The 69,852-nt window shown below is 38.5% G+C and overlaps 1 protein-coding gene across 1 annotated transcript; it reads right to left on the reverse strand.

Moving 5' to 3' along the window:
- Window positions 1–708: 708 nt before the first annotated feature.
- On the reverse strand, window positions 709–39,552 carry ATAD1 (ATPase family AAA domain containing 1). The gene is made up of 10 exons (XM_068961471.1): window positions 39,490–39,552; window positions 35,804–35,978; window positions 24,871–24,969; window positions 22,823–22,943; window positions 20,797–20,997; window positions 16,101–16,207; window positions 10,099–10,188; window positions 7,205–7,255; window positions 3,505–3,638; window positions 709–2,357 (listed from the first exon to the last, which is right to left on the reverse strand). Exons 2-10 carry the CDS (start codon window positions 35,963–35,965, stop codon window positions 2,237–2,239), a joined length of 1,086 nt encoding a protein of 361 aa, XP_068817572.1. The 5' UTR covers window positions 35,966–35,978; window positions 39,490–39,552; the 3' UTR covers window positions 709–2,236.
- Between the last annotated feature and the right edge of the window lie 30,300 nt (window positions 39,553–69,852).

Consider the following 69,852-nt stretch of genomic DNA (forward strand, 5'->3'; position numbering starts at 1 on the left):
TACTATGCCAGGCTCTGTGCTAGGTGTCTTATAGGCATCATCTCATCACACACCCTGTGAGTGCCACTGTCACGCCGCTTTATAAATGAGCATGTTAGGTGACCAGTCCAAGGACACAGTTAATTAATGGAGAGTTTGCATTTAAACTCTAGATCTGGTACTTCTAACTGTTACCCAAAGTGAAACTAGACCTTAGAACTGAGAATCCAATGCATGCCAAAGCTTAGGTCAAACACGTCTATAGCAGAAGGACCTATTACGTAACACTAAACATTCTTTAAAAGCACAGAATAAGGTTTCCTCAGTTACTTTAAGACACTGAGATACCTAGATGAGTTATGTGGTAATGGCCTTGTGGTGTTGGTTAGTGAATTTTTCTAACTTCATCCGATGATTGAAACTATGATAAATTCAACTATTACTATTGGTTGTTCTGAATTTAAAAGAAGATAAAAGAACACGAAGAGAGGTATATTACCCCTATTTTTGATCAATATGCCATCAGAATTAAAATTAAATGACTACTAAAATAAAATACTAAACAAAGTAATAAGTTAGATGCTAGAATGTACGCTATAAAAATTACACAGCAAGATGAAAATAGTCTAAGGGCCAGTTTTATAAACCAAAGTAACCCAGAAAATTTTATGTAACTGAAATAAAGGAGTAAGTAGAGAAAACTCAATTAAGAGGGACCTCTTTATTGCATATTTATAAAATAATAGTATAATAGTTATTAAAAATGGAGATGAAATATTTTATTTTTGGTATCTTGTGTTTTGCATCAGTTTTTCAATCATCTTCACAATTTTTCAAAACTTGAACCTCTGCCCCACCCATCATTCAAAGAACAAATGATGAACAAACTATCCAATGGGTTCCTGTGAGAGACTTATTATCAAAGAAATTAATTAATAACTCATAAATAAACAACAGAGTTTTCAAAGAAATACAATAAAAACAAAAAGTCAGAAGGCAACTCAAGATCATATCGTGCCATTTTCCTCATGCCTGTGTTTTAAGTGCCTATAACAGAATTCTGGTTAATGACATTTTGGACAAAATGTGTCATCTTTTGTGCACATAGCATCAAACGACTGCAGATACAATAGGGGGATTTTGATGTGTGTATCCATACTAAGTAGGGCATAATTTATAATATGCTAAGAAAACAAAAAGTCAGGATTACAAAATGGGTATTTTTAGCACATTTAGTAACAGCTAGTTTTAAACTATCATTTCATTTTTGATGACCAAATTATATTTGACATAATTAAGGAACATATATTTTTAAAATACTGAAAACCCACGGTTACAACAGAACTGTTACATTAAACGAAGAAAGGAAAAGTCACATACATGGGTTGAATGGCACTGAGGTTTTTCAAAGTTATTCTTTTGCGAGGCTTTCAGCCCACCTTTACATATATCAGTAAAAATAATGTCTCTACTCAGCATGCTCGCAGCAAGAGGTGAAGCAGGTGTTGATCACACAACTGCCTGACAACCATTCAGTGTTGATCACCGAACAAACATTTTTATTTAATTATCCCGACAACCATAATTAAGCCACATCTAAGTTTCTGATGTCGCTGACTTCAACTATTAACTCCAGAGAAACACTCAACTTAAAAAAAAAAAAAAAAAAAAAAAAAAACCTGAAATAAGTGACAACTAGAAATGGCTGAATCATTGTATGTTTTAGACACAACCATTAATCTTAGTTTTGCTATATGCTATTTGGTACTTTTTGATTCAGTAGTTGGGATTAAAAAAAAAGTTTCTGTATTCAAACCTATCTACAGAATGTCAATATAAAATGTGTGAATATATACATTTAATACACACACACACACACACACACACACATACTCTCACATATCTAGAAACCAGCACTTAACCACGTCTCCAATTCTCACTAATGACTCAATAAATCATTTGTTACCTTAAGACCAGCTTAGACGCTATAAGGCTGCAACATATGGCTAAAGAGGTCAAACACAAGCACCCACAGTCAGGCTGATTAAATTGTTCCTCCTCATGATTTTTCACAAGTAGTAATACCATTTATGTAACAACTATGTCTCAATAACTTAGAATTCAGAGTATAAAACCAGTGTCATGAACATAAAACTCTCTCACTGTTGAAAGAACACTCCTCCTTCAGTTATTTCCACTAATGATAAGAGGGCACACCAAACTAGACCATGTTGAACTGTACACATGACCTTTACTCTTAATCTAAACAGACGTGCGTTAAAACACTCTGAAACGCTGCATCCTTTGACTTCTTCATCTTTTCAATTGCCCGGTGCAGGTCCTGTTGCTGCACAGGTCGAATTTCATCTTCATCATGGCTAAAATGTAAAAAAAAAAAAAAAGACAAAAACAAAACAACCCATCAATATTCACACAGCTTTAAAATACATCTCCCTAAAGTATTTTACCAAGATTGAAAAATGAAGTCTCTTTCCCATCCAAAACCCCCAAAACAACCACAATTAACAGCTTATGGAATTAATCTACACAGATAAGTATCTTAAAAATTTTTAGAAAACACTGACTGCCAAGAGGCAGGAAGCTTAAATGGCTGACTATAAACATTATAGCTTGGTTAAAATCAAATACTTTACACTAAGAATATGTAAGTGTGAAATTTGATCTAAATAGGATTATAATTCTAATGAATAAATAAATTATTCCCAGGAAAACTGGAATTAAAAAGTAGAAGTTGTAGGTATCTATTATTCATGTATGCGTTTACTTTTGACGAACTGAAAAAAAATTCACTGCTATTAATATAAACCACCCTCGCTAAGTTCTCCCCACTTCAGTAGGAAGGAAACACAATCCAATATACAATGTCTCCTCTGTCATTTACAAACACTTAGGAAAAAAATTCAGGGAAAAGATTATGATAACCTAAGTGCATTACCCACATTTTTCATACTGAAATTTAACATTTTCAGGGCTTTAAGGACAGCAGAGAAACAATTTTCATTAATGTAATTTAGCCAATAAACAGATGGAGTGACCCTCTCCACGAAGGGGCCCAAGGAAACACTGAAGATAGGCCCAGAACCAGTGCAGGAAAAACTACAGGTTAAAAGGGTGGCTGTCATATGCCCCTTTCTACACCAAGAAACCTTTTTTGGCAAAGCTTGCTATGAGAATACAGTGTAATTAAGTGCGAGAATAAGACACACAAATCCAGATCACTTGGAGTGACAGCCTCATGGATGGTCAGAGAAATTCAGTTTTCACTTCTTTCTCTTCATTCCAGATGCTCTCCATAACCACCCTCCCTTGCAAATTCATTTCCAGAACCCCCTTCAGAAAAAAGGCAATAAATCTGGTGAATTTTAAATTTCAATTTATCTTTTTATTTTGTAAACAGAGCTGGTATTATAAAGCAAAACAGAAGACCTAACCTAACCTTTTAATAACCTAAAAGCTCTAAAAGGGTCTGACAAATATTAAGAGATGAACTCTAAATACACATACCTTTCTTCCGATGTAGAATTAACATATTCTCTGACACAGAGGAGGGCAGCGTCTCGACACATTTCTTTTAGGTCACTGCCTGAAAACCCATCAGTTTCCTGGGCAACTTCTAGCAGGTCCACATGCCTATCCACCTTAAGCAAACAAAAAACAGACTTAAAAAAAAATATAAAATACACAGCAGAAGATACATCCAAACACTTCTTAGAACTAAAGAAAGTTAAAGCATACGGGAACAGCAGGGGAGGAGAATCATTAGAAATTTTCAGTTGTAGAAGTTTTCTTTTTTTAACCATAAAAGTTTAAGATTTGAAATCTACTTTTCAATAATTGTCACTATGACCAAAACTGAAATAAGTCTCACGAGACACTTCACAGAGTGATGGGGAAGAATAGGCATTCAAATGCTGTTGGGCTGACTTTGGTACCTATTAGGAAGGTCCCGCGTTCCTAAGAGGTGGGGCACTTTTCTAGACACTAGTCAACGTACATGGCGAACAGTCCGGATCATGAAGTCCTGAGTCTATTACAAAAATCACACTCCACTGACACAGTCTAACCCTCATTTGAACTGTCCTGCTGTGGTATTCTATTCTAGTTCCTCAACACTCATTAAGCACCTATGGTTTTGCTCCCCAACTAAGCTTATATAGTGAAGCTAATAAAGTGATCCTCCTGGGCATATAACAGACTTATAATTAAGCTTATAAGAAGATTAAGAAGAGAAAGTAAATAATTATAGTAACTAACATGTAATAAATGATTCTTATGTGTCATGTGCTATCCTAAGTACTTTACATGGATTATGTCATTTAATCCTATCAGGCATGCATTCTCATTTTTAATTTCAGATAACAGTAAACCCTGTAGAGGTTAAATAAATTGCCCAAGGTCACACCACAGACAGAGCCAGCATTTGAACACTGTGCAGAGATCCAGCTGTATTTCTCCCCCTACCTAGCTAACCATTTGTCTTAACATCTACTTTCCCCAAGTTGATGCGAAATGCCATCTTTATCTGTTACTAAATTCCCACTTGTCTTTGTGGAAAACTCAGTGTAATTAAGAGTAGCAACTCTGCACAAGGACAAGAAGAGACTTGGAGGTAAGATGACACGGAGGCTACTGTTAACTCTGCAACTGTGACTTCACATGGCAGTGTTCTCATTCCTAAATGCGGAGATTAAATAAAGAGAAATCACACACTCACATACTCTCTGACAAAAAGAAAACCACCCAGAAGGGAGGTGTGAAGGAAGGAAGGAAAACGGTAAACTATATACAGATAAATGTAAATGAGTTACTATATAAACAGTAATAAAAATCATTTAATTGAGGGTAGAGAACTAAGTGGGCTTCCCAGTGGCACTAGGGGTGAAGAACCTGCCTGCCAGTGCAGGAGATGTAAGAGACCTGGGTTTGATCCTTGGTTGGGAGGATTCCCCGGAGGAGGGCAAGGAAACCCACTCCAGTGTTCTTGCCTGGAGAGTCCCATGGACAGAGGAGCCTGGCAAGGGTCGCAGAGTCAGACACGAATGAAGGGACTTAGTACGCAGGCACCTCGAGAACTAAGTAGCACTAAATAGGAACGTGTGACTTCCAAATGACTAGAGAAGAGGGAAAAAGAAGGAAGCGCCTAAGAGCAACGCTGGAGAGTGAAGGACTAGGGCAGAGGGAGGCAAACTGGAAGGTGGGACCAGTATACCTTTTTTAAAAGAGTGAGCTGTATTAAGGATCTATCAATAAGGAATGTGAAAGACTGGAAAACAGTTATCATTTCAAAAGATGCATTTTTTTCTTCAGAGAAGAAAAAACTCAAAATATAAGGCTATTCGTATGTTTGCATCAAAAACTCTTAAAATTCTGCTCAGGAATGAATAAACATGATAGCGCTCATCTTATTATATAAATTTGTGTGCTACTGATTTGAAGCATCTTTTAGCACAATTAATTTTTTTTCATATGCTATTAAACAATATGCCTTCAGCATAATATTAGCAGCTAGTAGGAAATCACACATTCCCATGTCAGCAACTATCCAGAGAGCATTCATATTCTGCATCATAAAACTGACTAAAGACTCATCTTCTGTACTTTCATGAGTAAGAAACTGAATGCTAGAAATTTCCTGTACCAATGACAAACCTAATTCTAAAAGAATTTCCAAAGATACTACAGTTTAAAAAGGCAGAATACCTATTATGTTGGCACAAAGTTCCTTAACATTTGCTGGCAAGGCTACAGGGCAAGAGGCACTCTAACACTGCTGGTATAAAACAGTAAATTGGCATGAACACATTTGGCAACCACTACCAAAATTTTAAGTGCTTCCCAGGTGCTGCTAGTGGTAAAGAACCCACTTGCCAATGCAGGAGACATAAGAGATGTGGGTTCAATCCCTGGATCAGGAAGATTCCCTGCAGGAGGGCATCCATGCCTGGAGAATCCCATGGACAGAGGAGCCTGGCAGGCTATAGTCCACAGGGTCGCAAAGAGCTGGACATGACTGAACTGACTTAGCGCAGCCACACCAAAATAATAAATATCATACTCTTTGATCTGCTGCTGCTGCTGCTAAGTCGCTTCAGTTGTGTCCGACTCTGTGGGACCCCATAGACAGCAGCCCACCAGGCTCCCCCGTCCCTGGGATTCTCCAGGCAAGAACACTGGAATGGGTTGCCATTTCCTTCTCCAGTGCAGGAAAGTGAAAAGTGAAAGCAAAGTTGCTCAGTCATGTCCAACTCTTAGCGACCCCATGGACTGCGGCCCACCAGGCTCTTCCGTCCATGAGATTTTCTAGGCAAGAGTACTGGACTGGGGTGCCATTGCCTTCTCCGATACTCTCTGATCTAGTAATTTTTTTTCTGGGAAATTCACCCCACTAATGTTTCTGGCACACGTGTCAACTGACACACGTACAAGGCTATTCGATGCAGCATTTTTGTAACAGTGAAAGACCAGAATCAACCCAAGCGTCCTTCAGCGTGGCACTGATTAAAGAAACTATAGTACACACATGCAGTGGAACCCTATGCAGTACCAAGGAGAAAAAGAGAACAGGATGAGGAAACCATTTGCTACTAGGGAATCTCAAAGATTAAGTGAAAAGAAGCAGTGCAGAGAACACTGTGCATGCTTTATTAATGTGGCTTATGTAGAAAAGGGGAGAGGAGGAGGAGCGCCTTCTATCTGCTTGTATAGGCATAATGCCATCTGAAAGGACATGTAAGAAACAAGAGAGAAATGAGACTTTTCCCTGTTTATCACTTAATATACGTATTTTGACTTTTGAAACATGTGACTGTACTATTTTTAAAAACCTTGTTATCAAAGATTATGATTATCATATATTTTTAATTCTAATTTTCAACTTCAAAAAGTATTGCAATGAAATGAAAAACAAAACTTCCCCATACTTCTCTGCAAAAACAAATGTATAAAACTTGAAACTGGTCTGAAAAATATCAGAGGATTTTAATCTATAGATATGAAAACACATGGCTATTTAAAAAGCCTTTAATTACCTTTAATTAGTTCAAATATGCCATGGTGATTGAGTTATATGAGCAGCCAAGAGTTCTACAGTAATTTACAAGTTCAAAACTACATTATTCTCAGGTTCCTTTTTCATTCCTAAAATGATTTTATGAACATAATTTTTTCTTTATAGGATGGGGAAAAACTGTGATTTTCTACTTACATTTTCATTTTTCAAGATGAGTTTCAGGATTGCTTCTCTTTGTTTCAGAGCCTAAAAGCAGGATAATTTTCAATTAGCATTAAAAAAAATAAGGATCAACTAATTTTCCTACTATTTCTTCCTTTCCTTGTAAACTACCCAATACCTACAGGAAATGACAGAAACTCTGACAGGTCATGGAAACTTCTGACTAAAGCAAGGTCTAATTCTAGACTCTAGAGTAATCATTTGTGGTTCTTGTACTGAACTGTAACTTCTTATTCTGAATCCCCAGTGCCTAGCACATGCCTTGAAATGTTTTTCAAGTGAGTAAATGACCAATGTCTTTCCTCTACAGCTCTGCAAATGTCCTTTTCTTCATTTAGGAAACTTCTGAAAACTCCTTACTGCCATAAAATGCAGTAACTGGATGAGATGGCAAGAATACCTGCTTGGTTCTTCCACTCAACATGTAACTTCATGTCCACTGATTTGTGTTAGTGAATTTTATTTAGTGTTGATACTGAATTTGTTTATATCCTTGTATGCTTTCGCCTCCAGTGATGCTGCCTAATTCTGTACTAGGAACAGGAGTTTTTAAAAGAATATCTTACATATATAGTAAATACAAACGCTTTTAAAAATTACTGTGGGTGAACTTCTGCCTATTCCCACAACTGCTTAACACAGAAAACAAAAAAAGGAGAGCCAATTACCAGGAGTATCAAATTAAATGATGTGAAAATCAAAACCAAACCAAACTGCTGTTTCTGTAACTGTGTTAAGGATGAAGGTTAATTAATTTGGTATGTTATGTGATCACCAATAAGTACTTTCTGTTAATCAACATTTAACTTGGAAAGGAATTTTAAGGTAAGGTTTATCATATACTTTGATATCACAGTTATGCATAAGTAAAAAATTATCCTATAAAATGTGTGTGTGTGTTCACTAAAAACAGAAAGGGAGATTAAAAATTCCAGTTTCTGCATTAACTGTATACAAATTTATGACAAACTTGATAAAATGTGTTACACAACCCATTCTGAACTCACACAATAAATATATTAAACTTACAACCTTAGCAAAGGCTACTTTACAGGCTGTTGTACCCTATGTTCTATTCTGCTACTGTACATCAAAACCCTTTGTTTGCTATTAGACTATAAGCAGAGATTCCATCAATGTAAGCTTTACTTTCAGAACCAATGAAGTGAACTAATTATTTCTAAAAATATTCTGATGTTCTGGTAATAAAATAAGGTCACATATCTTGTATGAAGCATATAAAGGTCATCTAAAACTTCAGCAGTCAACCCCTTCCGCCTCATAACCACTGATTTTCCTTGGCGCCTTCTAACTGAATATCCCCAGAAGTCTCCATTAAATATGTGCTTCCACACCTCCTTGCCTTTGTTCACTTCGGCAGAAAAGCATTTCCTTGCTTCAGTTCAGTTCAGTTCAGTCGCTTAGTCGTGTTCGACTCTTTGCGACCCATGAACCGCAGCACGTCAGGCCTCCCTGTCCATCACCAACTCCCAGAGTTCACCCAAACTCATGTCCATTGAGTTGGTGATGCCATCCAACCATCTCATCCTCTGTCGTCCCCATCTCCTCCCGTCTTCAATCTTTCCCAGCATCAGGATCTTTTCAAATGAGTCAATTCCTACCATCCTTCATCCTTCAAGCCCAGCTGGATTCTGTAAGTTTCACTAACTCCTCGGACAGAATTATTAGTTTTCACCATCCTTGCAGTTGGTTACACATACCTCTGTAAAGTACATATTGCATTATTTATTTTTGTGTCTGGCTCCCCCTGCAATACAGAGTTCTTTTAGGACAGGGGCCATATTCTATTCATCAGAACCCAGTGGGTATCTGACATACAAGCTCAATAAACATTAATCAAATTTTCCAGTCTCCTGTATCACATTAAAAAAATCTCTCCACTGAATTATCAGGTAAATTCTCTAATAGACTGCCTAAGTAAATGCATACCCTCCAGAGGAATCAGAGGCTGTAGCTGTAGCAAACAGCCGATCAGAGTAATTTTATAGAGACCACAACTACCAATTTTAGATAACCATGTTTACAGAGACAAACTGTTAGGTTAAAGAATATAAAATGGGGCAGAATTTTCAGGCCAGAGATGTTAATGTGAAAGGAGTGACAGAGGAAGTTCTAAACAGCAATACATGTAGCGTGATGTTTGCTCGCTGCACAGTCTGGTACTAACCCTGTTTGTTTTTTCTTTTTTAATCTAAAAGCAGACAAAATTCAAGATTTGGGGATTCTATGCAACAGAGTATCAGCAAGTTATCATCCTCTACTTGAGGGTACTTTTAACCAGCAAAAAAGAGTGCTAGAAGTTTCAACTGGATCAACACCAAAATCAGATTTTCATTCTTATATTAAAGTGCAATATCGTACTTACTGGTTAATCGTTAATCCTGTCAGAGGAAAGCACCAATTACAACTGCTAATAATTAATCAAATAAATAGTAGATGTTCTCCCTGTCCAGCCTTCTGAACAGAACAGTTCTTTAACCCTAAAACCCCTAAATTTCATCCTATCCTAAAACAAACCGATAATTTACATTTTCTTATATATCTTCCACGGATAACTTGCTACATTCTAAAGAAAATCACTAACATGTCTAGGGAAACTTGAGGTAATTCTATACATTGGAGAGACGCAAATGTATACAGACGTAAACAACACTGATCTCAAAGAGAGTAAAAAGGCAAGAGAAGGAGCAGAAGGACAACAGTAACTATGGGGTTCTTGCTCTATTCCTTCCCTGCCGGTGATAAATAAGTCTCATTTTTTTAATCACTCCCTTCCTGAAATCACAGATAAAGATCTGCAAAAAATTAATATTTAACTGTTCATAATATTAATCAAACCCACTTACAGGCTGGTTGATATGGAATCTCGTGGGCATTCTCCTCATTATAGCTGAATCCAGATCCTGAGGACGATTAGTAGCTCCCATCACTATGACCTAAATATACAAAGAAAACAAAGCTATTAAATATACCAGTAATACTCCTTTTAAGTTGTTACTACTAAGGCTTAGAAGATATAGAAAATTAAGTGGGGCTTATATAAATCTTCCATAAGAAATCTGTTTTAATCCAGTATTACTCAAATATTTATAGATACAAATCAAAGTTAATCCTAAATAGATCAAATGATAGCAGAGCTGGTAAGACTGTTACATTTCACCAGACTTCCAGTAACTAAAATAATATACTATTCAGTTATGAAGGAATTATAAAAATTTTTAAAAACCTCCTGTCATGTTGAATAACTGAAAGCTATTTATGTTAACAGCTTGGCAGTATATGTGACAGAATCATTCAAGTCCTTTAATAATATTAAGGAGAGAATCACTTCCCTACCAGAGTCTGAGGGTTCTGGTAATAGTAATATATATACTGTGTATTTTTTCCTCTAGAGTTCACACCATCATTTCACAATACTATCAGCACTACAGGTAGAATCTTCTTAATAATAATAGAACCTCAACCAATCCAACTTTATACAAGGGCAACAAAATAAAAGCAGACATCAAAATACTGGGTAGAATATTAAAAAAATAGAAAAGAAAAAAAAGTTGCTGGCGGCCTTGCCAGCCTCTGAGTCTATGCCACTTATTTATAAAGGATATAGAGATGAAAAATCAACAAGAATAAAGACAAAGATACACAAAACAATTTAATTTCTGAAGGGCTTCAATATTACTGTTATTATTGATATTTCTGTATAATACAATAAACATATACATCTGCTCTCTAAAATGAAATTTATTGGTATTCTAATGAAAACTTTTATTTCAGCCTGAGATGTCTTAGGGTTTTGAAATAGTCTGAAATCTAACTCCAGAACATGTTGAAAAATCCACTAAGTTTTATATTCTACTTCTACTCTTTACATTAAATGTCACTCAACAGCCAAATTACTTTCAATTAACCAGGAGAGACTGCCATCTACAGGGAAAAAATCTAAATACAAATTTGAGAAAAAGTTCCAAAACATAACACAATTTTATAGTTGGTTTAACTGGTCCTCAAGTCAAAATATTAATGCTCTTACCTGTTTCTCTTTATTGACTTTCTACAACTCTAGAAAATTAGTAAGGAAAATTTCTACCCAATGTAAAACAAAATTTATCTTTAGAAGTGATCAAATGAGTTCGTTTTTTATATGAGCAAAGATCAACATTAAGTACATTCTGACATAGAGTATTCATAAGATATTAAAAGAGAGACTCAAAGTGACATGGAAGCTTGTTGAAGATGGACTCTATTAGGTTGAGAATCACAAAAACCACTGTGGTTGAGGAAGTACCTAGAAAAAAAACTCAAAAGGGGGCTGAAATTTGAGAAATATTCTAGGTAAACAAACAGCCTAAAACAAAAGCCCACTATGAAAGAGGAAACCCTAAAAATTAGGATCAAGGAATACAGATAAATTTAGTACAACACGGTCTAACAAATACATGTAAGGTTATAACAGATACCCATGATGAATAAGCAAAGCAAGAGTGACTGACATTACTTAAAGAAACAAATTTTAAGTGGCAAAACTGATAATATTTACATATATATTAATTCTAGTCCAGATAGGCTAAAATTAAAAATGGGAAGCAACAGTAATTTTTTAGTATTTATGTAGCAAAATTAATGAACATTTTAGGTATTAGTTAAGACTGAACTGAACACTTTAAAAAATCTTTAAAACAAAATATTAAAAATTTTTTTTAATTATTTCACATTTAAAACAATCAGATCTAAATATATATCTCAAAAGTTGGACTATGTCAATTAATCCCCTAAAAACAATGTTAGCTTTTGTGTCTCATGTATTTCAAGATGAAAATATGTCATCAACCAAGTTGGATTTCCAGTAGTAGTGACAGGCTTAATGGGGTCATGCAACTATTTTTGTTTCCTTTGTGGCAAGAACCACACCATGGGGCTTTGGATGAAGCAGCTCTGAAGTATACTTCATTCAGATATTATTATTTCCTTGGTTTTAAAACTATACTCTGATAAGACATAATATTAAACTATTTTCTCTTACAGGGGCTCACTATTCAATTCTCTGCATACTATAAATACTATTGCTTAGGAGGATAATTAGTTTTTGGAAACCTGCACACCAATCTCATTGAATAGATCAGAACAAATTATTAATAAAAATTATTTCTATTAATTCACCTACATTTATCTCTGTTGTGCTTTCTTCTCTAGTCATCCAACACTAAAGGCAGTTTTCCTCAAAATGAAATTATATTTTCATAAAGGGACTTTCCTGGTGGCTCAGATGGTAAACAATCTGCCTACAATGCAGGAGACCCAGGTTCAAACCCTGGTTTGGGCAGCTCTCCTGGAGAAGAAACTAGCAACCCACTCCAGTATTCTTGCCTGCAGAATTCCATGCCAAGAGGAGCCTGGGGGCTATAGTCCATAGGGTCACAAAGAGTTGGACGTGACCAAGTGAAAAACAAAAGGGACGTAGGAGGAGGATATGGGGCTTAATTTTCTTCCTGAGAATTGTGTGTCTCAGGACTTCTGATCTGTGGTAATGTGACATTAAACTCTGGCTACAAAACATGTAAAAATTAATAATAACGTATTAAAAAAAAACCTCAAACAATAAGTCTGCAAAAAAGTAAAGGAATTACACTGACAGGTTTATTTATCAGTAAAGCCTCTCCATATAATGGAGGTAAGCAGAGGCAGCAGTTGACTGCATACCATATGGATGTGAACAGATTTTAGACAGTGGGGTGTGCTGGACTTCTGACAGGCTAGAGGGCCTGATAAGAGAGCATTCTACATAGGGCTGGGACTCATGAAGTATTATGGCCTGAGAACAATGGTGAAAAATTAGGAAACCTATTCAGCAGAGTCAAGCCTTGGTTCTTGGTAAGACATAGAAACTTACACATATAAACATATGAACATAAATAGCTACAGTGATCAAAATAGTATGTTACTGGCACAAAGACAGATTTATAGATCAATGGAACAGGATAGAAAGCTCAGAAATAAATCCACACACCTATGATCAATTAATCTACAACAAGGGAAGCAAGAATACACAATGGAGAAAAGACAGTCTCTTCAATAAGTGGTGCTGGAAAAACTGGACAGCTTCATGTAGAAGAATGAAATGAGAACATTCTCTAACACTATACACAAAAATAAATTCAAAACACATTAAAGAACCAGATATATACAACTCTTAGAGAAAAACATAGGCAGAACACTGACATAAACTGCAGCAGTTTTTGGATCCACCTCCAAGAATAATGAAAATAAAAACAAAAATAAATACATGGGGCCTAATATTAATTGCCAACATAAACAAACAGCTTATGTAGTTCAATATCAAAATAATAAACAACGCGATAAAAAAAAATGGGCAGAAGACCTAAAAAGACATTTCTCTAAAGAAGACATGAGTCAGTGAGTGAAGTGGCTCAGTCGTGTTCGACTCTTTGCGACCCCATGACTGTAGCCTACAAGGCTCCTCTGTCCATGGAATTTTCCAGGCAAGAGTATTGGAGTGGGTTGCCATTTCCTTCTCCAGGGGATCTTCCCGACCCTGGGATTGAACCCAAGTCTCCTGCATTGCGGGCAGACGCTTTACCATCTGAGCCACCAGGGAAGTCAAAGAAGACATACTGATGGCCAATAAGCACACAAAAAGACGCTCAAGGTCGCTGATTATTTAAGAAATGGCAATCAAAACTACAATGAGGTGTCTATCACTCACACGGGTCAGAATGGCCATCATCAAAAAACCTGCAATCAATCAATGCTGGAGAGGGTGTACAGAAAGGGGAATGCTCCTACACTGTTGGTGGGAGTAAAATCCGGTGCACCCACTAAACAGCAGAATAGAGGTTCCTTAAAAACTAAAAATAGAGCTAACGTATGATCCAGCAATCCCACTAGTGGGCATATATCTGGAGAAAACCATAATTTCACAAGATACATTAACTGCAAAGATCACAGAAGGACTCACAATAGCCAAGACATGGAAGCAACCTAAATGCCCAATGAAAGAACAACAGACTGATTCAAACTTGGAAAGGGAGTACGTCAAGGCTGTACATTGTCACCATGGTTATTTAAGTTACATGCAGAGTACATGATGTGAAATGTTGGGCTGCATGAATCACAAGCTGGAATCAAGACCGCCAGGAGAAATACCAACAACTCAAATATGCAGATAATATTTGCAAAGAGGAACTAGAGAGTCTCTTCATGAGGGTGAAAGAGGAGAGTGAAAAAGCTGGCTTAAAACTCATTATTCAAAAAACTAAGATCACGGCACCTGGTTGCATGACTTCATTTCAAATAGATGGGGAAAAAGTGGAACCAGTGACAGGTTTTCTTTTCTTGGGCTCCAAAATCACTATGGACAGTGACAACAGCCATGAAATTAAGACACTTGCTCCTTGGAAGAAAAGCCATAGCAAACCTAGACAACATATTAAAAAGCAGAGACATCACTTTGCCGACAGAAGTCCAGATAGTCAAAGCTATGGTTTCCAGTAGTCATGTGTGGATGTGAGAGCTGGACCACAAACAAAGAAGGCTGAGCACCAAAGAACTGATGCTTTTGAATTATGCTGCTGGAGAAGACTCCTCTGAGAGTCCCTTGGACTGCAAGGAGATCAAACCAGTCATTCCTAGAGATCAACCCTGAATATTCATTGGGCGAACTGATGCTGAAGTTGAAGCTTCAATACTTTGGCCACCTGATGCAAAGCTGATTCGTCGGAAAGCACCCTGATGCTGGGAAAGACTGAGGGCAAGAGGAGAAGGGGGCAGCAGAGGAAGAGATGGTTAGATAATATCACTGACTCAGTGGACAGGAGTTTGAGCAAACTCCAGGAGATAGTGATGGACAGGGAAGCCTGGCATGCTGCAATCCACGAGGTCACGAAGAGCTGGACATGACTGAGCTACTTAACAACTGAGGAATGGATAAAGAGGATGTGGTACATACATACAATGGACTATTACTCAGCCATAAAAAGGAATAAAACAATGACAACTGCAACAATACAGACCTAGAGATTATCATGCTGAATGAAGTATTTCAGACAGAATGACAAATATCATGATATCACTTATACATGGAATCTGCAACAGAAACTGACTGACAGAACACAGAAAACAAGCTTAAGGATCCCAAAAGGGAAACGTGTGGGAGAGATGAAAGAGCCTGGGGTTAACTACACTACTCTACAAAAAATTAAGCGATGTAAGAACTGAGAGTAAGGACTAGCAGTTAGGGTGAGAGTCAAACGAAATGGACAGAATACTCAGAGCTAGTCACTTCCTTTTCTGTGACACAAAAGGTTCTAATACCTGGTTTTTCTCTCTTCTGTTGTATTTGTTTTGGGCATTTGGGAAATCTTTTTTGACATTTTATTAATTATGAAGCCCTCAAAATGGATGAAGGAGAAGGCAACGGCACTCCACTCCAGTACTCTTGCCTGGAAAATCCCATGGACCAAGGAGCCTGGTAGGCTGCAGTCCATGGGGTTGCTAAGAGTTGGACAGGACTGGGTGACTTCACTTTCACTTTTCACTTTCATGCATTGGAGAAAGAAATGGCAACCCACTCCAGTGTTCTTGCCTGGAGAATCCCAGGGATGGTGGAGCCTGGTGGGCTGAGGCCTATGGGGTCGCATAGAGTCAGACACGACTGAAGCGACTTAGAGCAGCAAAATGGATGAAGACATAAACAAATCATACTCTTTCAGATTCTCACCATTTATGGATGAGTATAATTTATGGAAAAAAATTGTAAAAAAGCTTCACAAAAAACTGGACACATTTTCTACCACCATCAACACTAACACAAAATAAGGCAGGTTTCTGATACCTGGCAGCTATGGTCAGTGTCCAGTCCATCCCAGAGACTCATAAACTGAGCTTTCATCATGGCTGTAGCTTCATGGTCAGAACTGGAACGGTTTCGTAGAAAGGAGTCTAGAAGAAAAAAAACGTTAACCTTAGAAATTAACAATAAATTATTTATTCTTTCAGTTCAGTTCAGTTGCTCAGTCATGTCTGACTCTTTACAACCCCATGAATCGCAGCTCGCCAGGCTTCCCTGTCCATCACCAGCTCCTGGAGTTTATCCAAACTCATGCCCATTGAGTCTATGATGTCATCCAGCCATCTCATCCTGTCATTCCCTTCTCCTCCTGCCCCCAATCCCTCCCAGCATCAGTGTCTTTTCCAATGAATCAACTCTTTGCATCAGGTGGCCAAAGTATTGGAGTTTCAGCTTCAGCATCAGTCCTTCCAATGAACACCCAGGACTGATCTCCATTAGGATGGACTGGTTGGATCGCCTTGCAGTCCAAGGGACTCTCAAGAGTCTTCTCCAACACCACAGTTCAAAAGCATCAATTCTTTGGCACTCAGCTTTTTTTATAGTCCAACTCTCACATCCATACATGACCACTGGAAAAACCATAGCCTTGACTAGACGGACCTTTGTTGGCAAAGTAAGGTCTCTGCTTTTGAATATGCTATCTAGGTTGGTCATAACTTTCCTTCCAAGGAGTAAGCGTCTTTTAATTTCATGGCTACAATCATCATCTGCAGTGATTTTGGAGCCCAAAAAAAAAAAGTCTGACACTGTTTCCCCATCTATTTCTATTATATAATCTCAAATCATTAATCAAACCCTGGGTTTGGTAACGAGTTTTTACATATATAACACCATAAGCACAATCCATCCAAGAAAAAAGTTTAAGTTGGATTTTATTCAAAATGAACTTCCTGTTCTGGGGAGGACATGGTTTAACAGAAGACAAACTTGAGAAAAGGAAAAAAATATTTATAAAACAGATTTGACAAAAGACTTGTATCCAAAATATACAAAGGACTCTTAAAATTCAACAAGAAAGCAACCCAGTTAAAAAATGAGCAAAAGATATGGATAAAGATCTTACCAAAGAAGACACACAGATGGCAAATAAGCATATGGAAAGATGTAGCCAGGAGTTTGGGACAGAGGAGTTTGAGAGGGATAAACATGTAGAGCACTGGGGATCTTTAGGGTGGTGAAAGTATTCTGTCTGATATTGGGAAGATACATGATATTTTATTTTTTTCAGCCCATGGAACTGTACAACACAAAATAATGAACCTGGACTTCAGTTATTAATAATAATAATGGTTCATTAATTATAACAAATACATCACACTAACACAAAATATTGATAATAGGGAAACTGTCTGCTCAACTTTAAATTTGCTGCTGCTGCTGCTGCTAAATTGCTTCAGTTGTGTCCAACTCTGTGTGACCCCATAGACGGCAGCCCACCAGGCTCCCCCATCCCTGGGACTCTCCAGGCAAGAACACTGGAGTGAGTTGCCATTTCCTTCTCCAATGCATGAAAGTGAAAAGTGAAAGTGAAGTAGCTCAGTCATGTCTGACTCTTAGAGACCCCACGGACTGCAGCCTACCAGGCTCCTCGGTCCATGGGATTTTCCAGGCAAGAGTACTGGAGTGTGTTGGCATTGCCTTCTCTGCTTTAAACTTGAAACTGTTCTAAAAAATAATCTTTTAATTTAAAAAAAGTGTTAATATCCAACATTTTAAGAAGGAGAGAAAAAGATGCCCAAAAGGATGTACACTCACAGAAAGTATAGGCATGAAAAAAATTCTGCTCATCACTACAGGGAGTTAAGCAAACTTGTTCTTCTATGCCTGGGCTCTGGAGGAAAATATGTAGCCCCTGAAAAATTAAAAAACCAAGATCACAGGGGCGCTCTGTCAATTCGAACCATCTTTCAGTCTAAGAACACCCATATTAAGAAATTAGATCTTAAAAGCTCTAAGTGGAAGACACAAAACAACTCTGGATCATTTTAGGCAACACAGAATTCTCATACAAAACCAAGTCATGAGCAACCTAAAGTGAGAAATGGCACATGGAAACAAACTACTGTGAAAGAGTTCACAATATAAAGGATAAGTAGAATTTCAAACAGAACAATCCAAAAAACTGTATTATAATAGCATGCTCTAAATTCTGAACACATAAAAGGGACTGAAATTCCAACAGAAGAACAAGCTATAGTGAAAACAGCTAAATCTGAAAAATAAATAGAACTTCTAAAGTTCACTTTCAATAGAATACAAACCCAATGGTTATGAGACTAAATATAGCCAAGCAAAGAAATGTTTTTTATAAGTTACCCAATGACTGATATCATTTTATGCATCAAAAAATTTTAATATATTGCCGAGTAAATTATAATACTAAAAGAAGAGAAAACTTAGGGCTTCCCTGGTGGCTCAGTAGGAAAGAATTAGCCTGTCAGTACAGGAGACGTGGGTTCGACCCACACGCCGTGGAGTAGCGAAGCCCATGTGCCCCAGCTACTGAGCCTGTGCTCTAGAGGCTGGCAGCTGTGACCACTGAGGACAGGCGCCACACCTCCTGAAGCCCCCGCGCCCTAGAGCCGTGTTCCACAACAACCGAAGCCACCACAATGAGAAGCCTGCACACACGATTAGAGAACAGCCTCTGCCTCGCTGCAGTTAAAGACAAGCCCGTGCAGCAAGGAAGACCCGGCACAGCCAAAAATCAATCAATAAAATTATTTCTTAAAAAAGAGGAAACAATTCTGCCAGTTAAACTATAACACGCTATCCCAATTTCAGATATTAAAATATAAAAAACTATAAGTAGTGTGTTTTAGAATTGATGAGATATGGTAGAGACCTAGATGCTAAAACTATGGAAATGACTCAAAGTTAAGAGTTGAAGAAGTGTGTGTGTACACACACACATATTATATATATATATAAATAGAAATCTTATACTTTGAATAGCAAGTAGACAGAAAATATAGATTAAATTACAAAGAAATACTGGGTCATAAGCAGAGTTCTCAAAAGCAACAAGAAGACTGACAGACAGTGGACTTCTAACTTTAAACTACTGAAAGGAAATATAATTCTGTTATCATTTAAAATAAAAACACAGAATGAACACATTTCACACAAAGAAAGAAGCTGCTGTACTCACAATCTCTGCTGAAAGAATTTTGACTTCAGAAACAAGGAAATTAAATCCAGAAAAGGCAGGTTTAAGAAGTAAAAGTGAACAAAAAAAGCAGCAAAGTAGATCTCTTAACAAGCAATGCCAATATAAAAATAACAACTCATATCAAAGTAAAAAATAAGAGAAACTGTTGTCAGAAACATGTAAGAGAAGAGAGGAGTGACTCGTATTCAAGAGTCCTGAGAGCCCTGTCTTATTTGGTAAGAGGGGAGAAATAATTAGCTTAGACTTTTACGATGAGTAGCTATGCTAAGGGTCTTCCCTGGCGGCTCAGATGCCTGCGATGCAGGAGACCCGGGTTTGATCCCTGGGATAGGACGATCCCCTGGAGAAGGGGAAGGCTACTACAACAGGGAAAAGGGAATAAAAAGAAAAAGCACAGAAGTCCACTAGATTGGTAAATAAAAGGCACACAGTTAAGTGGTAAAAATAAATCTGTCAGCTATCAAAATAAAAGCAAACTGACCCTATTACTTATTAAAGAGTCTCATTTTGAATTTTTAAAAAACCTAGCAATATGTTCTCTTATGCAAAATTTAAAGCAAAAATCCAAAAAAAAAAAAAAGAATAAATTGGTAAGATATGCAAGGCAAACATGTAACCAAAATACTTCTATCTATATCTATCTTTCTCTATATATAATTCTATACAGCTTATTATATTACATATAATAGTAAAATTAATTCAAAGCCAGTTTTAACTAATGTAGCTTTATTTAACTTAGTGTAACAAAAATGTAGATGATCTATAGAATGTTAAATAGAGAAAAGTTCACTAATATAAAAGTCGTGACAAGAGAAAGATGATCTATTTACGTTGTCAGTCCATATGGCAAGGAATTAAACTAGATTCTTACTTCACATTATATATTTTAAAAACAAGAGCATTTAAGGAGGTAGTGAGGGATTTGTAAACCAGATACACAAAATATAAATCATAAAAGAAAAAGACTCACAAACGAAACTACATTTAATTTAAATATTCATAAAAGAAGCTATCATAAAGTGAACAGACAAGCCAGTCTAGAAAATATTTGTAATCATATTAAAACATTATCAAACAATTACTAAGAAAAGCGCAAATAATCAAAAAGAAAAACTGGCAATTTACAAGCAAGGAAACCTAAATCGCTAATCAACTTGCTACAAGATGCACAAATGTACTAGTAAGCGGCAACCACAAAACAATGAGATGATTCTTGCTCTTTAAATTGACATAAATCAACGTCACTGCCTGAAAAAGAGAAGTTTTTGGGAGGAGTACGTAAGGAAACAAACTATTTACTGATGAGAGTGAAAATGGGTATAACCGCTTTGAAGAACTGGTGTAACACAGTAGTTAACACTAGTGATCCTAATGAAGTTGAAGATGGACACATCCCCCAATCAAGTTGATGGTCACCTTCTAGGTGCCTACCCTGAACAAACATATAAGCGGAAGGAAACATGTACACGCAAGCCCGCTGCACACTGTTTAAGAGACACAGCATACCTATTTCATCTATAAAGATGATGGAAGGCTGTAGCTTTATGGCAAGGGAGAAAACCGCAGCAGCCAGTTTCTGAGATTCTCCGTACCACTTATCCGTCAGAGTGGAAGGCTGAAGGTTAATAAATCGACAGCCTGCTTCTTTGGCTGTGGCCTTGGCAATCAATGTTTTGCCACAGCCTGGAGGCCCATAGAGAAGCACACCTGGAAATTAACACATTATTTTATTATCTCCTTTAAAAGAATGAGATTTGCTAGTTTATGGGATAATCAACGTAATATTAATTCTGTTCATACTAAAATGCTTCATAATATTCATTTCTATTTTTATTAATTTTTTCTTATAGTAGAAAGGAAGGTGCCACATCCTAAGTTTGTGTCAGTGATGACATCTACTTGGGGTTACAGCACCCTCGTGCTTCCTCCCTTCATCAAACAGTCCAGTTCAGGAGAACGATCTTTGTCTTCCACTAAGCTGGGCCCTGGTGCCAAAAAAGGTTGGGGACTGCTGCTTCAGATCACATAATAAGGAAATACCTATGTAACTTAGAAAAATTTGGAACCACCCTTAGTTTCAGATGATGCATTTAGATAAAAACCAGATTTACATAAGGCTGTTAAAGTACCCCTCATAATTTGGCATCTGCTATGCTAATTGAGATTTTAAACCAAGTCCAATTGGTTAATCACCCAATTACCTAGCCTAAAAAAAAATCACTGATGAGAAAATTTCCTACATTCATTAGCATTGTGAAACTGAGACATAAAAACTCACAAAAGTTCATTCTTCACACTATAAACAATCTGCAAGAAGGTAGCGAAGAACTTAATAATCCAATTTCTACCTTACTCTTTTGATCTGGGCACAGATAAATCATTTGAAATTTTCTTTGGGGAAAACTTTCTCTTAATCACAGTAAACTAAATGCAATTTGTTAGGGAGAAAAAAGCAGTTTTGCTGTTTCAGAAAATAAAATAAATACATAAAAAACAGATTTGTTGTTTTAGTTAATGAAAAAGTATGCGATTTTTGATAACTGTCATCCTCTATTTACCAGAAACAAAACTTTTCTACTTCATAAAAATGTACAGCTATTTGTTTCAATTTAATGCACTTTTTGATACAGCTGTAAAATTAGTTAAGATTATAAACAACTACAATTTATACATGTTGTTTTGATATTTTTAAAGATCCTACTCTTTTGAGAAATGCATTTATCTAATAATTTGATTTCAGTGTTGACTAACAACCTCGCTAGCTTTGATAATATAATAAAGAGAAGCTTCTACTAGATGGCAATAAATAAGCTACACTATAGAATTTATATCTGAAGCCACAGAAACACACCTCTATAGATCTCACTGTCAATTATCAAGAAAGCTACATTTGAATCGCCTTCAATAAACCTTAAACATGATCAATATGTGAATGATTTATAACAGAAGTACTGCATTTAAGGATGCATTTATAAATACTGTCGACTCTTGAGTTACAAGGCTTCTGCAGTTACTACTAACTAGGAATAAGAAAATATTCCCCTTAAAAATAAGTAACATTTAATTCCTTAATTTCTAGTTCATCCATTCACTATTCCTTCTAAAAAACCAAAAACAAACCAAAAAAACTATTGTAATCTAAAAGTAAATAGAAATACCAAAAGGGAAAAAAAAAATCACTAGTATAGTGAAAAAACAAAAAGAAGTCTTATCTTCTTTTTGACAAAGATCCATATTTTTACTCTGAATCTTTTTTATCATTGATTTCCCTAATTTCATTTTCTTGTAATAAATATGAATTTGAAATACAGGGATTATTTTGACATGTAATATCTATACAGGGGAAAAATTATCTAAATTTGGAAAGCTGAAGAATGAGCAATTATATTAAAATTATTATTTATAAAACCATTCACTGGATCTCAGCAATCTCTTGAAAATCCAACTTCAAAAACGTCAGTTCTATAAAGGCAGAAAGTTTCTGTGTTCTCCAGATTTTTAATGTTTTCACAAATATAAACTTTTAATATACCTTTTGGAGGCTGTAGAAGCCTGGAATTTTCAAACAAATGCTTCTTTTTGATAGGTAAGATGACTGTATCTTTCAGATCTGTAATGACATCATCCAAACCTGCTATATCACTCCAAGTAACCTGGTAAAAGGTAAAGTCAGCATGAAATTTTACCACTAATGTATATTCACTGAAGTAAAAAAACAAACAAAAAAATCCCAAATGATAAGACTTGATTATACCTAAATAATAAGTTTAAAACGATATATTAATGTAAGTATTCTTAAGCAATACTGAAATTATTAAACTACTGTGAGCTGCAAAAAGCAATTTAATAGTCAGCTGCTGCTGGTACTGCTGCTGCTGCTAACTCGCTTCAGTCGTGTCCGACTCTGTGCGACCCCATAGCCGGCAGCGCACCAGGCTCTGCCGTTCCTGGGATTCTCCAGGCAAGAACACTACCTATTATTTAAAAAAAAAAAAAAACAAAAACAACTAGGTCTGGCAGGGATCTAATAAGCTGAAGTCATTCAGTTAAGAGGTAGCTGAGATTGAGAGCTAGCTGAGACAGCTAATTTAGCACTAGCTAATGGGAAGAGCTCACCAGGAGTGTGCCTAATTCAGACATGATGCCGTCAAACATAATAGGAAGGAGTTTAGAAACAAGGCCTAAACCCACCAAACTGGGCTTCCGAACTTTATTGATCAAAACGAAACTGTGTCAAAAGTTCTATATTTATAAATAGTAACAGGCGATATATGTGTTCAAAATAGATACAGCTTGTGTATTTTAAAGCCTTCTGACTCAGCTTTAAAAAAAAAATTGGAGGGAGTAGGGGGAGGGCAGTCAATAAACTAACTGCAAAACAAACAAAAACAACTTAGATTTGATTTAGAAGAGTAAAGGGGCTGGAAGTGGAGCTGGTCAAAAGCAATGTTTACAACAGATTTATTTATTCTCCATCATAAAGAAAAAAGGGAAAAATCATAGCCAGGACTGAAAAAAATAATCATTTTCATTGTAACTAATTTTCACTTATTTTCATTGTAACAAAGGATCCTCATTTCAAATGGAGGATTAATTCTGGATGGGCATGTATGTCTCTGTGAACAAAGATATTAATAGACATTGTACATTTTTATTTCCTAAATTTGGAGATAAGGGTATCATATTTCATTCTATTTATTTATACCTATGTTATAAAATATTCACCTAGAATTTCAGAATTTATAAATTACATTAATCTGATGCTCAAAATAATCCTTTAGAAGTAAGAAGAGCAGATATTACACTGTCCCTGGATTACATATGAGGAAATTGAAACTCAAAAGAGGAAATAAATTTCCCAAGGGCATAAATGGAAAAACTGGGATTCAGAATCTTGTGCTATAATACTGTAGATCATAAAAATTTAGATTTCAACTCCAAGTCAAACATCAACTTACAGCAGTAATTTTACATGCCACAAAGGTGAATATATAAAAGTACAAGTTTAACTAAACAAATGTGTGCTAAAAAGGTTCCTACAAGTGGGCCTGAGACTATTACCCTTAGAGAGGGTAATAGCTGCATGCGCAGCTAGCCCTTCTTTCAGGAGCTTCCTCCATTCTCCAGATAAGAACAGCTTGCTGTGTCTAAACTGTGTAAACAATATCTTTATGGTGGACACCTATTTTCCTTATGAGAGTCTAGAATTTTGATACATGTTAGGGAAATGGAACCAATCCCAATTAAAACTCTGGGCCCTAAGTCTCTAATGAGCGTCCTTCATGGAAAGCATTTGATATGTGTTCTCACAACCTTCTGATGAAAGAATTAAGTGCATTCTGTGTGACTTCATTGGGAGAACTCCTGGGAGTTTGTCTGATTTCCTACAGACTTCACTACATGTCCCCTCTTTCTTTGCTGATTTTGTCTTATATTCTTTCGCTGTAGTATCTTATATTCATAAATATGACTGCACTGAATTCTGTGATTCCTCCTAGAGAATCATTAAACCTAGTCATGGTCTTTGGGACTCTTGATAGAAAACGTTAGACAAAAAAAAATAAGATTAAGGGTACATACATGCATGTTAAGAGGATCTACTAGATGAGCAGCAATACTCATTTCATATTCTGAAAGCTTCACATTTTTCACACCAATTTGTTTCATTAATTTTTCTGCCTAGAAAGAAAAAACAAGCAACCTCCTTTAGTTTGATATTTAGACACTAGCACTTCAAAACACGTATCTGTGAAGTCTACAGAGCAATGAATAGACATGCAAGATTTTCCAGATATTCTACACCAACTGATTTCATCCTTCCCCACTGTTAAGTCCTTCGGTTAAAAAAAAAAAACAGACCCGAAAGTCGACTCTACAGAAACCAGGGCAATTTAAATCAGCTCCTGGGAAATGAGAAAATAGAGCACATGACTGAAGAAATATAATGCACGGCCTCTCAGTGCTGCAGTGAGACTCTAAGGTCCAATCAGATTTCTCTTTCCTAGGAAGATTACGACGACAGATGCAGATGAAGCCTTAAGACGAAAGATCAAGGAGTGCAGGGTATTAAGAACTGGACAAATGAAGTTTCTTTCCTTAAATTTGTAGAGTATCTGAAAACAGGTGTCTAACTTTCCTGAAATTACCTATATATCTACAACAGGTGTTCTGACCTACCTAATTTCAGATTGTTCTCTGATGCCACCCTTTTTACTTAAAGTCAATTCTTGAGGCTAGGCCACCAGACAATAAAAGTAATTTTGAGTTAGGAGTATGCTTGCACATTTGGAGAAGGGAATGGCAACCCACTCCAGTATTCTTGCCTGGAAAATTTCAGGGACAGAGCCACCTGGCAGGCTACAGTCCATGGAGCCGTGAAGAGTCCCACAAGACTGAGCGACTAACACTTTCACTTTCACATATTTTCAGAGCTGGGCAAAACCAGCCTTAAATTGTAAGCTCTAGTAAAGCAACAAAGCTTTCAATTAAAATAAGGATACGGATAAACATTTACTGAATGTGCCATACATCATGCCAAAACACTCTAGATGGATTAACTCACTGAATTCTCAGAGAGATCCTATGAAGGTACAATTTTTCCCCAAAACAGAAAAAGCAACTGAAGCTCAGGTCAGACTAAGTTATCTGTCTTAGTTTAAGTTAGCAAATGGAACAGACAACATGTGAGTCCAGGCAGTTCCAACTTGAGCCTATATTCTAACAGTCACATATTATTATTTTGGTTTCCTCAATTACATGATTAGTTTGTAGCCACTAGAGACAACATATTCACATTTCAATTAAGTGAATCTTTTTAGAAATGAAGGTGCCCTGATAAATCATTTACTTAGATTTTTGCTGTTACATTTTCCTAGAACACTTCTGATTATATATAATCTTGCTATTTGTCAGCAATATTGCTACTCTTAAAAATATTCATATCACACAGCATGATTATAGGTTAGCTACAGGATTAGGATGTGTGTTGATCATATCATAGTATTATGGCATTTTTTAAAAAGTGCTATGAACCAAATCATTTTTCCTCATTAGCCACCCTCTATAAATTTACTGTATTAATGGATAAAGCAGCCTTTTCCAGATTCTTCGCTTTTTTACAAATAACTTCTCTTTCACTGATTTCAAATGTGTCGGCTGTAAAAGGTATCCTATTTTCTGCACCTATAACCTATTTAGAGCATTTAACTCTTCTTTTTCACTGTACTTCTATAAATGAGAAGCCATCCCACACGTGTTCTTTTTAGGCCATGCTCTGAAACAGTGGTTCTCAATCAGGGGTGATTTTGTATCCCCAGGGGACATTTAGCAATGTCTGAAAATACCTTTGGTTATCACAACTTGGATGCTAATATTTCATTAAAAATTTTCACATTCATTTTAAAGTTTTGGAATTGTCGATATGCTACCCTCATAGAAAGGTTTGGTGTTTCCTCTTTTCCTACTCTCTAGAAAAGTTCATATAAAATTGTTATTATTGTTTCTTCAATCTTGCTAGAATTTGCCAGTAGAATTCTATGAGCTTGTAGTTTTCTTTTTGGAAATATTTTTTCCAATATCGATGTATTTCATAGTTATGGAAGTATGATTCTAATTCCTAAGTCAGCTATGGTAATTCACAATTTTCTAAGTTTGTCTATGTCATTTAGGTTTTCAAACTGACTGATACAATTATTAACTGTCTTAATTTTTAAGGCCTACAGCACCTGCTATTGCACTGACTTTTATCATTCTTAGTAACAGTTATTGGTAGCTTCACTTTTTTCTTGATTGGTCTTACAGAAGTGTCCATTTTATCAGTCTTTTCAAATAGCCAACTTTTGGTAGTAATGAGTTTTTCTATTATATATCCATTTTCTATATTTCTATTCACTCTCTCATTATTCTACTTTTTACTAATTCATCCTATCTTTATTATCTCCATTTGTTCACTATCCATGGGTTTACTTTATTAAAAGCATTTTCCTCAGCCCAGATTGGGTACTTACTTTACCAACTGCCTACCTTCTTTCTAATAAAAATACTCAAGAGCAGCAATTCCCCCTGTGCTGTGCTAGCTGCTCAGTCGTGTCCAACATTTTGCGACTCCGTGGGTGGTAGCCCGCCAGTCTCCTGTCCACGGCATTCTCCAGGCCTAATACTGGAGTGGGGTGCCATGCCCTTTCCCAGGATATCTTTCCATCCCAGGGATCGAACACAGGTCTCCCACATTGCAGGTAAATTCTTTACTGACTGAGGCACCAGAGAAGCCCAAGAATACTGGAGTGGGTAGCCTACCCCTTCTCCAGGGGATAGTCCTGACCTAGGAATGGAACCCGGTCTCCTTCATCATAGCCGGATTCTTTACCAGCTGAGTTACCAGGGAAGCTCCAAATTCTCCCTAAATACTACCTAGTATTTTAAGTTTAATTAAATTACAATATCATTTCTGTGTATTCTTTTATCTAAGAGTTATTTAGAAATGTTCCCTACTCTCCAAACTTATTGGATATATCTAATGATCCTGGGATTTCTTTGGAAGGAATGATGCTAAAGCTGAAACTCCAGTACTTTGGCCACCTCATGCGAAGAGTTGACTCACTGGAAAAGACTCTGATGCTGGGAGGGATTGGGGGCAGGAGGAGAAGGGGACCACCCAGGATGAGATGGCTGGATGGCATCACGGACTTGATGGACGTGAGTCTGAGTGAACTCCAGGAGTTGGTGATGGACAGGGAGGCCTGGCGTGCTGCGATTCATGGGGTTGCCAAGAGTCGGACACGACTGAGCGACTGAACTGACCTGAATGATCACCCTGTACTGCAGTACAGCCAGTGTGTGCGTGTGCTTTGTCACTCAGTCGTGTCTGACTCTTTGCGACTTCATGGACTGTAACCCACCAGGCTCCGCTGTCCATGGAATTTTCCAGGCAAGAATACTTAAGTGGCTTGCCATTTCCTACTCCAGGGGATCTTCCTGACCCAAGGATTGAACCCGTGTCTCCTGTGTCTCTTGCATTGCAGGCAGATTCTTTACCCACTGAGCCATCAGGGGAACCCCTGTAATAAATATGCTACCAGTAAAATGAAACTTCAGATTTTGCTTTATAAACCAGCATTTGGTTTAATGTCACAAATCTTATATGCATGCTTGGGAGATGCACTCAACATTTGTTTTGGGTACAATGTACAACATACAGGTACAGATAAAGCTTATTATTTGTTTAAATCTACATTCTCTAAAAATGTTTCATCTACCAATTATTGAAAGAAATGTTTAAAACCTTCCACCACGATGATGAATATGTTATTTCTCTCTGTAATTCTATATATTTTTGCTTCATGTATTTTAATGCTACATTAATAGATGTACATAATATAGAAATGTTATATTTCTTGGTGAATTGAATTTTTAATCATCCTGTAGTGAACCTCATTTTCTCTACTAACATTTTTACCTTAAAGTTAATTTTTGTTCAACCAGCTTTCTTGATGCTTTATGTGCATGTTTCAACTTATGTTAAATACAACTTAAATTTCTTTTTCTAAACCATAACTACAGCTTTGTCTTTAGTTACATACATACAGTCTTTGGGGGTCAAAGAATATCATCTTTGAGGCTTTGATGGGAATATCATCTCTGAGGCTCTCTATCTTTGATTGGTACTATGCTTTGTACTCTGACCTCCTCTGGATCATAAAAACAGAAGCTCTGATTTTGTACGTTTAGCAAATTCCACCAATTGTAAAAGTTAGCCATCAAACTCAATTTACCTTTCTGAATTTTTGCTTTATGTTTTTTATCTGCATATTTTACTTTCTTGCAAGCTCATGAATGCCTTTATATCATTTAGAATATGTGGACTGTTTAGTTATTTTCATCAGGAAGGTCAGTCCAGGTACTTATCATACTGACCTATTCATTCTCCACTTGGTGTGCACCATCTTCCTATCCCCAAAATGAAGGTTTACTCTTCAGCCTATTATTTATATAACATCTCCTTTAGAGACCTCCCAGTCACTAGCATCTATTGTAGTGACATATTACATATGCTTTCAACAGATATTTGAATGTATAAATCCTAATGGTTGAAGGAGCAAAGTGGAAAAGTGATTTGGTAAAAAAAAAAAAAACCCTCAAATTTTACTGTGGGAAATTCTTAAAGAGATGGGAATAACATATCACCTTACCTGCCTCCTGAGAAACCTGTACATAGATCAAGAAGCAACAGCTATAACCAGAAATGGAAAAATGGACTGGTTCAGAATTGGGAGAGCAATAAGACAAAGCTGTATTGTCACCCTGCTTACTTAACTTATATGCAGAGTACATCATGTGAAATGTCGGGCTGGATGAATCACAAGCTGAAATCAAGACTGCCAGAAGAAATAACAACATCATATATGCAGATGGTACTACTCTAATGGCAGAAAGCCAAGAGGAACTAAAGAGCTTCTTGATGAGGGTGAAAGAGGAAAGTGAAAAAGATGGCTTTAAACTCAACATTAAAAAAACTAAGATCATGACATCCAGTCCCATCACTTTGTGGCAAACAGAAGGGCAAAAAGTGGAACCAGTGACAGATTTTCTTTTCTTGGGCTCCAAAATCACAATGGATGGTGACTGCAGTGATGAAATTAAGACACCTGCTCCTCGGAAGGAAAACTATGACAAACCTAGACAGTGTATTAAGAAGCAGAGACATCACTTTGCTGACAAAGATCCGTATGTATAGTCAAAGGTATGGTTTTTCCAGTAGTCATGTACAGATGTAAGAATTGGACTCTAAAGAAGGCTGAGAGCTAAAGAATTGATGCTTTCAAACTGTGGTGCTTGAGAAGACTGTTGAGAATCCCTTGGACAGCAAGGATATCAAACCAGTTAACCCTAAAGGAAATCAACCCTGAATATTCATTGGAAGGACTATGCTGAAGCTCCAATACTATGGTCACCTGACGCAAAGAGCCGACTCACTGAAAAAGATCCAGATGCTGGGAAAGGTCACAGGTAAAAGAAGAGGGCGGGAGAGGATGAGACAGATAGCATCACTAACTCAATGGACATGAATCTGAATAAACTCTAGAAAGACAGTGAAGCCATGTGTGCCACAGTCCATGGGGTCACAAAGAGTAGGACACAACTTAGGGACTCAGCAGCCACACACCAGTGGCCCTGGGGCCTACCCTATCTTACCAACACTCGCTGCCCCAATGAGTCCAATTCCTTAAGGGCATCTGATGAGCAATCTCCAAAGACTGTTGGGATTCTCTGGTTGCTCAGACAATAAAGAATCTGCCTGCAAGGTGGGAGACCTGGGTTCAGTCCCTGGGTTGGGAAGATCCCCTGGAGAAAGGAATAGCTACCCATTCCAGTATTCTTGCTGGAGAATTCCACGGACAGAGGAGCCTGGCAGGCTACACACTCCACAGGGTTGCAAAGAGTCAGGCACAACTGAGCAACTTTCACTTTCTTTTTGGCTTCCCTGGTGGTTCAGTTGGTAAAGAGTCTGCCTGCGAGGTGGGAGACCCGGATGTGGTCCCTGGTTCAGAAAGATTCTTTGGAACAGGAAATGGCAACTACTCCAGTATTCTTGCCTGGAGAATCCCATGGACAGAGGATCCTTGTGTACTATAGTCCAAGGGATCACAAAGAGTTGGACATGACTGAGTGACTAACACAAAGACTGATCCTTCCCCTGCCATTTACACCTACAATTTCAACAGCTCCATGAATATTTTCCCTTGGATTCCTACCACCAACACAATCTCAATATGCCCAAATCAAACGTCATCTTCTCAAGTACTTGCCCTATCTATAGATTCTAAAACTCTATAAAAGACACCATGAGTCTGAGGATTCCAGACCAATCTCAGATTCATCTGTAAGATGTACCTTTTCTTGTCATCACAAACTCCTTCGAACATTTACCTACTTTACCCATTCCATTTCTTTTGTCACTCCTTTATTCTAGGTCTTTGCCAGCATTACTTGTCTATAACCAACATATCTTGGTTCTAGTTTCCTTTGTCAGTGACATATTTGCACTTGCCAAGGGCATTTGCCTTCTGTCCCTGAGAGGACTGAATCCTGTGCTGCCACAGCTGTTGACCTTCGACATGCCCTGAAGGGAATCTAGGGTTGAGAATGAGGCATTTTGTGCCCCAGAGAAACTGCTGGAACAGGTCTTCAGACAGTTACTTTCAGGAACTGATATCTTCTCGGGCTCCAAAATCACTGCAGATGCTGACTGCAGCCATGAAATTAAGACACTTGCTCCTTTGAAGAAAAGCTATGACCAATCTAGAAAGCATATTAAAAAGCAGAGACATTACTTTGCCAACAAAGGTCTGTCTAGTCAAAGCTTTGGTTTTTCCAGTTGTCATGTATGGATGTGAGAATTGGACCATGAAGAAAGCTGAGGTACCGAAGAATTGATGCTTTTGAACTGTGGTGTTGGAGAAGACTCTTGCGAGTCCCTTGGACTCCAAGAAGATCAAACCAGTCCATCCCAAAGGAAATCAGTCCTGAATATTCATTCGCAGGACTGATGCTGAAGCTGAAGCTCCAATACTTTGGCCATCTGATGCGAAGAACTGACTCCTTGGAAAAGACCCTGATGCTGGTAAAGATTCAAGGCAGGAGAAGAGGACGAAAGAGGATGAGATGGTTGGATGGCATCACCAACTCGATGGACATGAGTTTGAGCAAGCTCCAGGAGTTGGTGATGGACAGGGAAGCCTGGTGTGCTGCAGTCCATGGGGTCACAAAGAGTCCAACACAACTGAGCAACTGAACTGACCTGAACTGATCTTCGGATCTCCTCGTATTTAGAAAAGCACTAAGTAAGTCCCCTCATGGTGACATCACCTCCTTGGAACCAGTAGCAAAATCTTTTTGTACAAAAAGTGCTTGATTGCATGAACACTCCTTCACCAAAATCATATATATTGACCTACCTTGCCTGACCCCTTTATAAACAGCAGTTTCTCAGAGGTATCTGAGGTGTTGTCTCCCAGGCTGCAGTCTTCATTTTGTCCCAAATAAAACTTAACTAGCAACTCTCATGTTGTGCATCTTTTAAGCTGACAGTTATGGCAACTGATGAAAATACCCAGAGTGGACTTCTTTCCTTTGCCTGAACTCTCTGAGAAATGGAGCCTTGGTACCAGAAGTGGCTCCCTGTACCCATCCACCTCCCCGGGTAAATAAGACATATTTCCTGTCCCCTTAACAAAATCAACTCCATTCCTCATAACTTCTTTAATAGAAAATCACATCACACTTTCCTTAAGCAATCATGAACTAACTGTCCTTTATTAGTATTCTGTAGATTGGCAAACATAAACACCAATGATCATTTCTAAAAACAACTGCTTTCTTACAGAGGACATCTCAGGATGGCACTGAACATTATTAATAGTCCAAAATCTCTAGTTTCTTTGTAAGAGAAAGTTAGTGTTCAGTAATTAATATTTCTGAATCTTATTTTTTTCATAAAACAAAATTGTATATAACTGAAGGATCCTTCCTGGGACTAGTTAATTGCCTTTATAAAAAAAGAGAAAAGAATGAAATTCCAGAGTTCCAAATCAACTTGTTACACATCTATATAAACCCACAGTGTCCTGGCAAACAACATGGTTTCATTTTCTGTCTCATCTTAGAGCTAGAATCCTGATTCATTTCAGCAGGAACTCCACAGGCAACAGGAAAGACTGTGGCATTAAAATATTCATTTACACTTTTGCGGCAGTTCAATAGTAGTTCTGGGAAAGCTTGCAAACCATACACGGTTGAAAGCATCAGAAGTGGGTGCTAAGACTCAAAAGGGAAAAAGGAAAAAGAGAGAAAAAGTAGAGAGAAAAACCTCTGGGGAGAGCCAGGGGTATTTAAATGAACCATAAGAATGACAACAATATTTAAACCCCCTTTTTTAAAAAGGGGATTTTTCTTTTTTGACTTAAAATATTTCACTCTAAACAGATTTATGCCAGCTGTCAATGAAAAAAATGTCACTAATACACTGTGAACATCTTTTGCAATGTATATCCATGCCCTTTTTCTTTTTCACCTGGTGAACTTCAACCTAGCAATTATTACAAATGTTATAGTCTAAAGCTCAAAAAATTTTCAGCAATTTTGAAACTGAATTGCATACAAACCAAATAAAATTTACATTATAACAAGCATTTCCACCTAGGACTGAGGGGACACTTGAGCCTTCCGCATTGATCTCAGGGCCTTTTCACCAGGTGCTTTTCTAAGTCATCCAGGTTATCTTCACCCTCACTTTCAGTCTCCTTTTTAGGCTCTGGTTCTGTCTCTGGTATTTCCTGCGCTGATGTGGTTGTGGGAGCAGCTACGAATGCAGGGGTTATAACACACGCAGCAGTGGCGGCTACAGCCTTCTCCGTTCTGAATCTTTATTTTATTTGGAAATGACCTAGCTATTCAATAACTTCCATCGCAATAGTTTAGCACAACCCATCAGCTCCTGTGACCAGCAGAAAACCTTTCTGTAAGATAAGTGCTTGACTGCATGAACTCCCCCTTCACCAAAGTCATGAACACTGACCTTGCCCCCACCACTTTGGAGCAGTTTCTCAGAGCTATCTGACGTGCTGTCTGCTGGCCTGTAGTCCTCATTCTGCCTCCAATAAAATTTAACTCACAACTCTTACAGTAAATCTTTTTCAAGTTGACACTGATTCCAATCCCTGTTATATGCTACAGTAAGGTGAATTATTCATAAAACATTGCTGTAAACATCACCTAAAATCTTTAATATACGATGGAGAAAAAGAATAGTCTCTTTAGCAAGTGGTGTTGAGAAAGCTGGACAGTTGCATGTAGATCAATCAAGTTAGAAAAGATGCTCACACCATACAGAAAATAAACTTAAAATGGCTTGAAGACCTAAATACAAGACATGATACCATAAAACGCCTAGAAGAAAACATAGGCAAAACATTCTCTGACATAGATAATAGCAATGTTTTCTAAGGAAATAAATGGGCCCTAGTCAAACTTATAAGTGTTTCCTTGATACCTCAGTTGGTAAACAATCTCCCTGCAATATAGGAGACCCCGGTTTGATTTCTGGGTCGGGAAGGTCCACTGGAGAAGGGATAGGCTACCCACTCTAGTATTCTTGGGCTTCCCTTGTGGTTCAGCTGGTAAAGATTCCGCCTGCAATGCAGGAAACCTGGGTTTGATCCCTGGGTTGGGAAGATACCCTGGAGAAGGGAACGGCTATCCACTCCAGTATTCTATGGACTACACAGTCCGTGGGGTTGCAAAGAGTCGAACACAACTTCTACAGCCAAGCTTTTGCACACCAAAGGAAACCATAAACAAAATGAAAAGACCATTTATAGACTGGGAGAAAATATTTGCAAACAATGCTACTGACAAGGGCCTAATTTCTAAAATATACAAATAGTGTATGTGATTCAGTAACAACAACAAAAACAAAACAACCCAATCCAAAAATAGGCAGAAGTCCTAAACAGACATTTCTTCAAAGACATACAGATGGCCAATAAGCAGATGAAAGGACATTCAACACTGCTAATTATTAAAGAAATGCAAATCAAAACTACAATGAGGTTATCACTTCACACCAGTCAGAATGGTCATCATCTAAAAAATCTACAAATAGTAAATGTTGGAGAGGGTATGGAGAAAAGGGGACCTTCCAACACTGTTGGTGGGAATGTAAACTGGTGCAACCACTATGGAGGACAGTATGGAGGTTCCTTAAAAAACTGAGAATTATCATAGGATCCAGCAAGCCCAGTTCTGGGGATATATCAGGAGAAAACTATGATTCAAAGAGGTACATGCACCCCAATGTTCACAGCAGCACTATTTACAACAGCCTGGAGGCAACCTACAAGAACTGGAAGCAACCTATAAGTCCATGGACAGATGAATGCATAGAGAAGACGGGTGAAGTACATATTAACAATGGAATACTACTCAGCCATAAAGAAAAATGAAATAATGCCATTTGCAGCAACATGGATGGACCCAGAGATTATGGTACTAAGTGAAATAAATCAAACAGAGAAAGACAAATATCATATGATATCACTTAGATGTGGCGTCTAAAATATGATACAAATGAACTTATTTACAAAACAGGAACATTTCACATGTCACACAAAGTAAAATGTATACCGTTACTGAAGATAAAATTTTTTGTTTAGTGTGTTGAAAAATTTTACCTAGATCCCTTCATTTATAAGCTGAAAAATTATTCTAAGTAGGATATTCATTAAAAATACTGTAATATTTTTATTCTTCACTTTTTCCCCTAAGTTGCCTACACAGTTGAAAAGGATTTAACAAAAAATACCTTTTTAGGAATAATGAAATTAAATATTATATAAAAACATTTCCACATGGGTCTTATAGAATTTGTCATTAATTTATAATTCTACTATATCCTTAGTTTTATGAAAAAGTATTTGTTAGCTACAAGAAAAATGATCCTCAAACAATTCAATCATACCTGTTTCTGGGCTTCTACTTTTTGCTTTCTGGTTGGATCAATTGCATCTACCATCCATTTAATTGTAAAGTATGTTACTGCACCAAATATTGTCAAACGGAAAATTAAACCAACAACTTCATTCCGACTCAAGGGACGAGAAAAGGTTTCAGCATGTACCATCTTGATTGTTAACCTTAAAAAACAAATAGAAATGTCAGTAGATAACAACTAGATTCATTAAAATTGGGAGACTGATAGGTAGCATAAACTAAACAAGAAAAACTGACTTTTAGTCAAAGTCAACATTACCTACCTTGTAAGTGTTTTAGTTAGGGAGAAATGGATTTTTAAATGTTAAGTAAACAAACACATTTTAAGCTCCTCTTGGAAACAAGCTTATTTATTAAAATTTTAAATAAACTTTCCTAAAAGTTCATATAATTTTAAGCACAGAATAATTCTATTGAAAAATGCAGTAAATGTCTTAAAGTATTTACTCTTTTAAAGAACTTTTAAGTAACTATTTCAGGGAATCTAGATAAATAATGACTATAATACTTACACAACTGAAAAAAGGCAGCCAAACAATGAAATACTTTACTAATGTAATGGTATACGAGGTAATTTCTGAGTAAAATTCAAACTGTGAACTGACTTATTGTTCCCTCATACTTACTTTCAAAGGTTTCCAAAGCCTGATAAAATTTATACATGCCATTTCTCAATTCACAAGTGAGATGAAATTGATGGAGCCATCTTACTATTTCCAACAACCTAGCTATGTAAGAAACAAGCAGAATCTTCAAAATATTTGAGCCACAAAAATACAGCTCTCACCCAAGATAAAGAGGAAAAAAGGAGGCAACATGCCTATTTTTACACATATACCTAAGCAGTTACATCAACCACAGCTTGGCCTACAGGAGGCATGCACACTTATGTCAAAGGCAATGACCATCCAATAAAATAAGCTTTAGGGATGATGTGACTATCACGTTTTGAGAGAGAATCTTGGCTTCAAATAACACCATTATACTCTCTCCACAAGGCGTGTGCTGAGTACTATGTGATTTGGGGGGGTGGGGAATGTATATTTTGCATTTGTGTGAAAAGGAATAATCCAAAATCTGTACTCAGAACAACAGGTGAAAACTGGGTTCTTCACAGGCTAATTTATGGTCATTCCAGCTCTAGAATTATTGTTTCTATTCTCACTAGTACTATTTAGTTAAAGATTTGCTTCAGTCATTCCAACAGAATTGGTGTCAGACTATTGAACAATTTCCAAAAGAAAACTCAAGGATTCCAACCTTCTGCATCACTAGGAGACATTCACTTCACAACAATACATTCTTTAATTTAAACTTAACAACTGGGTTTAAATTAAATAACTGAAAAACCTTTATTTTGGACAAAGACATTTTGGCCTAGGGATATTAAATGACTCAATTCATACAATAAAGCACTTATCAAGCATGTGTATATATTACCTACTGTATTTTGAGTATACAATAATAGCTAAGACACAATTACTTTACTCCAGAAATGCACAGTCCATTATTATCTTATTAAAAACTAAGCTAGAATAATCAACCCCCTCTCCAACAACAACAAAAAGAAGAAGCTAGAGAGAAGCCATATAGTTAAAATCTCTTATGAAACAAATCAAAGTGTGCTTTCTATCATCAGCATGGATTTCTAAAATGGGTTAACAATACACTCCTTCTTATAGTAAGTGGAAAAACTGTCTTCCCTAGTCTTTATTTCAACACAGTAAATTTGAAAATTCAGTTGGAACATGGGATATCATTATGTGGGAGCATTATTCACAAATGAAAATAAAACAACAGGCAAAATTAAGATTTATTAGCTTAAACTGCTGCTGCTGATGCTAAGTCACTCATAGACAGCAGCCCACCAGACTCCCCAGTCCCTGGGATTCTCCAGGCAAGAATACTAGAGTGGGTTGCCATTTCCTTCTCCAACACATGAAAGTGAAAAGTCAAAGTGAAGTCGCTCAGTCATGTCCAACTCCTAGCGACCCCATGGACTGCAGCCTATCATACTCCTCCATCCATGGGATTTTCCAGGCAAGAGTATTGGAGTGGGCTGCCATTGCCTTCTCCATTAGCTTAAACTGCTGCTGCTGCTGCTAAGTCGCTTCAGTCATGTCTGACTCTGTGCAACCCCATAGACGGCAGCCCACCAGGCTCCCCTGTCCCTGGGATTCTCCAGGCAAGAACACTAGAGTGGGTTGCCATTTCCTTCTCCGATGCATGAAAGTGAAAAGTGAAAGTGAAATCGCTCAGTTGTGTTGGACTCCTAGCGACCCCATGGACTGCAACCCATCAGGCTCCTCCGCCCATGGGATTTTCCAGGCAAGAGTACTGGAGTGGGGTGCCATTGCCTTCTCTGTCGCCTTCTAGTGAGAGTCAAATAAAATGTTCCCAAAAGTTTGAGTTAGCAGTGATAAAACTGCCATCTACTGGATGGTCACTGAAATACATGAACTAGGACTACTATCAGTATACCCCAGTCAACGAGGTAACAATTTTTAAACGTATCAGAAAAACCAAGACAAAGCCTTTGCTAACCATATATTTTCCTATAATTAAACTATTAACTGCAATAGAGCACTCTGGACCTAGTCACTTCTAAAAGGGATCCTTCTTCTAAAGTGACTTCAAAATCCTGAAATGAAAGTGAAACTTCTACTTGTAGGTTTTAACTGTGTATTTGATTATACACTCATCTAACATTCATATAACACTGATATGCCTGCAACGTAAGGCTGTTATGGTAACAATACCACTGCAGCAGAATATTTAATAAAAGTTGCACATGCGTACAACGCTATGGGCTGTATTTCAATTTTGTATGAAAATTAGGATCAATACACAAATATCCACATAAACACGGATGATGCCATGTACAACTAAGATATATGGCAAAACACCGTAATTCAGAGTTATCTGTTAGGCAAATATAACAACATATAGCTTCATTATAAAGAGTTCTCCATTTCAGGGTAGTAAACTTAAAAATCGTACCACCTCCTCAATAAGCAGTTTACTGGCAGGTTAAGGTACAAGAGTATTCATGCTACAGCATTTCTCTAATTCACTGCAGTGTTTTACAAAGTTTTTCTCAACCCCAGAAGTCCCAATTTCGCAGACATCAAGGCCCTATGAATACTGCCTGTGACAAAGAAAGCCTGCCAACATTCACATACAGGACGGATTATTAACAGCACCATCTTCCGCGAAAGCGTGCCCAGGCCTGAAGAACCACCTCCACTTTTGCACTAGGTGGTGGCAGTGCCTGTGCGACAGTCAGACCCGGTTCGTTCTGGCCGCCTTTCCCTAGGACCCCAGTTCTGAGGTCGCCCGGAACGATCCTCAAGCCACCGCAGCGACCAGCCTGCCTAGAGATTCCCTGGAAAGGGCCTACGTCTTGGGGGCAGCGCTAACGGAGACTTAAGGGCCTAGGCCGGGCCGGGAGCCAATGCGAAGCCCGGGATGCCCTTGGAGGTTAATCCGGTGGATAGGAAGGGCTACGGGAAGCAGAGGGGCGACAATGAGGTGGGGCGTGAAAGGACGGCGAGGCGACCCGAGATTGGCGTCCCAGCTCCGCGCAGGTCCCTGAAGGAGCTCAGCGGGACCCATCGCCCGGCCTACGAAGCCCCGCGGGAACCCGCTACTCACCTCCGGGGTTGAAACAGCGGCCGCAGGAGCCCTTACCAGCCTTGCACAGGAAGGAAACGCCGCCTGGGAAAGAACACTTCCGGCCGGAGTAGCGGCCCGCCCCCTCGGACGGAGCATGCGCCGCCGTGCCGAGTGCTTGAGGGGGCGTGTTTCCGGCTTGTAGAAGTGGTGGGGGGATTCGGCGGGTGCGAGGTCCCTCACCAGATGTGTAACCTGCTGTCCGCTGAAGCGAACCTCTGAGTTTAGTTGAGTATCAGAGATAGAACTGGGGCAGGCGCTTGTCACGTAAAGTCCCTGCCCTGCTCACAGCTCCTGTCGCAACACTGACAAATCCGGGAGCCTTCTTGAGAGTGCAAAGAAATGCTCAGTATTCTGAGAATTCAAAGTTCTTTTTCGACTTCTACTTGACCCTTACCTCGGCCCTTCACCGTCCCCCTGGCTCCCAAGCCCCGGTGCAAACCCACCCGCTGCTGTTCTGTCCTTTAGCCAAAGCTCTTACGCGCATGGCCAACCCCCACCCCTCACCATCTGTCTTTCAGTTTTAGGGTGAGCTCACCCACCTCCCCCTCGTCTGCGCAGACAAACACCTGGGGGTGGCGCCTTAAAATCTTGCTGCGAAAGGATTTTGTAGCCTACCCGGGCAGGCCTGATAGCAGGGACTAAATAGGGCATCTGTAACAGGTTTTGCATTTCGGTGACTTCCCTTTTTCTTTTCCCCTTCCGCTTTCCAGAATGAGACGTGGTGAAAAAAGGTCCCCAGGGAGAAAATCTGAAAGCCGGCTCCTCCAGAACACAGACTACAGGGGCCGAGACGACTTTAGACATTGGTCCCCAGGTATACCAGCATCACTTCCTTCAGACTGAGGTGTTGAGACTAAGAAGGAATGGAACAGTTCCTCTTACTAACCTCCTTGGAAGGCAGTTTGTGCCTCTCTAGACAGCATCCTTGATGGCTAAAATTCAACAGCCTGATTGTTGAATCTAGTGAATGCAAGCTTGTGATATTGTGAGGATAATAGCTACAGTTTACTGAATGTCTACTTATTGGCAGGCATATTGTCAGGCAATATGTTTCTATGGGAGCCTCTGGAAGGCTACAGTCCATGGGGTCGCAAAGAATCCGAAAGGACTGAACTCAGAGAGAGAGATTTCTATGCTTCACACCCATAACCTAAATTCCTCAAAATCCTCAATCCTCTAAAATAGCCATTATTTTATTTATTATTTATAGATGAGCATATTTTAAAGCTTAGATAAACTTTCCTAAGTTCATGCACCTAATGACTGACAAAATTTCATTGGGACCTAGATGTGATTCAAATCCTACACTTTACATTCTCTCTTTGAAGTAGTAATTTAATATCAGTTAAATTTTAAAATCAAGGTGAACGAGGTAAGACCATGACATGATGAAATCTTAATTAAGACTTTAAAGAGTAACGAAGGGATGACAGGAATATAATGAATATTTTAAAACTATGATTGAATTTATTGACGAATCAGTGGGGGCCTTAGAATCTAATACTGTAAGTGGTCCATGCTTTACATCGATGCCTTTTTGCCTGTATTTTTGTTTGCAACCATAAAAAAATTCTTTTAAAAAAGATATGAAGCTGAGTTTGGAAGTGCTAGACTGATTATTTAGAGAGGGTAATAAGACTCGGAGAACTATAGAATGGTTATGAGACCAGGATAATATTTACCAAAAAACACAAGCCATGTGTTCAGCAGTCTTGGAAGAGATTTTCCACTGGATCCCTGGGATTATCCTCAATGTGAGTCATTGCTTGGGATGCTCATAGGAGAGTTCCTTGACAGAGCTAAAAGGTAGACGTTATCGAAGGAAAGAACTTTAGGTTTTGTGGCCCGTGAGGATAATCATACCCATTGGTAAGGAAAATGAGCTGAGACATTCAAGGTGGTGATAGATTTCCATCATCCAGTGAATGAAACTGGGTCAACTAAGGCCCCCACTTGCCTTGCTTTAATAACCAGGATAACCAGGCTACCCAGTTTGTCTGACATTAAGGGGGTTTCTAGGACATAGAACTTTAAATGCTGGAAATACAGGGAAAGTCTCAAGCAAACCATGAGGAGCTGGTCACCCTACTAGGGACATCTAGATGAAATCTAGAACCAGGTGGAGCTATCAGTATGGCTGCATCTGGACTCAAGTCATCTGCTTAATATCTGGGGTACGGTTGCACAGGAAAGGTAATTGTTGGATAAGTTAATTAAGGCTGACTGTAAAGACTCTAGTCGCTTCAGTTGAGTCCAGTTCTTTGTGAACCCCTGGACTGTAGCCTGACAGGCTTCTCTGTCCATGGGTTTCCCCAGGCAAGAATACTGGAGTGGGTTGCCATTCCCTTCTCCAGGGGATCTTCCCAACCTAGGGATCGAACCCCGGTCTCCTGCATCACAGGCGGATTACCACTGAGCCACCTGGGAAGTGTCAAGAGTCTACATACCCCAAATAAATATTGCTGCTCATGCCTTTTTCCAGTGGTTTTACTATAAACTGAGTACCTACATCTCTCCTTTTTTGGATCTGATTTTCATTTAGCAAATCCTTAGGAAGCCTTCTATGTCTGGGACCTAAGACATCAAATTACTGCCTTCCCTTAAACCATGCACATTCATTTCCAGCAATCACTAAATCAGCTATATTCTTCCAGAATAGAGCTGAGTGAACATATGCTTTTCATCCCAGGATAGCTTTATATAATCCCTGGCAGCACAAAGCACCATATTTGGCCCTCAGTAGGGGCTCAATAAATAATTCACCATGTGTAATATAAATCAGGAAATTATAACAACAGATTTTTGGTAGACCTTCTGAGTCTTCCCTCTGTGATTGTCAGAATCAAGATATTAAAAATAGTTATTAAATTTACTGCAAAAAGTTTTTGTTTATTTTTATCTTTTGTGATTAGTTATTAATATTTTCTATTTCTTTGTTTTAGTTTTGAAAAGTTATACTTTTCTAAGAATTTCTCCATTTCTTCCAGGTTGTCCATTTTATTGGCATATACTTGCTGGTAGTAGTCTCATGATCCTTTGTATTTCTGTATCATCTATTGTAACTTTTCCTTTTTAATTTTATTGATTGAGTCTTCTCCATTTGTTCTTGATAAGTCTGGGTGATGTTTTGTCAATTTTGTGTATCTTCTCAAAGAAACAGCCTTTAGTTTTATTTATCTTTGCTATTATCTCCTTCATTTCTTTTTCATTTATTTCTTCTATGATCTCTATGATTTCTTTGCATCTATTAACTTTGGGGGATTTTTGTTCTTTTTCTAGTTGCTTTACGTGTAAGGTTAAGTTATATATGTGATGTTTCTCTTGTTTGTTGGGGTAGGCTTGTGTTGCTATAAACTTCCCTCTTAGCTCGCATCCCATAGGTTTTGAGCTGTCATATTTTCATTGTCATTTATTTCTAGGTATATTTGAGGTATATTTTTATTTCCTCTTTGATGTCTTCAGTGGTCTCTTGGTTATTCAGAAACATATTGTTTAGCCTTCATGTGTTTGGGTTTGTTTTTTTTTTTTATAGTTTTTTCCCCTGTAGTGATATCTAATCTTACATTGTTGTGGTCAGAAGATATATGAAATGATTTCAATTTTTTTAAATTTATCAAGGCTTGATCTGTGACCCCAGATGTGATCTGTGCTGGAGAATGTTCCATGTGCACTGATAAAAAAGTAAAATCTACTGTTTTTGTATGAAATGCCCTGTAGATATCAATTAGGTCCAACTTGTCCATTGGATGATTTAATGCTTGTGTTTCCTTATTAATTTTCTATCTGGTTGATCTGTCTGTTGGAGTGAGTAGAGTGTTAAAGTCCCCCACTATTACTGTGTTACTGTTGACTTCCCCTTTAGCATTTGCCTTCTGTATTGAGATGCTCCTATGTTGGGTGCATATATATATATATACATATTTATAATTGTTATATCTGCTTCTTAGATTGATCCTTTGATCATTGTGTAGTGTCCTTGTCTCTTGTAATGCTCTTTATTTTAAAGTCTATTTTATCTGACATGATATTGCTGCTCTTGCTTTCTTTTGACTTCCATTTGCATGGAATATCTTTTCCAGCCCCTCACTTTCAGTCTGTATTTGTCCCTAGGTCTGAAGTGTGTCTCTTGTAGACAGCATATATTAAGGGTCTTATTTTTGTATCCATTCAGCAGATCTGTATCTTTTGGTTGAAGCATTTAATCCATTTACATTTAAGGTAATTATTGATATGTACGACCCTATTGTTTTGGATTTGTTTTTATAGACCTTTTCCTTCTCTTGTGTTTCCTGTCTAGAGCAGTTCCTTGATGTTTGTTATATAGCTGATTTGGTGGTGCTGAATTCTCTTAACTGTTGCTTTTCTGAAAAGCTTTTGATTTCTCCTTCAAATCTGAGTGAGATCCTGGCTGGATAGAGTAATTTTGGTTGTAACTTTTTCCCTTTCATTGCTTTAAGTAAATCCGCTACTCCCTTCTGGCCTGCAGAGCTGATATAGTTTGTTTTTAAACTGTTGGCTCTTAAGACAGTTAATGGCAGTTCTCTCCTCAGGAAACTGAATTTTCCTTTGTTTTTGTTGGTTGGATGGAGGCTCTGCAGCCAAGGCAAATCAATGCACTAGACCCTTGAAGTGGAGCAGGCGATGGCACCCACTCCAGCACGCTTGCCTGGAAGATCCATGGACGGAGGAGCCTGGTGGGCTGCAGTCCATGGGGTCGCTAAGAGTGGAACACAACTGAGCAACTTCACTTTCACTTTTCACTTGCATCATTGGAGAAGGCAATGGCACCCCGCTCAGCACTCTTGCCTGCAAGATCCATGGACGGAGGAGCCTGGTGGGCTGCAGTCCATGGGGTCGCTAAGAGTGGAACACGACTGAGCAACTTCACTTTCACTTTTCACTTGCATCATTGGAGAAGGCAATGGCACCCCACTCCAGCACTCCTGCCTGGAAGATCCATGGACGGAGGAGCCTGGTGGGCTGCAGTCCATGGGGTCGCTAAGAGTGGAACACGACTGAGCAACTTCACTTTCACTTTTCACTTGCATCATTGGAGAAGGCAATGGCACCCACTCCAGCACTCTTGCCTGGAAGATCCATGGACGGAGGAGCCTGGTGGGCTGCAGTCCATGGGGTCGCTAAGAGTGGAACACGACTGAGCAACTTCACTTTCACTTTTCACTTGCATGCATTGGAGAAGGAAATGGCAACCCACTGCAGTGTTCTTGCCTGGAGAATCCCAAGGACAGAGGAGCCTGTTGGACTGCCGTCTATGGGGTCGCATAGAGTTGGACACGACTGACGCGACTTACCAGCAGCAGCAGACCCTTGAAGGGGGAAGGGATTCCTTAGATTAGGAGCTGTAGAATTTCACTGTGAGTCTGTTCACTTGAACAACTTGGCAAAGTGCAGATTCCCAGGTCCCAGTCTTAAAAGGCTCCTATTGAACTGCTCTAGGTTTTGGTCTAAGTCTTTGTATTCTGAATAAGCATTTGAGATGATTTGGATATAGGTAGTTTGGGACCACACCTTGACAAATTCTTAGTATATAAAACTCTTAGTATATAAAAGTCTTATATATAGTATATAAAGTATTAAAAAAAACTTTTAGCATATAAAACTCATATATAAAATTATTAGTGATTATTTTGTATATATTTTTGTGCAAATCTCTTTTGTCTAAGACCCAAAAGCTTATTTGATTCACTGAACCATTAAGCTAGCTGGGATACATTAAGAAATCAAGGCCAGGAAGCCTCATGACAAGATTCAGAATAAAACAGTCTTTGGAAAGAAAAATAAATCTGAAATATTGGATAAATAAACATGGTAAACATGACTGTATTCATTGCTCACTAGAAATGATTCACTTGACCGTGATTTTTTTTTAGAAAGACTAGAGCTTCAAGAAATAGATAAAATTATATAGCAGTAGTTCTGCCAGTGTAAGAGTCACTTGGTAACCTTGGTTCTTTTAAAAATATTTCATTGGAAAATAATAATCTTGATTATTACTTTGACAAGTTAAATAATAGAATGGGTGGAGGAAGAAAAGTAAAGCAAAAATATGAAGCTGTATCTGAAGCCATGAAAGCACTGACAAAGACTAATTCAGGGTGCTTGAAACTCTAGGAGAAAGAATAAGAGGGCATATCAAGGCAAAAATAATGGAAAATTAAAATTTGAACAGATTGTATGGAATGGAAAGATGGATTGGTAGCTTCATTCTATGAAAAGCACAGAGAGCCAAAAGACTCAATAGTAAAGTTCAAAGAATATTGTAAATCTACCTTTCATGCTTTAATGTTTTTAAACTTTGTATGTAAGTTAAAATGAGTATATATAGAAATTAGTGTATATGTAATTTTCTCGTATCATCAGGGTAGCACTAATCCACATTCTTACATTGCTTCATACTCCTTTTTGTCAAGGACTACTTCCAATTATGCTTTTTTTTTTTTTTACAGTTTATGCTACCAGAAAATATTTTCTAGAACTTACTTTTTTAAAATTTGCAGTATTTTGTTGTTTATCTTTAATACAGTACTAAAAATAGACTGTTTAAGTGATTGTTGTTCTGATACTGTATGTGAAAGGTCAGAATTGATCAAACCAGGGAATTGGTTGGGAAGGTGTCTAACCTTACTATAGCCTTATTAGCAAGAGTTTTAAGTCATAAATGAAAGGGTAAACTCCCTAGAATTTATTTGGGCCCTTCCTAAATGCCCTTCCATATAATTTTTTTTTTATGGGCAAAGAGAAGGGAGGGCTTGGGTAAGAATAACAAAGATATGAATTCATTAGCCAAAAGAGAGGAAACTAGTTGAAACATTAATTCTCAATTCCTGTAACAGCAGATTGATAGATGAAGCATAAAACAAGACCAGATGCTGTGGTTTCCAGGATGCACTTGGCTTCCCATCCTTTATAACCTGGAGCATTTTTTGCTGTAAGTAGGTCATTTGCTTGCTCTCATTTACCTGATTTTAGAAAAATGCCCTTGAAAGTATTTGGAAAATAAGACTTTCATTAAGCTTTTGCTTAACATTTTAAAAGTTAAGATTGCATGAAACCTCTCCCAACCCCATTTCTCTATTAGCCAGAATAACCTGTAACCTTGAAGCATAAGTAAAACTGAAATCGACAAGAAAAATTCAAGATCTTTTATTTTCTAAGGACTTAAATTTATGACCATAGCACTGGTATATAGTATTCATCTCACGGAATTATAATTGAGGTTTAAGTTTCTCTATTCTCCTATCAGTTGTGAACTTCTTGAGAAAAGAGGATGCCTAGGACATAGCTTTTCAGACACCATTCTAATAGATTTACCGTGACTGGGAAGGGAAAAAGAGGAAAGAAAGACAAATGGTCCAAAGAAAAGGACATGTGCAGGACTTCTGTGGTGGTCCGGTGATTAAGAATCTGCCTGACAGTGTAGGAGACAGGAGTTCGATCCCTGGTCTGGGAAGATTCGACATGCCATGGGTTAACAGCCTGTGAGCCGCCACTGCTGAGCCCCACTCTGGAGCCTGTTCTCAGCAACAAGAGAAGACACTGCAATGAGAAACAGATGCACTGCAATTAAGAGAACAGCCCCCTGCTTCCTGCCACTAGAGAAAGTTCATACGCAGCAATGAAAACCCAGCACAACCAAAAGTAAATTGTAACCCCATAGACGGCAGCCCACCAGGCTCCGCCATCCCTGGGATTCTCTAGGCAAGAATGCTGGAGTGGGTTGCCATTTCCTTCTCCAATGCATGAAAGTGAAAATTCAAAGTGAAGTCGCTCAGTCGTGTCGAACTCTTAGGGACCCCATGGACTGCAGCCTACCAGGCTCCTCCGTCCATGGGATTCTCCAGGCAAGAGTACTGGAGTGGGGTGCCATTGCCTTCTCAAAATAAATGAATAAAATCTTGACAAAGTTCAAATTTATAAAACAACCCCAACAGCAACAAAGAAAAGGACATGTGCAATCAAACCATTCTACTGGCCATGATTATATTACTGTCCTGTCATGACCAATCTGCTCCTGATATGTCCACCAGAGACCAGTCTCATCAGGGATACAGAGGTTTAAGAACATGGACGCTGCAGCCCAACAGAGTTGGCTTTGGATGTAAGGTCGGTCCTTTACTAGTTCTGTGACTCAGGGCAAATTATTAAGCTCTCTAAGCCTCAAGTTCCTCACCTCTCATACAGGGACAAAAGCAGTCTGCACGCCATGGAGTCGCACTGAGAATGAAAGGAGACCGTGCCCGGAAAGTGCTGCATTCTTGACACTTAGCAAGTGCTCAATAAGCATGCCGTTGAACCAGCTCAGATGTTATTTTGATTAAACCGTGAAGTGATATTATCTCATTTCCAGAAGTTTATATGAACAAAGATTCTTTCATATCTCTTTAGTATTTGTGTGAGCACTTGTCAACCGTGGCATATTGTCTGGGAATGTTTATCTTCTCTGCCTTGTGAAGAGGCCCTGCCTCTGTCCCTTTGCCCTCTTAGTTCTCAGTTTTAATACACCCCTCTGGGTGAATCTTACAGATTAGTATTCTGTAAAGTATTAGTGATAGTTATGGAAAACCTGTAAGATTTCACCCTTGTGACTGCCCCATACGACTAAGTTTAAAATATTGATCAATCCATAAAAATGACTATCTGGATATTTCTCAGTTCACTGAAGACCATTATTAATATTGACTGTCATTCCCACCTGTCTAATAACAGCCATTTATTGAGCTTACAGTTCGTACTCTCATAGAATTCTGAAGACTCGAATATCTTGTGAAAATGCAAATCTTCATAGAACTGTTGATGTTTTGAAGTTAGAGGTTTAACCTGTCTTTTATTCCCATTCATTATTTGTTTTGGGAAAACATCCTTACCTGGATTGCCTAGTGAGTTTTGTCCTGAAGAAAGAAATTAGTTCAATGGATGAAAGGGAGAAGCGGAACCAGATTTGAGATTTTAGAGGTCAATACTTTTCCATCTCTTATCATTTTGCAAATGGAAACATTTTCATTACCCTTGAGGACTGTCATAACATGAGAGCTGCTATTTTTCATGTAAAATTGAATTAATTTGAGCATAACATGTTTTTAAAAAATATTTACTATGTGCAACTCTTGGAAATGCTCCTAAAGTTGAGGGAGTTTTACTGAGCAAATACAATGGTGTATCCTGTTTAGAGACTGAGTGCGTGGCTTTCAAAGGCAAAAGCAAGGGCAAAACTTGCCAATTTTAGATGTTTAGGGGTGAAATATCTACTCGGCCTTCTTTCATCTTAGGTCAAACATGAGTGCACCAACAAGCTAATGTTAGATTTGTCCTCCCCTCTTATTTATTGCTAGTGTTTCTGGAACCAGAAAAACAAAACAAAGGGGTAAAAAAAGAAAGAAAGCAAAGTCTGTATGTAACCTGAGTTAGAGAAGTACAGGAACAAGTATACCAAGTTGGCAGTGCTCAAAGTCCCATTCAACTTCGAAATAGTATACCTGATAGAGTTTCACAAACCTCTCTCCTTTCTAGCCTGCCCTTTATTAAGTTTAAATACCAAAGCCATTCTGAGAGCTTTGAATGTCCCTATAAGGTCTAGAGCCAGAGGGATGCCCCACTCCCATTTCTTTATATTTTCTGAGTTCCCAAGGTCAGAAGAAGGGACAGTAAAGGAAAGGAGACAAAGAAGTCAACTCCCCAGCAGTGTTCTCTTCCCCTTTGGTGTTTTGCAGAAAAGTTTGAAGAGATGCTAATGATTCTTAACCAACTGAAAGCAGCATTAGAATTCTGTCTGGGCATTTGTAAACTCCTGACTGGGCAGTGCTCCACCTTCCACACTGCAGTCCATCTTTCGTTCAATACTGTGTGTGTGCTAAGTTGCCTCAGTTGTGCCTGACTCTTTGCAACCCTATGGACTGTAGCCTGCCAGGCTCTTCTGTCCATGAGATTGTTCGGGCAAGCATACTGGAGTGGATTGCCATGTGATCCTCCAGATGATCTTCCTGACCCAGGGATCGAACCCATCTCCTGTTTTGGCAGGTGGGTTCTTTACCACTAGTGCCACCTGGAAATCCTACTTACGCTAGATAAATAGGCTTGCCATAGTTTATTATTGTGTTGTCCTCACAAGCTGGTATTCAAGGAGCCTTCCCTGACCACTTCCTTGGGACTCTTGGAAATGCACATAAAAACAGTTTAAATGACTGGTTAAAAACCAATGAAATACAGTGATTATTCTGGGTGGGAGGGATTGGGGACAGGGAAGGGGAGAGTAAATAATCATATATCTTTAGTTGAGAACATCACAAGGATTTCTAGGACATGAACTCACAGTGATAGGCCAAGAACAGAAGACAACTAAAAAAAGCTCTGCAGAGGCACAACATTTCCTCCTCATTCCCTAGGAAGGTGGGGATCTATGACACACCTTTTTAATAATCATCCCCAAATTCTGTTTCTGTGCCCAACACAATAAAGTGTTTCCAAGTACAGAGTGTCAGATAGATGAAGAACAAACAGCCTCTGCAAAACTGTTTGAAGCATGTAAAAGGTAGATTATTGAGGGTAGTACTTAGGAAATGCTAAGTTATTTGAAATTATTGTGTCCTAAATGACAGCTCTGTGACCTGTCTCATGTTAGGTAGCCTTTCTGGGTTTCCTCCTCTGAAACTGAAGTAGTTCTACAAGCTTCATCATTCCATGATTTGTTCATTCTGACCCATATGAGAGAACTGTCTAAGAAGACCTTGTGTAGTAATCCTTTGCCAGTTACAGTTTTGCCAGTCATAGTTTTGTCGCAATGTGGTTTTCTTTGTATGCCTAAATTTTACAGTCTGTGATCTTTGTGTATGTATGTATGCTTGAGTTTAGTTCCTTGAAACCAAAGAACTTAATTACAGTTATCCCTACCCTCATCTCCATTCCTACCACAATCTTAAAGTCAGATGGCAAGAAGCCTGCCGTTCTCATCCCCTCTGTATATGATGAGTGGAGAATAACAGTTGGATGCCAGGCCTAGAAAAACCATGCCCTTGTTTTCTGGAAAGACCAGATGGTTACTAAGAATGTTGCCAAGCTTGCAAAAATGATACCAGTGGGAAAAGCAAATACAGGAAAGTGGTGAATATCAATAAAGGCTATATCAAGAACTTTAAAAACAGAAGTGTGGTTAACATGAACTCTGTCTTCCATAGAAGATCATGACCTTTAGAATATTAGCTCATGAACAACTAAGGAAATGTTAGGTAAAGACAACCAGGACACCAAAAGAGTGTCTAACAGGTTTTTTATGGCGGAGCGCTCCCGGGCGGGGTCGAGGAAGTCCGCGCCCGGACCGTGTTGGGGGTGGTTCTTATATGTTGTTTCGAGGGATGGTCAGGCTAGATGGACGGGGGTTCGGATAGGTCGCCAGGCCGAGGCATCGCGGGCTGACAGGTCCTTCTACATGGCTGGGGTGGGGCGGCTTTAGCTGGTGAAGTGTGCTGTCATTGGTCCCAGGGATCTGGGAGGCGCCTTCCATTAGGGACTTCCCCCGCCGGCGGGAGGGAGAGGAGGGGCGGCCCATCTGGCCACCGGGGTCCAGCCTTACAGGAAAAAGATTCTTTTCTGCTTTTATAACCAATTTTGTTGTTTTATTCTCTTGAAAATTCCCTACCCTTGGACTCACCAATTAAGGTTTTGTCTACATAGCACTTCTCTGGAATGTAATCATCACCACCCCCAGTTGGTGAGAGATTACCATAACAAATACTGAAAACACTCACATAGATCCTCATGAGTAATGTTTTTGAGAGCTAGCCAAAAAGGAAGACATAAGTTTACCTTTACTTGTGTGTTTATTTCTAGTTTTATTAAGAGAAAAAACATTTTCAGTCAGTTCAGTCGCTCAGTCGTGTCCAACTCTTTGCAACCCCATGAACTGCAGCACTCCAGGCCTCCCTGTCCATCACCAACTCCTGGAGTTCACCCAGACCCATGTCCATCGAGTTGTTGATGCCATCAACCATCTCATCCTCTGTCATCACCTTCTTCTCCTGCCCTCAATCTTTCCCAGCATCAGGGTCTTTTCAAATGAGTCAGCTCTTCGCATCAGGTGGCCAAAGTATTGGAGTTTCAACTTCATCATCAGTCCCACCAATGAACACCCAGGACTCATCTCCTTTAGGATGGACTGGTTGGATCTCCTTGCAGTCCAAGGGACTCTCAAGAGTCTTCTCCAACACCACAGTTCAAAAACATCAATTCTTCAGCACTCAGTTTTATTTATAGTCCAACGCTCATCTCCATACATGACCACTGGAAAAACCATAGCCTTGACTAGATGGACCTTTGTTGGCAAAGTAAGTCTCTGCTTTTCAATATGCTCTCTAGGTTGGTCATAACTTTGCTTCCAAGGAGTAAGCGTCTTTTAATTTCATGGCTGCAGTCACCATCTGCAGTGATTTTGGAGCCCAAAAAAATAGTCAGCCACTGTTTCCACTGTTTCCCCATCTATTTACCATGAAGTGATGGGACCAGATGCCATGATCTTCATTTTCTGAATGTTGAGCTTTAAGCCAACTTTTCACTCTCCTCTTTCACTTTCATCAAGAGGCTTTTTAGTTCCTCTTCACTTTCTGCCATAAGGGTGGTATCATCTGCATAGCTGAGGTTATTGATATTTCTCCTGGTAATCTTGATTTCAGCTTGTGCTTCCTCCAGCCCAGAGTTTCTCATGATGTACTCTGAATATAAATTAAATAAGCAGGGTGACAATATACAGCCTTGATGTACTCCTTTTCCTATTTGGAATCAGTCTGCTGTTCCATGTCCAGTTCTAACTGTTGCTTCCTGACCTGCATACAGGTTTCTCAAGAGGCAGGTCAGGTGGTCTGGTATTCCCATCTCTTTCAGAATTTTCCACAGTTGATTGTGATCCACACAGCCGAAAGCTTTAACGTAGTCAATAAAGCAGAGATAGATATTTTTCTGGAACTCTCTTGCTTTTTCCATGATCCAGCAGATGTTGGCAATTTGATCTCTGGTTCCTCTGCCTTTTCTAAAACCAGCTTGAACATCTGGAAGTTCACAGTTCACGTATTGCTGAAGCCTGGCTTGAAGAATTTTGAGCATTACTTTACTAGTGTGTGAGATGAGTGCAATTGTGCAGTAGTTTGAGCATTCTTTGGCATTACCTTTCCTTGGGACTGGAATGAAAACTGACCTTTTCCATTCCTGTGGCCACTGCCTGCTGGCATATTGAATGCAGCACTTTCACAGTAACATCTTTCAGGATTTGAAATAGCTCACCTGGAATGCCATCACCTCCACTAGCTTTGTTTGTAGTGATGCTTCCTAATGCCCACTTGACTTCCAATTCCAGGATGTCTGGCTCTAGATAAGTAATCACACCCTGTTAGATCCCTACCATTTCTGTCCTTTATTGAGCCCATGTTTGCATGAAATGTTCCCTTGGTATCTTTAATTTTCTTGAAGAGATCTCTAGTCTTTCCCATTCTATTGCTTTCCTCGATTTCTTTGCACTGATTACTGAGGAAGGCTTTCTTATCTCTCCTTGCTATTCTTTGAAACTCTGCATTCAAATGGGTATATCTTTCCTTTTCTCCTTTGCTTTTTGCTTCCGTTCTTTTCACAGCTATTTGTAAGGCCTCCTTAGACAACCATTTTGCTTTTTTGCATTTCTTTTTCTTGGAGATGGTCTTGATTCCTGTCTCCTTACAGAAGACAATGTCATGAACCTCTGTCCATAGTTCGTCAGGCATTCTGTCTTTCAAATCGAGTCCCTTAAACCTATTTCTCACTTCTACTGTATAATCATAAGGGATTTGATTTAGGTCATACCTGAATGATCTAGTGGTTTTCCCCACTTTCTTCAATTTAAGTCTGAATTCGGCAATAAGGAGTTCAAAATCTCATTCTCTAGGTAGTGATTCAGGAATAAGTAACTCCACACTTGTTCTGCATAGTCCATTATTGTTAATTTTGTTGTCTGTTGACATACTGGGAGTTATGTTAATCTGGAACACATCTCTCTCACAAATAACAAACCAGCATTCACACAGGTAAGACACATCATTTACCTTGATGAAGACAGTGTTATAGAAATAGTTAGGAAGATGTAGCTATATTATCTAGAAAGAATTTCAAGGAATCACACTCTTTCAGGATCAAAAGGAATATTAAAGTCATTGCATCTTCAATGAAAGACAGTGTGGAACTGTAGAAAGACTGTATGCTCTGGAATCAGAGGACCTGGATCAAATCACAGCTTTGGAACTTAGCTGTGTGTTTGGGGTGATTTACTTAACATCCTTGAGCCTTAGTTTCCTCATCTATAAAATGGGAATAGTGGCTACATTATAGAGTTGGTGAAAGGATTGAAGATAATGTATGTAAAAGACAGACATAATAAACATTTAGTAAATGACTGTGGTTGTGAACATAAATGTCCCACCAGCTGGTCATTAAGCTTATTTGAATGTTCCCAGTGACAAGGAATTCACTAATTGTCAGGTAGCCCATCTCTTAGTTACTCTTCAGAGTTAGTCCTTCCTTTTGCTGAGCCTAAATCTTTTCCCCTAGAATTTTTATCTATGGTTCTCAATCTTGCCTGTAAGGCTGAACAGATTAACCCTGTAAATCAATGAAGCATGTGATCTAGAATGGAATATATGCTTTAAGAAAGGTGTGACCAGTGTGGACACTAGAGGTTTGTCAACACAATTTAGGATCAAACTAGCGTCTTTTTTCCTGAAACCCACTCTTTTAATATCTGTTAATTAAAGTATGTTTGTCTTTTGCACTAGATAGAGCTTGTAGCCAGAGCTTGAGTCCTGCATGCTGTACCTGTCAGAGTTTTGAGGGAGAGACTCAAGTCTAGAAACTTATAATTAAATCTTTATTGTATTAATTAACAAACTGACAAAATTCCACTTGAGACATACAAATAGAATTTGAGTATTTAATCATATGTAATGTGGCATACCTATAAGGTCACGTAGCCATAAGTGGAAAAGAACATAGTGCTCTTTATTGAACAAACACCACAATGGTATTTGATATGTGTCAAGCACTGTTATAAGTGCTTTTCACATATTAAATTATTTAATTCTCAACTCATAATAACCATATGCATTAGTATCTTCAGAAAAGGAAAGTGAGGCACAGAAAGATTGAGCAACTTATCCAGGTCGAATAGCTAGTAAGTAGCAGAATTTGAATCTGAATTCTAGCTAGTAAGAGTTAGAATTTGAACCAGGTTGTCTAGTTCCAGAGCCTGTGTTCATACAAATGCCCTGTTCCCAAATTTGTCAAAATTTAGAAAAATTCTATTACATGGAGTGTTCAGACTCCTTAAAAGCAAGAAAAACGCTGCTGGATTTACAATCTACTTTATAAAAGCACTATTAGAGTATACTTTTTGAGTGATATGGATTTGATTTATGGCAATACAAAACATTGACTGGAAACAATATCTAGCCTCATTCATTCTAACTCAGACTATGCTTCTAATGATTGATTTTATATTTTAGCTATATAATAAAGAGGGAATTGATGAATGCCTCTGTGTTTTGGTCTTCTGTTATATACTTATTCTGCTGAATATTGTTTTCAAATATTAAGACAGCAATACATCATGTATAGTTTTATTTTTACATTAACATAAAGTTGATTATGTGTGCCTACTTGCATGGGTGTACAGTTCTTTAATTTAATACAATAGATTCATATAACCACTGCCAAAGTCAAGATATGTAACAATTCCATTATCCTAAGAAACTCCATTGTATTACCCCTTTGTAGTTACCTCCTCAGCCCTTGGCAGCCATGGATCTGATCTCCATCACTGTTAGTTTTTTCTTTTTGAGAATGTTATATGTAAATTCAGTCATACAGTATGTAACTTTTTGAGACTGACTTCTTTACTTAGCATGCCTCTGAGAGTCATCTGAGATGTTGCATATGTCGACGGTTTATTCGTTTTCATTGCTGAGTAGTATTCCACGGTAGAAATGTAGTACACCCTGTCTACTCATTTGTTGAAGGATATTTAAGTTGTTTCCAGTTTTTGGTAATTCTGAATAGACCTGCTGTAAACCTTTGTGTGTAGGTTCTTGTGTGAACAGAAGTGTTTATTTTCTTAAAGTAAATACCCAGTAGTGGGTTTGCTAGGTCATTGTTTCTATAAGAGACTCATGTGTTCAAGAGTAGTTTTAACTTTATGAGAAACTGCCAAACTGTTTTCCCCAATCACTATTCCATTTTGCGTTTCCATGAGAATGTATGAGCGTTCTATTTGTTTTGCATCCTCACCAGAACTTGTTATTATCAATATTTAAAATTTGAGGTATTCTAAAAGGTACCTCGGTATGATGATGTACTGTATAGTACATGGTCTGCACATACTATAGTAGTATTTACACTACTGTAAAAAAAAATCTGTGAGTTAGTGAACCTGTGCAGTTCAAACTCAAATTGTTCAAGGGTCAACTGTGTTCAGTTATATCTGTTGTGGTTTTCTATGCATGCATGCATGCATGCGTGCTAAGTTGCTTCAGTTGTATCTGACTCTTTGCAACCCCATCGACTGTAGCCCCCCAGGCTCCTCTGTCTATGGAATTTTTCAGGCAAGAATAGTGGAGTGGGTTGCCATGCCCTCCTCCAAGGGATCTTCCTGACCCAAGGATCCGCGACTCTTGATGTTTACCTGCATTGGCAGGCAGGTTCTTTACCATAGTGCTACATGGGAAGCCTGATTTGACAATATGTCTTTATTAAAATATAAATGCTTATTATTCACCATTTCCTTCGAATCAATATATTTTAGCCCTTTAATTAGATGTAGAAGTGTTTGCATCATTCAGATACCTTTACACTCCCTTCTTTATGTTATAGTTGTCTTGTAGATTTCATTTGCATACATTGAAAACATACATTGGAACTCGAAAATAGTCTATTTTATTTACCTAGATATTTACTATTTCTCTTCTTCATGTTCCAAGTTTCCTTCTGGTACACTTTCCCTTCTATCTAAAGATACTCCTTTACTAATTCTTTAAAGCAGGTCTTCTGGCAATGAATTATCTTTGTTTTCCTTCTCTGAGAATGTATTTATTTGAACTTCATTCATGAAGGAATCGTTGCTGGATTTAGAACTTCCCGGTTGACAGGGCTGTTGTTTTTATTTCCCTAGCACCTCAAGTTGTCCCGCTTAATCCTACCCTTCATGATTCCTGATAAGAATTTTGCAGTCATTTGAAATTGTTGTTTCCCTGTAAGTAATGTGTCATTTTTTTTCTAGCTGCTTTAAAGATTCTTTTTTTGTCTTCAATTTTCATCAGTTTAATTATGATATATTTGAGCATGAGTTTTTGGGGATTTATCCTGTCTTCTTGAATCTGTAAGTTTATGTTTTTCACCAAACTTGGGATCTTTTCAGTCATTTTTATCAAATATATTTTACTACATTGTATTTTTTCTCCTCTTCTTCTGACCTCCAGTGGCAAATACTAGATCTTTTGGTTTTGTCCCACTCATCTCTGAGGTGCTGTTCATTCTTTTTCCCATGCTGTGTTTTTTCCTTTGTTCAGATTGAATAATTTTTGTTGTTAATCTTCAGATTCACTGACTCTTTCCTGTGTCATCTCCATTCTGTGATTGAATCCATTCAGTGGCTTCTTTATTTTACTTATTATATCTTCAAATTTTTGTTTATTTATTGATGTGGCTGTGTTGGGTCTTAGTTGTGACCCAGGAGATCTTTGCTGTGTCATGTGGGATCTTTCATTGTGGCACATGGACTGTACCATGCAGTTCTGCTCATTTTGCTTGCTGGTAGGTTATGCTCAAAATCCTTCAAGCTAGCCTTTCAGCAGTACGTGAACTGAGAACTTCCAGATGTACAAGCTCGGTTTAGAAAAGACAAGAGGAACAAGAGATCCAGTTGCCAGCTGGTACACAGGTTTCATTGCTCTGCAGCATGTGGGATCCTAATTTCCCGATCTGGTATCATATCCATGCCCCCCACATTGAAAGGCAAATTCCCAACCACTGGACAACCAAGGAAATTCTTATTTATTAAATTAAAATTATTCCATTTTGTTTCCCGAAGGGAACATCGCATTTTCCTAAAATTTTTTCAGTTCTGAAATGTTAGTTTAGCTCTTCATATCTTCTACTTCTTTGTGTTCCTTTCAGGAGTGTTTTCTCTTACTTCCTAGTATGCTTTAATAATTGCATTAAAGCCTTCATTAGCTGATTTCAGCATCTGTGTTATCTAAGTGTTGGCCCCTGAATTGTCTTTCCCCATGTGAGTTTAGATTTTCCTGGTTGTTTGTATGCTGAATAATCTTTTTAGTCAATCTATTAATTAAGTTATTTTGGGCTGCACTGGGTCATTGCTGTGCACGGGCTTTCTCTAGTTGTGGTGAGCAGAGGCTGCTCTCTAGTTGCAGGGCACAGGCATCTCACTGCAGTGACATCTCTGGTTGTGGCCTGCAGGCTCTAGAGCATGGGCTTCAGTAGCTGTGGGTACATGGGCTTAGTTGCCCTGTGGCATGTGGACTCCTCCTAGAGCAGTGATCGGACCTGTGTCCCTGCGTTGGCAGGTGGATTCTTAACTGCTGTACCACCAGGGAAGTCCCATGAATAATTTTTAATTGTATCCTAGACATTTAAAATATTAGAAGACTCTCAGTTTTATTTAAATCCTGTGGAGAATATTGATATATATTTTTTTATTTTAGCAGGAGTAGAGCTGGTTGTGTTCAGGCCACAAATTTCAACCAAACCTCTATAGGTTGCAGTTTCAATGTCAATTTTGTTTTCAAAATATTTGCAGTACTGTTAGGATCTATCTCCCGTGTGTGCCACACCCCAGTGGTCATTTTGGGCCATGTGCAGTGGTAGATCCCTTTAGTTTAATCTCAAAGTCTTTGGTGTGCTGTTAAAGATCAGATCTGCCTCTGCAGCTTGAAGGCGAGCCTAGGTATCTACAATCACCTTCATTTGCTTTCCTGAGCTCCTCCCTCCCCATGATGTCTGGTGCTTTCTGGTTCCCTATACTTCCTCATTTAGCCTTGCAGCCAGAAAGCTAGTGATTCACTGAGCTCGCTCTGCTGCCTACTCTCTGGAACTGTGCCGTGTCCAGGGCCATCAGTAGATGGACCGAGGGGGGAAAACAGCAACTGGCATTCTCCCCATTCTCCTGAGACCAGTTTCTCCATAGAGGAAAGTTCGTCTCTCTCAGATTTTGATGCCCATTGTACAAGTCATTGCCACTGCTGGACTGGGAGAATTTCCTGAGCTCTAGGGCACTAGAGAAAGTTGTTGTTGTTCACCTGCTAAGTTGTGTCCAACTCTTTGAGACCCAATGGACTGCAGCACACCAGTCTTCCCTTTCCTTCAGTATTTTCCCAGAGTTTGCTGAAACTCATGTCCATTGACTAAGTGATGCCATCCAACCATCTCATCCTCTGTTGTCCCCTTCTTCTCTTGCCCTCAATCTTTCCCAGCATCAGGGTCTTTTCCAATGAGTTGGCTCTTCCCATCAAGTAGCCACAGTATTGGAGCTTCAGCTTCAGCATCAATCCTTGCAATGAATATTGAAGGTTGATTTCCTTTAGGATTGACCAGTTTGATTTCCTTGCTGTCCAAGGGACTCTCAAGAGTCTTCTCTAACACCACAGTTCGAAAGCATCAACAGAGACAAGAACAAAAAAATGGCAGGTTTCTCATAATCTTTCTGAGCATTAGGAGATGCTTTTCCTGCTCTTTAAGCCAGAACTAGAGGGCTTTTCCCAAAACTAGACTGATAGCTTTAAAGAGCAAATTTTTTATTGTTTAGTTATAATATACTACAAATATATATATTTTGATAACTTTGATATGTCTGTATTTTGGTTTAATATACTGCTGGATTATTTGGTTCCTAGTCTCCTTGACTAAATTGGCTTAATGTTTCACTGTAAATAACCTCAAGGCTAAGTGACCTAGGTCCTATCTGAGCTAATTTTTAGGTCTTTGAGAAGCTTACTTCAAAGACATATGATTAGAAGCCTAAAGCTCATTTCTTTCACTTACAGCATAGGAAAATTTGAGAAATTAGAGTAATGCTGAATAAATATATGTAACTGAGTATAAGGAAGATAAAGGAAATTTGCTTAACTTTTACAGATACTAGTTTTAAATAAATTCATGTAAGAAAATAAAATAAATCACTAATAATTCGTACCCATAAAAAAGAACAAGGCCACATAATTGGAAAGGAACTCGGCTAGAACTAGGCTATTGTCTCAAATGGGCTGAAGACTCTAGATGAGTGAGATTTGGTACCTGAGGCAATTTAATGTTATGCTCCATTGCTTCTCACCAGCTGGACTTCTGTCTTTTCTTTTAGCCCCCCACTAATCTTTTCCATCTCATCTGTTCCCTTTTCTTTTCCCCTTCTTCATAATTTTGTTCCATCTATGAACTTGGTTAATCAGTAGAACAGGGTTTAAAGAAGCAGCTGATCCTTGAAGGGAGGGCCTTTCCTTTCTCCACCTTCATCCCCCATTTTTTCCTTGTACTCTTATTTCATTCCCATTCCTCACCTATCTTCCCATATTGTCCTTCCCCCTGTGGTTGTGCTTTAGTTCTGCCACTGTTGGCTAGGATACATGGCTTAACTCTGCTTGGATTACTTGGAATTAAACAGGTTATTACTTATTCTAGAATAATAATATTACACTTTTCCTCTTCTACACTGCAGTTTTATCAAAGCATTACATTGTTCCAGAGTTAATAGGGATACTTTGTGAAATCAAATCTCAGTTGTGATTTGGTCACTTCCATTTTAGAGACAAATAAAAGACAAATGTTAAGACTTCCCTGGTGGCCCAGTGGCTAGGAACCTGCGTGCCAGTGCAGGGAACACAGGTTCAGTCTGGTCCGGGATGGTTGCCGCGCATGCTGTGGGGCAGCTACGCCCGTGCATCGCAGCTACTGAGTTCCACGCACCTGGAGCTAGTGCTCTACAAGGGGAGAAGCCACTGCGATGAGAAGCCTGCACCCCACAAATAGAGAGGGAGCCCCGCACACTGAATAGAGAAAAGCCCCTGCGCAGCCAAAAATAAAGACAGAATTCATTTTAAAAGATAACTGTTAGAAAATGATAATTTTGTTAGATCTTGGTTGAAAGAAAAGCTAGCCTCTTGAATAAAATTAGGAGTCCACATTCTGGGGAATTTGGTTATGTTTATGCTGTAACTGAGGAAGATACATTACTATGTTTGCTTTATGGTTAAGAAGGCCTCAGAGACCTTTTTTTCTTCTTTCCTTCAGGGCACAGATTATTAACTAAGTCTGACATCTGCTCTGTTAATGTTCCCTTTGGGAAACAAAATGGAAATAGTGATTAAGGTCCTTGCTGATAATGTTCCACACCAAAATATAGAAAGAAAGGTTTATATAACATGACATGGTAACCAAATATATGGATGATATTATTATCTGAGGATTATACTATATCCAGATGATAAGTTACATTTGTGTATTTAAGTATATACTTCAAACCATGTGCAGTCTTTTAGTCACTGAGTTTATAAATACTTAACAGAGTGTCTATCTGATACATAAAAAAAAACACTAGGCTAGGCATTGTGAGAAGTACAGAGATTTACACCTTTGTATAAAGAATTGTTTTTTTAACCTGTAAGAAACTCCAGTGGGAAGTGGGACTAGCCATATTGAACCAAAGACTGAGGCGTAGTTAGGAGTTGACAGGGCTTAAACTAGAGAGACTAGAGGTATACTATACCTTCTGACAACTGTCAAATGAGGCTTACTCTTGAGAAGCCCGTGTGACTTTGCTCTTCGTATAGTTCAACTGGGCCTGTCTTCTAGAAGACATTTTTCAGGAAGCTATTCTAGTCCATGGAGGAGGTGACATCTCCTGAACCTGGCCCCCACAGAGAATTTTGAATGGGAGGAAAAGGAGATTGTATGTATTCTTGCTTATGTCATAATGTTGGACACGTGACTTAAGAATGTGGCAGGTCAGTGTGACTGGATCATTTCATTACTGCACTTAAGAGTGACTCAGAGGCAAATGCAGCTTATTTAAACTCTTAACTGAAGCATTGGTATGATGTAAGATTATAGCAATAAGATATAAAATGACTACTTATTGGGGATATCCTGAAGGACAGGGGGAATCCTTATTTTCTTACCATCTCTCGTCTTGCAGTTGTTGATAGTAAATTCATCATTCGTTTGGCATCATTCATTATAAAGTTTACCGTATCTCAAATAACAGGCAAGGTGTCAGAGGTAGCAACAAGGAGAATACAACCAAATAACGTATAGGATCTGCACTCACTAATAGTGATCACTTATATAGCGTTTAGGACTTCCCTGGTGGCTCAGACGGTAAAGCATCTGTCTACAATGCGGGAGACCTGGGTTCGATCCCTGGGTCGGGAAGATTCCCTGGAGAAGGCAGTGGCAACCCACTCCAGTACTCTTGCCTGGAAAATCCCATGGACGGCGGAGCTTGGTGCAGGCCACTGTCCATGGGGTCGCAAAGAGCCGAGCACGACGGAGCGACTTCACTTTCGCTTTCACTTCATATAGTGTTTACTATGTGCCAGACTTGCTCTAGGTAATATATGTATATGCTGCTATCCTCACCTAATTCTCGTAACAACCCTGTGAAGTAGGTACTGTTTTTCTTTTAAAAAATGATTTATTTCTGGCTGGGCTGGGTCTTCATTGCTGCATGGGCGTTTCTCTAGTTGTGACGAGTGAGGATTGCTCTTCACTGCCGTGCCAGGGCTTCTCTTATTGTGGAGCACAGGATTTAGGGCATGTGGGCTTCCGCAGTTGTGGCCGTACTGTGCTTGCCCCGTCGTGTCTGACTCTTTGCAACCCCATACACTGTATCCCACCAGGCTCCTCTGTCCACTGGGATTCTCTAGGCAAGAATACTGGAGTGGGTTGCCATGCCCTCCTCCAGGGGATCTTCCTGACCCAGGGATTGAACCCGCGTCTCTTATGTCTCCTGCATTGGCAATCGAGTTCTTTACCATTAGCGCCACCTGGGAAGCCCAAGTGTAATTGTGGCACTTGGGCTCAATAGCTGTGGTTCCCAGGCTCTAGAGCACAGCCTCAGTAGTTACAGCCCACGGGCTCAGTTGTTCTGCAGCATGTGCACTCTTCCTGGACCAGCGCTCAAACCGGTGTCTCCTGCATTGTCGGGTGAGCCACCAGGGAGGCCCTGAGGTAGGTATTATTATTATCCCCATTTTACAGATGAGGACATGGGGATATGAGAGATTATGTAGCTCCCTGAAGATCCCACAGCTGTTAAGTGGCAGGGCAATATTTGAGGCAGTCTGGCTCCAGAAAGACAGTACTTACAGAAAGACACTCTGGCTCCAGAAACGGTGCTTTTAGCCTCCATGCTAACTAACCTCTCAAGGAATTTATAATCTCAGTAAACAGAGTTCAGTACCTCCCCTTTCAGGGTAAGACAGTGAGGAATGGTGTATAGGGAAGCAAAACTGACTCAGATTATGTGTTTCCTGTAAACTAACACCAAGGGTGTTTGACTCAAGAAATGTTTTGTAGTTTGTGCTCCAGAGAGAATGGAGTAATAAGGGAGTATTAAATGCAGCAGATTGTTGGATATGTTTACCAGTGGATATCCATTTAGTTTCATTTTATGGCCACAGCTACAATCCTGCATCTTCCTTTCCTGTATGCATTATGATGATTAATTATTACAGTCAACCTGATAACATTTTCTTTTCCCCCTTTCTGTGTCCTTTGGTGGAGGTACCTGTATGAAGGCTGCTTTACTATGGAGGTGTGGTTCTATATGGGCATACCTGGGGAACGATGGGGTGGGTCTGCTGAGAGAGTACTTACAGAATACCAGAAACCTTAGGGAGAAAATTCCTGGGCGTTGAGAATTGCAGAAATGATAATAAGGCTTCAGTTATTTCAGGAGAGGGATGATTTCAGTACTTGTGATACAGAAACAATATAAGGTTAACTGATAAGAAAACCATGAGATATATTTCAGTAGATCATACCTGTAGACCATTTAATGGTAATATGTAGTCAATAAATATTGCCAGGAGAAATATCAATAGTCTCAGATACGCAGATGACACCACCCTTATGGAAAAAGCAAAGAAGAACTAAAGAACCTCTTGATGAAAGTGAAAGAGGAGAGTGAAAAAGTTGGCTTAAAACTCAACGTTCAGAAAACTAAGATCATGGCACCTGGTCCCATCACTTCATGGGAAATAGATGGGGAAACAGTGGAAACAGCGACAGACTTTATTTTGGGGGGCTCCAAAGTCACTGCAGATGGTGACTGCAGCCATGAAATTAAAAGACGCTTGCTCCTTAGAAGAAAAGTTATGACCAACCTAGACAACATATTAAGAAGCAGAGACATTACTTTGCCAACAAAGGTCCATTTAGTCAAGGCTATGGTTTTCCCAGTCATGTATGGATGTGAGAGTTGGACTATAAAGAAAGCTGAGTGCCAGAGAATTGATGCTTTTGAACTGTGGTGTTGGAGAAGACTCTTGAGAGTCCCTTGGACTGCAAGGAGATCCAACCAGTCCATCCTAAAGGAAATCAGTCCTGAGTATTCATTGGAAGGACTGATGTTGAAGCTGAAACTTCAATACTTTGGCTACCTGATATGGAGAACTGACTCATTGGAAAAGACCCTGATGCTGGGAAAGATTGAAGGCGGGAGGAGAAGGGGACAACAGAGGATGAGATAGTTGGATGGCATCACCGACTCAATGGACATGAGTTTGAGTAAACTCCTGGAGTTGGTGATGGACAGGGAGGCCTGGCGTGCTGCATTCCATGGGGTCGCAAAGAGTCGGACACAACTGAGTGACTGAGCTGAACTGAACTGAATCAATAAATACTAATTTTTATTTATATCACAGTGCTCACCCCAGGCTGTCTTTATAGAAACGTATTTGCAGAGACCTAGAAGAGAAAATGTAAAGATGCCAGGGAGCTTCTTAAGACCTTTTGTTGTTGTTGTTCAGCCACTCAGCTGTGTCCGACTCTCTGTATCTGTGTAGCCCCATGGACCTCTCTGTCCGTGGAATATTCCAGGCAAGAGTATTGGAGCGAGTTGCCATTTCCTACTTCAGGGACTCTTCTGGACCCAGGGATTGAACCTGCATCTCCTGTACTCTCCTGCACTGGCCAGCAGATTCCTTACCATTAGTGCCATCTGGAAAGCCCTTTTAAGAGCTTGTGTGTGCTAAGTTGCTTCAGTTATGTCTGACTCTTTGCGAACCTATGAACCGCCAGGCCCCTTTGTTCATGGGATTCTCCAGTTACATATACCGTTTATTGACCCTATACATTTCTAATTGTTAGCAACAAATTGTCAGTAATAATAGAATATTGGTAGTTATTATTATTACTATGTCCCCATTTTATGTTATCAGTAATTTTACCTTGGGGTAGGGAGAAAATAGGATTTAATTTTCAAAATATTCAAATATTTTAGTAGATTTCTCTAAAAAGAAAGAGAGGGATGGATACTTATATATAGACAAGGAACTTAATTGTCACTCCTGGGTCTTACGGGTTTTGCTTTCCTACAGAAATGAACTCTTGAACTATGGTTTTCTTATCATAGAATTAATGTCTTGCTAAGAGGTGCTTTCTACTTATTTCACCTTTGGATTTTTGCTAGACCACTAATATTTCTTCTTTCCATCCTTCCTAAATAAATAAATACCTTACTTCCTCTTTCCAGGCAAGTAAAAATTTCAAAAAGATGATGAAATTCTTTTCTTTCTAATTGGTTCTTTGGCCATTTTAATCTCCCCTCCACTCCCAACAATGGAAAAGGAAATGGCAACCCACTCCAGGATTCTTGCCTGGAGAATCCCATGGACAGAGGAGCCTGGTGGGCTACAGTCCATGGGGTCGCAAGAGTCAGGAAACGACTTAGTGACTAAATCACCACCACTCCCAGCAAGGACTAGTCATTAAAATGCCTCAGACGACTGTGGAGCCTTCATGATCATAACTGTGATATGATCCTGTTACACACCCATTCAAAGTTCTCTGCCTCAGGGCCAAGGTTTGGGTGATATCACATAGCCTGTGGATTTCCTTCTTCCTGGAATGGTTTCACTATTGTGAGGATAGGAAATGAGAGAAGGATGAGCCTACAGTAATTCTGAGGATCAGATTTAACTAGGGTCAGGTAAATCTTGAGATATTTCCATATAGATAAGCTTATCTAATTTATTCCTTTTAGTGTATAAGATTCTATCATCTGAAAATATCACATTTTATTTATCTATATTGATGGATATTTATTTCAGATCTTCCTAAATTTTTTCTGTTTCAAATAATATTGAAATGAAAATCTCTATATGTTTTCTTATGCACATATATGAAAATTATTCTGGAGTAAGGAATCTTTATTTTGTTAGCTTATCCCATAAACGATTTGGACAAACTTTTCTTTCTTAGAACTGGAATGAAACTTTTCATCTTCAGTTTAAGTAGTTACAAAGGAAGTAATTTATAATGTAAACATTAACATTTAAAAGCAGAATTCTTACGTGTATCCAGTGGAATAGAAATGCCATAGGGATTTGATATACTCATCATTGTCCATCAAAACATTAACAACATGAACAAGCTCTCCTCTTATAGTGGGAAAGGTTTCATCACTTCTTTTTCTCTTTGCACATGAATTTTCTTTCCACTTCTGCCACAGATTTTTATCTGAATGTAATATACATTGTGTGTAAATATATTAATTGTCAGTCTGTCATACTTCTCTGTAGCAAATTTTATACATAAAGTTAAATTAAATTATGTTAAATTCCTTTGACCATAATACTCTTAAGTGTTAAAAATTATCTTGAATTATTATTAATTCTTTTTAGTTCATAATTCATCAATTACATATTTTTTAATGTTATAATTGTTAAACATAAAAAAGAAGTCAATGGGACTTTAAAAATTAGTTTATATATCATAAATGAATTTTACTTACCAGAAGGATACAGGTTCACACATTGGTTTATTTCTTTTTTTATACTTTTATTTATTTACTTATTTTTGGCTGTGCTGGGTCTTCTTTGCTGTGAGGGTTGCTCTCCAGCTTTGAAGAGTACACTATGTTGCCACATAGTAGCAACTATGTGGATTTACTCACTCTGAATCATGTGGGATCTTCCTGGATCAGGGATTGAACCCATGTCTCCTGCATTGGCAGGTAGATTCTTTACCCTGAGACAAAGATTGAAGGCAGGAGGAGAAGGGGACGACAGAGGATAAGATGGTTGGATGGCATCACCGACTCTATGGACATGAGTTTGGGCAAACTCTGGGAGTTGGTGATGGACAGAGAAGCTTGGCATGTTGCAGTCCATGGAGTCACAAAGAGTCAGACTCAACTGAGTGACTGAACTGACTAATCAGGGAAACCCCACATCGGTTTATTTCTAGTGTTTGCTTTTATATAATTAACACTGAGAAATATTGTTCACATAAGTATGTGACTGGAAGGAATTGTTTTAGTGATGTCACATTTATTGGAAAGCTTTCCAAGTTATATGCCACTGATCACTTAGTGATCTTATTTTTAGTGATTTATCAGTGGACAGTATAAATAGGTCTTCCTTCAATTTACTAGAAAACAAGTAATGTTAAATAATCTAACTTATAAAAGGGTTTGTTACCCAGTAAAATTGTTTAGCTCTCAATACCAATATCATTATTTTAGAATGTCTTTTTTAGCTCCTTGCAGTTTTTTACACTTGGAGCAAAACACCATTTTAGCATTTTAGTAGACATATGCCTTTTTCTTTTCAAGTGGGAGAAAGGGCTAATGTGAAAAGAGAGGTCAGGCTAGGAACCACAAGGCTGCTTGACTACACTGGTTCTCAGGTAGATCAGATTTAGGAGGAAGTATATATAAAAGTTAAAGATCTGGAATTGAGCTCCTTAAAACTATCTGGGATTCTCCAGGCAAGGATACTGGAATGGGTAGCTGTTCCCTTTTCCAGGGGAATCTTCCCAACCCAGGTCTCCCACATTACAGGCAGATTCTTTACCATCTGAGCCACCAGAGAAGCCCAAGAATACTGGAGTGGGTAGCCTATCCCTTCTCCAGTGGCTCTTCCTAACCCAGGAATTGAGCCAGGGTCTCCTGCATTGCAGGTGGATTCTTTACCAGCTGAGCTACAAGGGAAGCCCATATATAAAAGTTAAAGATCTGGAACTGATCTCCTTAGAACTATCTGAGTGTCTCAGTTCTCCAGTTTCTTTGTATTATACCCAGAAGTGAAATGACTGCTGTTGGAGTCTTCTACGCTGTATGACTTTCACCAAACGCAAGCCACTGAGGACATTGCTGTGTCTCTTAAGGACTTGGGAAAAGTCCCTCCAAAGTTCCCTACATATGAGTCATACTATTCTAATTTGGGGAAAATCCCATGTTCAATTTATTTAAATAACTGGTGACCAAAGTATAGTAACCAGGGTTCTATGAGACACTTTATTTCTATAATTTGCTTTGTAACTACCTCTGGAAGTATTTTTATTCATGATTTTCTTTCTTTAAAGGGCATCCTTGCTGCTGCTGCTGCTAAGTCGCTTCAGTCATGTCTGACTCTGTGCGAACCCATAGACGGCAGCCCACCAGGCTCCCCCGTCCCCGGGATTCTCCAGGCAAGAACACTGGAGTGGGATCCTTAGTCTATGTTAATAAGGATGTGTACAAAGACAGCACTATAGTTAGTATGCATTCTGTGCCCTGAAGCAGAAATATTTTTAAGACTCCTCTTACCCTTTGTTTACTGCAAAATAGAGATATCTAGTAGAGAAGGTTATTAGACATATTTTGTGCAGTTTGGGAGAACAAGAAGTTGGGATTGCTTGATCTAGCTTCCAATAGCAAACCCAGGACGAGTAAACTACCAAGGTAATTGTACTACCAAAGTAGCTTACTCTTTGGGCAAAATTTTTCTGGTTTACGAATTCCTAGATGTAGGTGAAAAGGACCGTACATTTCAAAAATAGAATAATAGCCATTCTCAGGCAGGAACCACTTTAATTCTACTTTAAAGACTGGGAAGATTTAATGTGCTAAATTCTATTCATGAGAAAAAGTTGACCAGTTAATAGGACAAATGTCTCAACATTATAAAATAAACAGAATATGAAATACAGACAGTCTTATTTTACAGTTACAAGTTATTGTAAAAATCATTATGAAGACTGTAATAAAATATAGTCAGCAAGTCCACAGGAGCACATTAATAATAATACATATCTCAGTTAAGCACTCCTTTGTACTTGCTTCTCAAGTAATACAGGAAAAAGGTGGTCTCTTGAGCTCTAGCAGCCAATGGCCTGGTCGTGCACCTTGGGAGACATCCAACACCAAGATACTATGTCCAGGAAAATTTCAGATAAGACTTAGGGCTCAGAGCTAGGTAAATGGGAGTTTTGTTTTTCTCAGAACATAGAATGTTTCTATCCATTAACTTTCTCTTGGTTTCTCAACTTCATGAAATTTATGTGAAGGATTTGAAATATTCCCAAATTAACTTATAAGTACCATGACCTTTGCTTACAGACCTCCTTTTCCTGTAGAGTTTCCTGAAATTTAAAACCTGCACATTCTTTAAAAAAATGCCACACATTCAAGTACAGTTAATTAGCAAAAATTCACAAAAAGAGTATTGATCATCTTTGTATTTAGGAAAGATAATATTTTCCATCTAAGTTAGGTCTGACAACATTAGACTTTTCTGTGGTATTCTTTCTGAAGTTCTGCAAAATAAAAAAAAATCTAAATCACATTGAGTATCTTTAGAACTTATTAATCCTAAGAAATTGTTAATTAAAAAAAAACTATAACTGGGTAAGATCCAGAACTGCTTTATCATTAAATGAAACAATGGAATTTAACAGTGGCCTACCATTGAACCACTAAGGTTAGGTCTTAAAAAATTAAGTATAAACTGAAGATTCTACATTCATGTGGTTGAAAAATAAAAAAGCATGAAATAACAGCATCACATACAGTGTGGATTGGGGGTCTTGGAGCTGTGTCACTTGGCAGTCCTGTAAATGTCACCTTCCCACTTGGTCTCCTAGTTCTGTCAGTTTTTTGCACAGTAATAAAGAGAATCTTGGAAGATGGAGGTTGAGGTGGGGGGAATGGGCTAGGAAGAAAGAGAATGGCAAGAAAGAGGGCAGGAGGAGAGAATAGAAGGGTGGTGGAAAGGGTCTGTTCAGGCTGCTATAGCAAAATGCTATAGAAACAACAGAAATTCGTTTCTC

This window comes from Capricornis sumatraensis, chromosome 23 (assembly GCF_032405125.1).
Source record: "Capricornis sumatraensis isolate serow.1 chromosome 23, serow.2, whole genome shotgun sequence".
In the NCBI taxonomy this organism is placed as follows: Eukaryota; Metazoa; Chordata; class Mammalia; order Artiodactyla; family Bovidae; genus Capricornis; species Capricornis sumatraensis.

What these genes read in the sequence shown, in the direction of transcription:
- ATAD1 (XM_068961471.1), bottom strand. Translation starts at nt 35,965, where the DNA reads ATGGTACATGCTGAAACCTTTTCTCGTCCCTTGAGTCGGAATGAAGTT. An exon ending in AAGTAGAAGCCCAGAAACAG is followed by an intron (nt 24,970 to 35,803) that starts GTATGATTGAAT and finishes TTTTCTTTCTAG; the next exon opens with GCAGAAAAATTAATGAAACA. An exon ending in ACACTGACCATAGCTGCCAG is followed by an intron (nt 10,189 to 16,100) that starts GTATCAGAAACC and finishes TTGTATATTTAG; the next exon opens with GTCATAGTGATGGGAGCTAC.